General features: G+C 41.6%; 2 long non-coding RNA genes and 1 pseudogene across 3 annotated transcripts; 1 reads left to right on the plus strand and 2 right to left on the minus strand.

Annotated features, from left to right (window-relative positions):
* Window positions 1–6,194: 6,194 nt before the first annotated feature.
* LOC147029771 (uncharacterized) lies at window positions 6,195–12,426 on the minus strand. Of its 2 annotated transcripts, none has more exons than XR_015055746.1 (3): window positions 12,305–12,426; window positions 11,636–11,731; window positions 6,195–6,489 (listed from the first exon to the last, which is right to left on the minus strand). It is a non-coding gene; the product is annotated as an uncharacterized LOC147029771 (long non-coding RNA). The 2 variants fall into 2 exon arrangements; XR_015055747.1 differs by having other exon boundaries at window positions 6,195–6,492.
* Window positions 12,427–17,464: 5,038 nt separating this feature from the next.
* On the minus strand, window positions 17,465–19,606 carry LOC147029772 (uncharacterized; annotated as a pseudogene).
* A 2,132-nt stretch (window positions 19,607–21,738) lies between these two features.
* LOC147029773 (uncharacterized) lies at window positions 21,739–57,623 on the plus strand. Its single transcript, XR_015055748.1, has 3 exons — window positions 21,739–21,972; window positions 53,091–53,191; window positions 57,284–57,623. It is a non-coding gene; the product is annotated as an uncharacterized LOC147029773 (long non-coding RNA).
* Window positions 57,624–72,089: the final 14,466 nt, after the last annotated feature.

Genomic DNA, 72,089 nt, shown 5'->3' on the forward strand with positions numbered 1-72,089 from the left:
ATATGGCATCGCACAGCAGAGTGCCCTTGGAAGTTACATCACTCTCCCCAAGCTCAGGGTTGCGTTTCTCTGAAGTCAAGTCCGGTGTTGTCTCATTTATTTGTCTGCATGTGTGTTCCTGATTTGTGTCGTTGCTTCTCCATGAGCATTAGACCATGTTAAGAACTACAAGGGCACTCGGTAGAGTGCGCAGCTCCGCCATGCAATGCCTCATCCACGGAGAACATATCTGGCCCAATACACTTTTGAAATATCATGGTATATATCGTTTTTGGCTCGAATCTCTCAACGGTGAAGAATTGCTTTAAAAATAAATAATTCTCGTTTCCGGATCCTGATTTGGATCTTCACCAAAATCGAAACAATTCATCGTGGTTGCACACCCAACCTGTCCACCAAGTTTCGTACGAATCCGTCCACAACTTTTTGAGACATCCTGCACACAATCAAACAAACAAATAACCTCCTTCACCTTCAGTGGTAATAAAAAGCCAATTGCACAATATCATGTATCTGCAGTAATTGCTCTTTACACCCACCCACCCCCCCCCAACCCTCATACCAAAAAACATCCTATCCTGTCCGATCCAATCCCAGTTCCTTCACACAGTGCTGTTTTTGTAGCTTTAATTAGGTGACCAAGCCATCCTAGCTGGTACCCTTTTGATTGTCTACAGATTATTTTAATAATTATCCTATGCACCCCCTTTTTGCTCTATCATTCACTTTTAAAAATGTTTTTCTCAGCAACAACTTGGCTGATTGACAAAAAAAAATTCAACGATAAAGTGACTTAACATGGACATTTTTTTTTAATTGATAATGGTGATGTCATATACCATGTGTCCAAGCAGCCATATTGCATTAAAGTAAAAAACTTTGCACGTCTCCGAAACCGCTGAACAAAAAAAATTGAAACTTTGGACATGCCATTAACTCCCCATGGGGAATAAAGTTTGATAACAACGACATCATCAGTGAAGTGGTATGACAGCCATAATTAATTGAATCAAAATCCTTGTCCGAAAAATATGAAAATTATTGAGGGTGATCCAGTAAGAAACTTTTAAAGATTGTAAAGAAACTCCTCCCTTACCTGAAATGGCCGCACTGGTATCACATGTGAAAAGGCTGAATGCCTAAACTCGGTGTTTGCATCAAAATCTTGTGTCCGACATCCATTACTTTTCTGTACCCACCATACCCAGTCACACCCAACTGTCCCTGGACTCTGTGTCCTTTTCTTCTGACAAAGTGGAGAGCTTGCTGTCAAACCTCGACTCAGATTCTGCAACCGGTTCAGAAGGCATCAGCCCACGTGTCCTAAAAACCTGCTCCTCTGCTCTTGCTCACCCTCTCTCTCTGTTTTATTCACTCTCTCATTTGCCCAAGGTCAACTGCCATCTGCTTGGACACCAGCAAACATTACCACCCTATATAAAAAGGTGCAAAAACAGATCCCTGTCACTACTGACCAATCAGCCTTCTCCCAATCATCAGCAAGGTGATGAAATCCATCATCGCTTCAGACATTAAATCCTTCCTCTTTTCCAACGGCTTGATTTCCGATCATCAATTTAGTTTCAGACTAGGTCATTCTACCCTGGATATGCTGCTTCTGCTCTCACAACAATGGGTAGAGGTACTCAATGCCAGATATGAATTCTGAGCCATATCCCTGGATATATCACGTGCTTTTGACACAGTCTGGCACCCTGCCCTGCTCACTAAACTCTCTTCCTCTGGTATCAAAGGCCATCTCCACTCATGGCTCACAGACTTCCTCTCCTGTCACAGTCAGCGTGTGGCCTGAAATGGAGTTCTCTCATCCCCTAATCCTGTCCAGGATGGAGTTCCTCAAGGCAGCATTCTGGTCATTGTTCTTTTTCTGCTTTTCATTTGCTGATGAATCCACCCTCTGCCGTACCATCTGTCATCCCTCAGACTGGCAAACAGCAGCTTCTTCGCTCACTACAGACCTGGGTAAAATCACAAACTGGTCCAACATGTGGAACATGTCTTTCGATCCTGACAAATCTCACACTCTCACCGTCTCACTGAAAGGACCGTTTCGAACCCCCCCCATCTACTTTCTCAACAATCCGCTAGAAGAAGTCCTTTCATTCAAGCTTCTGGGTCTCACTATCTGTCTTGATCTTTCCTGGGAAAGCCACATTTATAACCTGGCCTCCAAAGCCAGTTGCTGACTGGGAATCCTCCATCATGCAAAGTCCTTCCTCGGCCCACCTGAGCTCCTGGCCACATACAAAGCCTTCGTCCACAGCCTGATGGAGTAATGCTCTCCCCTCTGGGCTGGTGCTCCTGCCTCTCACCTTCCTTGGCTTCACGCTGTGGAAACCTAGGCATTTATGATCAATGGTATCTCCCGCGGTGAGGCTGAATCTTTGAGCCTCTCACTCTCTCACCACAGGCAAGTCAGTGGTCTTTCTGTCCACTACCGTCTCCTCTCCGGTCTCATCCCCCTGCACTGTCTGCGATATGTCCCCCCCCCATATTTCCGCAAGGCGCTCAAGGTCCGCCAGCAACCACCTTCTGGTAAAACTACCAAAATCACAAATCACTGTTCACCTTCACTCTTTCATTCCTCTTTTTCCCCACCTTTGGAATAAACTACCACACTCTTCAAACCTATTCTTCCCTCCATGCCTTGAAAACAGTCATTCACCACCTCCTCTTATCATCCCCCCTCTAAAACCTCAATCTTTTCTACCCCCGTTAATCCACCTCCTTCAAATTCCCTGCTTTCCTTCCTGAAAGTCCCTGTAATGTCCATCTTGTACACCCCATGTTCCCCACGCCATCCTTCTCCCTTCCACAGATCTCCTAATGTCTCTGTTCCCCACTGTTTTGTCCTTTCCTCTCCCGCCCCTCTTGTCTCATGCCCCCCTTGCTGTGCGTTGTGTGTTGGCTCTCATACGAACCTTGACAAGGTCGACAAAAAATAAAATAATACTATAAAAAAGACATTTAAATGTATGATGTAATCAGTCAAGTGGTTTGGCAGGCATATTGGATTGAAAATAAATACTTTTCAAAACCTTCTCCAGAACCGCTTTAGAGATTGGTGCAAACTTCATTCACATGATCGTGAAGCCATGGAGAGTATAGGGTGATAATTTAAACATCAGAGGTCACACAGTCTGGCAGCCATATTAGATTTAAACTAAAACCATTAAAAAGTATCTTCTCTCAAACCACCCAAACGATCAACACAAACTATACGTATGTCATCGACTAGATATGGGAATACAAGGGTGATGAGGAAAACATCATTGGCCACATGGCGTAGCAGCCATATTGTATTGAAGGAAAATGTTTTTCAAATGTTTTCTCTGAAACCACTTCACCTAATTATGCAAAACTTTACTCACATGATCCAATACTATTGGGGCATATCCTGTGATAAGTAAAAATGACATAAAATTTCATAGCCCCCATGTTTTAGTAATGTTGCTGTGTGGAGTAAAAGGGCTAGTCCACATTTATGTATTGTACAACTAAAATGGCCGCCAGTCCACCAATCGGCCATCTTTGATCAGATTGCAAAATAAATAGAAGGGCACGTGTTTGTGATCATCTACTGTGCCTGTGCCAAGTTTGAACAAAATCGGACCATGCATGTGTGAGAAATAGTTGGGGACACATTTAAGTAACAAAATGACCACCAGTCGACCATCTTGAATCTGATCTCGAAACAAAATGACGTGCATATGCAAGCCATCATTCATTATGTGGGTGCCAAGTTGAACAACATTGGCAAATGCAAGTCTGAGAAATGGTTGAGGATGTGTTCAACATCAGGTTTTTTTACAACTAAAATCGTTGCTGGTTGGCCATCTTGAATCTTATCCAGAAAGAAATGAAGTGCTTATGTTAGCCATCATTCATTATCTGTGTGGAAAGTTTGAACAAGATCAGTAAATTCATGTCCGAGAAATGGTTGAGGATCTGTTCAACATCGGGGTTTTTACCGCGTGGGGTCTTCCACCCCACGTGGTCTATGCACCACCAGCATTCTCTCTTTTCTTGTTTTACAACTAAAATGGCCACCAGTCAACCAGTCGGCTATCTTTGAGCAGAACACAAAGTAAAGTTAGTTGCAAGTGTGTGTCGTCGTGTACTGTGCTTGTGCCAAGTTTGAACAAAATCGGACCATGCATATCGGAGAAATGGTTGGGGACACTTTTAAGTAACAAAATATCCGCCAATCAGCCATCTTGGATCTGATCTTGAAAAGAAAATGGCATGCATTTGTAAGCTATCATTCTTTATCTGTTTGCCAAGTCTGAACAACATCGCTAAATGCATAGCCGAGAAATGGTTGAGAACGTGTTCAACATCGGGGTTTTTACAACTAAAATGGCCGCCAGTTGGTCATCTTGGATATGATCTAGAAAAAGAATGACATGTATATGTAAGCCATCATTCTTTATCGGTTTGCCAAGTTTAAATAATATTGGTAAATGCGTGCCTGAGAAATGGTTGAGGAGGTGTTTCAACATCGGGTTTTAATTTTTTTTAACAACTAAAATGGTCACCAGTCGGCCATCTTGGATCTGATGTCGAAAAAAAAATGACCTGCACATGTACACCATCATCCATCCATCAGGACCATACTCCATGCAGAGCGTTGGTGCTGCCTAAGCAGTCTCCTTGGCTATTGGACACAATCCTGGACGGGTCGCCACTCCGACACAGTATACCAGCATGCTGGCACTCATTTTGCTGACCTCGGAAGGATGACAGGCAGAGTCAACCCCACCTGGTATGAATTCAACAATGGAGTGGGGTTTGAACTCAGGATCAGAGGATTCCAAGCCACCACCCTAACCATTGAGCCAACACCAGGTATACACCATCATGAGTTGTCTTTTTGCCAGGTAGGAATAAAATCGGTCCACATATGTCCGAGATATGGTTGCGGACGCACACACGTATGCACGGACATGAAAATTGAGACCAATTCCATCAGCCCTCGTTTCAGACTAGTTGACGCTTCATATTGTGAGAAAAGAAAACAATAAATCTCACCTCACATAAATTTGAATGCCCTCAAGCCACAATGTCACAATAACATCAAACCATGGTGCCGTGTGTGACGTCATGAAATGGCTTATCAGGTGATTGCATCATGTTCATTGAGTGAGGGTTGGAAAAGTGCTTACAAAAAGTTTTGGCTTCAGGTAAATTAATATAAAATTAGGTAGCAAAGTAAAAAATAAAAAGGTCGATTTTTTTGGAGGAAGGGGGGGGGGGCGGTCGAGTAGGGGTGTTAGGGTTAATCGGGGTTTTTACCGATTTGTTTGATAACAGGTTAGCTGTTAGGGTTAGGGTTAGGGTTAGGTTTAGGGTTAGGGTTAGGGTTAGGGTTAGGGTTAGCTGTTAGCTGTTAGGGTTAGGGTTAGCTGTTAGGGTTAGGTGTTAGCTGTTAGCTGTTAGGGTTAGGGTTAGGGTTAGGGTTAGGGTTGTTAGGGTTAGGGTTAGCTGTTAGCTGTTAGCTGTTAGGGTTAGGGTTAGGGTTAGGGTTAGGGTTAGGGTTAGGGTTTGTTAGGGTTAGGGTTAGGGTTAGGGTTAGGGTTTGTTAGGGTTAGGGTTAGGGTTAGGGTTAGGGCTGTTAGGGTTAGGGTTAGGGTTAGGGTTAGGGTTAGCTGTTAGCTGTTAGGATTAGGGTTAGGGTTAGGGTTAGGGTTAGCTGTTAGGGTTACACAATGCATGTTAGGGACACCAGCGTCCAAAGCAAAGTTATATCAACACATAACACATTTCACAGACATAACACACAACACACAGCAAGGGGGGCATGAGACAAGAGGGGAGGGAGTGGAAAGGACAAAACAGTGGGGAACAGAGACATTAGGAGATCTGTGGAAGGGAGAGGGATGGGGGCAGGGAACACAGGGTATACAAGATGGACATTACAGATTATGGTTAGGAGAGTACTAACTGTGATACAATCACACATGCTCCTCAAGTACTATTTGCCATCATGCAGAGGAAGAGTGGAAATTTTCATTCATAAGAGAATCTCGACACATTATCAACAATACATTAAACAGCAGAAAGTACGATGCACATACAACTATTGATGCAGAATGATTTAATCGTTGCAAAATTAGGTGATAAGTACTAACATTTGCATAATGTATTATGGAAATTTATATATCATCCTCACAGTGACCCCTTTTGCTGTCACTTAATTGGTGAAATAAATATGTGATGTCAGCACCATAATCAATGAACCCCAAAACCCATTACAGTGTTTTCAGCTTCGGGAATCAGAAAATGAGGATTTGGTCCCTAATATTCTCACTGAAGGCTGGGATTCTGATTATCATTGATCCAATAAATTTATGCATCTGTATTTTTAACAACACACTCAGGTATACTTCCATAACATCAGCACAATATTTCACACTTTCCATCAATTCCCCTCAAAAAGTGCTCCTTGAACTCCATCACTTTCTGCTTCTGCTGGAGAAAGATAGAGAAACAGACAGATAGATATAGATGTGTAGATTTGCTCACTGGAAATATATATTGTTATGGAAGGCCAAAACACACAGAATCTCGTCCGAGAAGGGTAAAAACACACAGATGGCCAGTACTTCCATAACATCAGCAGAACATCTCACACATTCCATCAATTTCTCTCACAAAGTACTCCTTGAACGATATCACTTGCTATCTCTGCTCGAGAGAAGAGAAAGAATGAAAGAAAGAAAGAAAGGGAAAGATGGAGAGATATATATTTGCTCAATGGAACTTAATTTCTATATGGTGAAGTGATTCTTGTCCTGCTGACCGACAGAATAACAAAATCGACTGACCAATACACTTGAAATATCTTTGATTTTGCAAGTACCAAACAGGGTGAAAGCACAACCTCCTTCACCATCGGTGGCGGATGTCATGAATCCATTTCTTAGTTCTCCAACCTGCAGTTTTTTTTTCCGAGTGATTCGATGTTTCGGCAAGTCACCCGGCATGCACCGAGCCTCCACCAGCATTTATCAAGATAAATTTTCTTGTTTACCTCCTCCCGGATATACCTGGAGGCGGGAGTGGTCCTGTTCCGTCAACCAATCACAAAGCTGTATTACAGGACATTGGGACCTTTGATCCATTACATGCTTGTGTTGTACATGGTGTGTCAATAAAAAGTTAACCGCTTCAAATGATCTTTCTACTTTTCCTCATTACCTTAAAATGTTTTGTTTTGCAGAAGTGAACAATAATCTTTGGAGAAGTCATTCAAGCAAAACCAAAGCATTCTATGGAAAAAATGACGTTTCTCCGGATCAAAGAGTAAACATTGCCAAGTGGTATTTTGAGACCAAATCAATTGCTTCCGTCCAGACGAGGTTCTGTATTGAATATGGAGTGCATCCCCCAAAACAATCCAAGCAAGCCAGCCATTTGGAAACTTGTGAGAAAGTTCACAGGTGAAGGGACGATTCTCAACATTAACAAGGGAAGGTCCATTCACCCAAGAAGTGTACGGTATGAAGGAAACGTGGACCTAGTTCGTGAGTCAGTCATGCAAAGTCTGAAGAAATCGCATCGACAAAAATCGGCTGAACTGGGTCTCACTCTCAGCAGTATCAGAAGAATAATGAAACAAGATTTTATACCTCTTTCCTTTCCACATCACACCAGCCCATAAATTGACCGATGGGGATAAAGCAGCACAAGTCACTGTGTGTGAGATGATGCAGCAGAAGATGGAGGCAAACCCAAACTGGAGTCATGATGTGTGGTTTAGTGACGAGGCACACTTTCACGTCAATGGTGCTGTCAATTCACACAACAACATTTTCTGGGGAAGTCCTTGCCCAGGTGAGGTTGAAGAGAAGTCGCTTAAGGGTCAGAAAGTCACTGCTTTCGTGGCTGTCAGCTACAGAGGTGTGATTGGGCCATATTGGTTTGAAGACAAAAACGGAAGAATGGTTACCATCAATCAAGAACAATACCAGTTGGTCGTCAACGCATTTTACGAAGACTTGAAGCAATCGATGAGCACTGCAGCCCTCTGGTGACAGTGGTTCATGCAAAACGGTGCTACCCCGCATAAGCCAATGAAACAATTGCCTTTTTGCGTCAAAAATTTGGACAACGAGTTCTCAGTTTGCGTATGGAAAACGAATGGTCTCCACACAGCCCCGACCTCAATCCGCTGGATTTTTTACTCTGGGGAGCTTGTAAGGATAATGTCTTCAAGGAACACCCCAGATCTGAACCTGATCTGAAGGCAGCAGTTGAGGCTTATGTGCAGAGAGTAACCATTAAAACTTACAGAAACTTCATTGAAAACGTCACAATTCGTGTGAATGCATGTTGGGTCTGTGGGGGTGCTCACATCGAGACACCTTAACTATGAGCGCATGAACACATAATTCGTTTCATTTCTCCATGATTTGGTTTTCTTTTTCCGAATCAACTTTTTGTTTTATTTCTGAATGTTTTGGTTAATAATGTTTCGAAGTGGTTACCCTTTTATTGACAAACCCCGCATCTCTCCAAGCCTTACGTTTCCTATGTAATCCTTGCTGGTTATACCCCCACTTTGCCTCTGTCCTCCGCTCGCCATCGGCGCCTCTCTGGTATTTGTATATGAGGGTTCCATATACCTGTGACATGACTGTGACATTGCCACAGTCTCCTCTGTAAACAGTGACCTCGTTTGCCCAGTGTGCCATGCTTCTAGTACTCGCCTCATAGCACGGTTCGGGGATGCCGCCAGCACCTTCACATTGTCCCATAGGGGAATATGGCCCGCCCTGAACCCATGTTTAGTGATAGTGGACCTTTCTGGGTGGTTGCACTCGAAGGCCTTTTGATGTTCTTTAATACGTTTACCTAAGGTTCTTCCTGTCTCTCCTATGTATTCTGCACCACAGTCACATGGAATTGTATATACCACACCTATGTGGTCATTCTTTTGTATTCTGTCCTTGACGTTGGTCAGTGCTCATCTCAAGGTGTATACCAGTTGATAATTAATCCTCATCCGACTGGCCTCAAATTCCTGCCAATCCTTTGAGCTACTCCTGGCACAAAAGGTAGCATGCAAAAGCCTTTGGGTGGTTCTTGTGGAATTTCCTGAGACCTTGGAGCTTGAGACCGAGCTTCCAGTACCATTTTGTTTTGTGGGCAGAGGTGGTGCGGGTAACCATTGGCTTTTAACCCTCAAATCTGACTCTGGTAATGGATAAGCTCACATGTCCTAAAAACCTTCTCTGCTGCATATCCACTCTCTACCGTTGTCACCCTGTCATTTGCACGAGATCATCTTTCATCTGCTTGGAAATCTGCCAACGTCACTGTATCACATAAAAAGTTGTAAAAACTGATCTCAACTACAAATCTATCAGCTTACTTGCAATCTTCATCAAGGTCATGGAATCAATCATTCAGTTGATATGAAATCCTTCCTTTTCTCCAACAACCTCATCTCAGATCACCAATTTGGTTTCAGACCAGGTCACTCCACCTTGGACATGCTGCTTCTCATCATTCAACAATGGATGGAGGCCCTCAATGTCAGACATGAGATCAGGGCTGTCTCTCTGGACATATCTCATGCTTTTGATAAGTCTGGCATCTTGCCTTAGTCTCCAAACTCTCTGCCAATAGCATCCAAAGTGAACTCCACACAAAGCTTACTGAATTTCTCACTGATTCCCTCTATTCTTGTAACCAACGTGTGCTACTCAATAGAATCCTTTCATCCCCTGTACCTGTCAAGGTCTCTTTGTCTTCTACTACCTATGTGGTCTCTCTGTCTTCTACTGCCTCATTTCTGAACTTGCACCCTCTGCTCTTTATGTGCTTTGACCACCCCCCCCCTTACAGGTTTCTACAGGGCACATATGGTCCACCAACATCCCATGTGTGGTGAAACTACCTAAATCCAGGATCACTGCTCACCTCCATTCATTTGCTCCTCTTTTTTTCCTGCATTTGGAACCACTTCCACCTCCAGTTCAATCTCATTCTTCCCTCCAGGTCTTCAAGACAGCAGCGGTTCACCACCATCTCAATACTGATGGTTTAACACGATATTCTACAGCATATTGCTCAATATAGTGTTTGTATTTAGTTGCTAGGTGACCATGCTTATGTGTGCTGGAGTGGTGGGCGTGGGATCCCAGGGTACTGAGTTCAAATTCTGCTTTGCTGTTGAATTAATATCAGGTGGTGTTGACTCAGCCTATCATCCTTCCGATGTCGGCAAAATGAGTGTGAGCTTGCTGGTATCCTGTGTCGGAGTGGTGACCTGTCCAGGAGGGTGCCCAAAAGCCAAGGAGACTGCTTTGGCAGCACCAATACTCTGCACAGATGGATGGATGGTCCGAATGGATGGAGGATGGATGGATGGATGGATGGATGCTTCTGTGTGGATCCATTTAAATCAGTCTACCACTCTTATTTTGTCCTTCAAAGCAAGAAAGTAAATTTCATCTGCTTGTTACAAAACATGTGGGGGAAATCTCTCAATTTGCCTGCCTTTAATGGCTTCTGGAGATCCCTTGTCATATCTGCTCTCCCTAGTGTCGGGGTATGTATATATTTTGCATGAATGACGATGAAACTGTTGTGCTTTTATGTATGTTTTTGTTTTAAAATTATTTGACATCATTTTCAAATAATAGAGAATTAGGGAGCAATACATGCGAGGACATGGACCCTGTAATCTATAAACAATGGTGTTGAGTTTTCTGCGGCATTACTGGTGACGTTTTGGTTACGCAAATAAAGTCGTTTCTTAAATTATCCCTTATGTAACATGGAGTGAAACAGTACGGGCCTTGCTAAAACCCTTACTGTCTGTGACTGAAGCTCTTTTGGAAAAACTGATCCCCTAGGGGTTATATCTGTTGTGATTGTGTGTCCTTTAGAGAGATCTCTCCGCATAAACAACATCCAGAGGCAACAGAAAGAGATGCTTTAAATTCCTATTTTAAAACATGATTGATCTCGATACTGCATCTCTCTGCCTGCAACAAACTGGTGTTTGCAAAGAAATCTGTCATGAAGAATAAATTTGACCAATCGATGATTTACAATCCACAAACAAAGTTATTCTGCCACTATGCAAAGTAGTCAATCATGGTTTAATCGCAACGAAATTTGTTAATCTTTCTTCATCCCGAACATGTTTATATCTGGTGATCAATGTGAGCTGGTTCGATATCAGCATAATAAGCGAAATGTAGAATTTTGGGTTTACTTGTTATCCTACAGAAAATACCATTCACTTGGTTAATCAGTACAATGGCCACAAGATTTTGCAAGGTGACCTTATAAAATCGAAGTTGGGACATTTGATGAATATCTAACTCCACACATTTGATCATGATTGTAAGTAGTCATGAATCTCTAGTAGATGATTGTAATGCAGCACGATTTACAAAGCAGAGTTCATATATAATATGAGTCTCTAAATATGTCAGAATAAAAAAAGCTTTTATGTCTTTTTGAGTAATGAATATTGCTTTACTTGTTGATTAATTATGTCAACTAGAAGCACCTGCTCCCTACTGGAGCCACCAAGCGGGTCATGTTATTATCTTTATGATTATTAATACCAATAATACCAATGCAGAGTACATACCCGATGGGCGACCTTTTTCCAAGCAGGCGACACGTTCTTCTGATGCCTCCAGTTCATTTGGGCGGTGTATAGGCAAATGACCACTGCTTTCGATCGCTACTGAAAATAAAATTAACCTGGGTTACGTATATAAAGCTGAAGCGAAAACGTGTGCTGCTTATGTACATATATCATACATTGTGGTTATATAGCTTGGATAATTCCAATTGCACTCATCCTCCCCCCCCTCCCCCCCAAAAAAATGCCAAGATGGGTGAATTATTTTTCCCCCCAAAACTTCATGGCATAAAATGGAACTTGCATATGCACAATTCCAGGGTGAAAAGTTTTCCTGAAAGTTTCAGCTTCCTCGGTCAAATCCTCTTGGAGAAGATGATACATACATACACTTGCTCCATGATATGTTGTTGAAATAAAATTATGACGAACTGTGAAAATCAGAAGGACATGGAAGAACCTCTCATTGTCATTGTGTATTTTTTGATGTATAGATAGCACTTGGTGATTTCATGCGAATTTCAAAAGGAAATTTTGAAATTGCCCCGGACTCTATTCAAATGGTGTTGATAATTCCTTGTAACCTGCGATCCCGGTGTTCCCTGCAATAGGTGAAGCTATGTAAATAGTTCAGAGAAAGGAAAAGGTCAAACATGACATTCTAATAAATACCTTATTCACCAGGTTTCATTCTCTGCTTCTGTTGATGTTGATGTACCGTACTCTTTACAGAGCGTTTGTTAGCAAGGGTTGTAATCGGTGGTTTGCCATTTCCGTGCTCTATCCTTTTAAATGTTGAGCGTCAAACAAGGAAGTAGCACAAACCATTTTTAAAGACTTTGGTATGACTCAACTGGGGTTTGAACGTTTAAACCGCCAACCTTCGAAACCCAGAGTAGATATTCTAACGATTACACCACCGAGTCTGGTTTATGCTCCTATATAGTTCCCAAAATTGAAAGGGCATTCAAAGTAAGGTTTTTTCAAGATGTCAGAAAGCATATTTAATGAACGAAAATTGTTTCGAAAGGTTTCCAGAAAGAGATTATACGGATTTTGGAATAAATACATCAATTTCAAAAGGAAAGTAATGCAACCTGTGAGGTGACAAACTACACGGAAGTGGTCTTGGGTCCTTCCCTGAAACCTCAAAAAAATGGAGAATTTATAGTCCTTCTGAATATTTATTGACTCATTCTATGGCATATACCATATTTTTCGGCCTATAAGTCGATGTCGCAGTTTAAGTCAAATTGGTTAATTTTCCAATTTTTCTTTCCTTCATTCATAACTAAGTCAATTTGAGGTATAAGACAAAGCTATATCAACTTTGGTAGTCAGCAAAACTGTCAGTCATAACAAAAGAGGTGTTAATTCAACAATGACACTCACAACGTATCACTGCCTATGTACTTCCAGGGACATAAATATTCATGAGCTGTTTTGTGCATACTTTCATGACTTTGTGGGACGACCTTTCAGAAAATCAGCAATATAAGTAGTTTTTCAACATGTTTGTTATCATATAGAGTTACAGTATTTAAAGCGAGCTACAGAATCATCATCAGCACTGGCTCAGAGCACATTACTGTACATTTTATCACAGTTCATTGCTGCTTAATAAACATAAACTCCTGACATATTGTAATACAAGCACTCAATGTTAGTCCACCTCACTTTGCAGCCACGATGAGCCTTTTTGGTTTTCTCAACACAAGATTTGTCTTCGTACAACCACAGTACTGTATTCGTATTTCCCTGGTGCTCTGATCACACAATCTCGTGGCACCTCGATGACGACTTCTCCGCTCCCGATTTGCAATGGCCCATTCGATAACTCAAATGGAGATTTCTTAATTCCAGATTCACCCTGCGACTCACTCCGAAAGACCGATCATGGCAAGAGGAGTGCCGTATCGCCCCGGGCTGATCTCCCCTTTACCTTCCCAGCCCAAAATTATTCGAGCAGTCCGACTGAGACACAAAAGCCTGCCCATCCCTTCTTGTAACCTCTCCACTCAACACCTGCACTTGTTCTGTGCCAACATGCAATCTCAGTGGTACATTTTGGTGAGTACCTCTGTAACTTTTCATTTAATTGTCCATTTGTGTATTTCATGTGTTCCATATTGATTTGTTGAATATTTGTCTCTAAGTTGTCGTTAAGTGAGATTAAAGTTACGTTATAGTGACCAAAAATGTGCCCTGGGAATGCATCGCCCCCCCCCCCCAAATTACAACACGCCTTTGGGAATATCTCGCTCACTTAACGTCATTTTGCTTAAGCCCCTGTCACACCCTGACGATTTAGCCAGCATATGGCAACGTATCAAAATTGATCTAAAACGCTGGTGTACGCTGAAAGTATTGATGTTTTTTTCAGTTTTGGGCGTATATTAACGAGTTGGACATATGCATAACGTATTAGTAATGTACACAGAACGTTTCGATAATTTATGGATAACTTATACCAATGAATGCTTCGCTTGTTGTCGGCGTTCACAACTTATGCCAAACGATAGTCTAACTTATGCATAGCACGGCAGAGTATCGCCGATGATCATGTGTCGTAGCCTATTAAAAGGCTGCTGCTCGACTATTCAAATCATAACTGCACTAGACATCGAAGTGTCAACATTACCATCATACCGAAGAAAAAAAAGAAAGTAAAAAAATATGGAGTCCGGAACACTTACGGGTTCCTCCTGTGAACCCCATTTTTATATACCAATTCCCCGAAACACCTTGACGTTTTAGCCACCGTATGCCGACGTATGAAAAATTTGGCGAATACGCTGGCACACGTTGAATACGTTATGGGTAAGTTTTATATACGTTAAGAGCACGCTGAAGCACGCTGAAGCACGCTGGCATACATCATAGTATGCCGAGCTCGTCGACAAATTTTGTGCATGCACAAAATTTCTCGACATATGCCAGCATATGACTCACACGTTCCTCATACGCTGGCCATAAGTTGAAGGCATGTTATGCGATCGTTGACACACATCGACACACATTACTTGTAAGTTACTCATAAGTCGAAATACGTCGAGATAATGTCTAGCGTACCCGAAACTTATTTCTAACCTATGAGCAACGTGCTTTGAACCTATGTGTAACATATCTCCAACTCATATTGACGTATGTAGACGTATTTGACGTCTTCCGGACGACCACAGAACTTACTGAACATTTTTCTTACTTACAGCTACCGTATAATGGTGTATTGGCAGCGTTTATGGGAATTGGTACATAAAAATGGGGTTCACAGTATGATTCAAATAATAACCACACTTGACATCGAAGTGTCTAATCACCATGGAGTCTGGAACACTGACGGGTTCCTCCTGTAAACCCCATTTTTATATACCAATTCCCCTAAACGCTGCCAATACACCATTATACGGTAGCTGTAAGTTAGAAATATGTTCAGTAAGTTCTGTGGTCGTCCGGAAGACGTCAAATACATCTACATACGTCAATATGCATTGGAGATATGTTACACATAGGTTCAAAGCATGTTACTCATAGGTTAGAAATAAGTTTTGGGTACGCTAAGTATTACCTCGACGTATTTAGACTTATGAGTAAGTTACAAGTAACGTGTGTCGACGTGTGTCAACGATCGCATAACGTGCCTACAACTTATGGCCAGCGTATGCGGAACGTGTGAGTCATACGCTGGCATACGTCGATGAGCTCGGTGTACTACGATGTATGCCAGCTTGCTTCAGCATGCTCTTAACGTATACAAAACTTACCCATAACGTATTCGACGTGTGCCAGCGTATTCGCCAATTTTTTCATACACCGGCATATGCTGGCTAAAACGTCAAGTTGTGACAGCACCTTTAAAGTTGCATTTTCCAGGAATACATCAATGATGTTAAGTAGAAACTTGCTGTTGTGTTTTTTAAATTAGCAATTATACAATTTATTTCAGAAAATATCACACTTTGCAAAAAACATAATTATTTATGCAATTCAATGGCTGAAACCATATATGCAGTAAGTCGATTCTGAGTATAATTCGAGGCAAGGACTTTAGGCAAAAAATATCAACTTAGACACCAAAAATATGGTATATCTCATGAAGGTGAGGACCTAACCGTTTTAAGGATGGTGATGCAGCTGAAGCTTGCTGCTACTAAAGCAGGATTAAGAATTTGGTCCATGTCCATCCGTCTGCCTGTCTTATGAGTTTGTGATCGATGACCAGCTTCTTTAAATGGAATGTTACATTTTGAACTTGAATCACAACATAAATTGGAAGACAAGTTTTTTGGCTTTGAATTAGTCCCGATTGCCATGCACAGAGAGGAGCGAGATATTATTATTACGCTGTCTGCCTGCCTGGCAGTCAAACAAAATTGAAAATCATTCCAAACAGGAAACTTACTGTTTATAAGGATGTTATGAAGGACACAAACAACAGGCACCAATAACTAATGTAACGTGTTATACAGGGTGGTGTAATAGGCACTGCGAAAAACGATAGTAAAATGCAGAATTACTTTATTTATATGCCTCTAAACCTCTTTAAACTTTCATTTACATTGAATTATACACTTGAATATGGTAGAACACAAATCACCTTCATAAAACTTCCAAAGCCATGATATACACACACACACACACACACACACACACACACACACACACACACACACACACACACACACACACACACACACACACACACACACACACACACACACACACACACACACAGAGTGAGAGGGTGTGGCATGTGAGAGGATCAGGATGAAGAAGATACTGATTGATGCTGCATTCCATGGTGAGCACAGCCATGCTCTCAGCAATAATGCAACCATCAGCCACAGGCTGCATACGAAATAATAACACTGCATGGGGTATCATGTTCAATGAACTCTGTTGTTACTATGATGCTTTTCCTCAATATCAAAGGCCTAAATGTCTGTAGTTTTAAATAGGCTATGAGCCAAGGGGGTTGGTCGGTACCATACAGATGGAGTAAGGCTCATTGTGATTTTTAACAAGATATATGTCCCTAGATATGAAAAAAAGTGATAGCAGTGTATAACTCTCGGCCATCTCTGTTTTATCACCCGAAATATTATTATACGCCCGCTTCGCTTCGCCAAAAAATGTGATATTTGCTAAAATTGGAATAAATATTTTTTTAAGGACCACAGAATGCCAATAATTTGCATACTGGATGCCAACTAATATAGTAATAGAAATATGGAACATTTATGGGGTTATTTGTCAAACTTTTGATATAATGACAAAAAATATGTTAAATTTAGTGAAAAGTGGCCAAAATCGCTTCGAGTTCAGAATTCACATTGTACGTTTTTGTCAATATTTCGAAAATGGAAACTCCCAGAGTAACATTTGACCACTCAAAATCTTCACAAGGAACCACTGCATTGGAATATATCATTACTTTGTAATATGGTGGTTATTTGGGGCACATATTTTGGCAAAGTTCAACCATACCCCCTAATTTTGATATTTTGGAACAAAACATAGATTTTGAACATTTAGGTTTATTTGTCTACTTTGGTATCTCAGTGTAATTTTTGGTAGTAGCTAGTATCCTAAAGTAGGTATGCTACATCAGGTACATTATTTTTCACAATACATGCAAAATTGCTGCACACTCGAGGTTTATAATAATTATGTTATCATGAACTGATCTCTCGAACAAATACGCCTTGTTATTATACATTGATATTACCAATCAATTTATAACACAATTGACACAGATTACAGGCATTTAAATTAAACACATACTAAATAATGCTTATAAATTGAACCTATCCTTTTATGCATCGGGCTCCTTTAAATTACAATGAACGTCATACATATTCTGGCAAGTGAGCCTTCCGCTGTGAGGTTTGTTTCTATGCACTGGTCCTGGAGACCAGCATCTTGAAAACGAGCTCCTAGAATTGCGAGTATATTGCAGACTGTATGGAAAGTACCCAGACGGAGAATTATTCGTGAATACTTGTCTGTGTGTTTCCAGATGATTTCGGCTGCCTTTGCGTATAATGCCTGGTCCAACACTACGGCAATCTCCTTTAACTGTAGTGCCGTCCTCACAAGTTCTGACTGGTTTAATATTTCAGCGACTGTAGTCAATTCCGTAGCTGGAGCATTGATCGTGGGCATATAACCAACAACATCCTTTGAGACTGTCAGAGAATCTCTGGTGTTTATATTGAAACCTGTCCAGCTTGGTATGCGCTGCTTCTCTGCGTCAGTCATTCGAGCAAGTATCCAGATGAGGTTTTTGTTCGTGGCTGTGTACTCTGTTACTATGCTCGTGTCTGTTGTGAGCAACTGTGGTCCAACGCGCTGTCCAGCAATGTATGTTGTCAATTCGTGATCAGAAAAATCCAAAGATCTTTGCTTTTTCTTGGATATCTCAGGAAGCGCTTGTTTCGGAATATCTGGTCCATAAACTCTAGCCTGTACCACGATACCATTCACACGATGTGACGTTCCCTTTCCACTCAATGTTTCTTCCAATCTATCAATGTTGTCCCATGCCAAGTTGGTAAACGTATATGGTTGAATACTTGTTGGTATGAGTGTCTGCTGATTTAGATTAGCTGCGAGCTTCTGTAAGCACAAGGCTGTGTCATTTTCTTCCAGCTGAGAGTAAGATATCCCATGGCCTAATCTGTTCAACGTCCGTATCAACTCCGTATTCCCAGTGAGTGTTTTAACCATGTATGGAAGCAGTATATGTTTTGGTGGCTTCTGCATACCACATGTCACTGCATATACCACATCTTGACTGAAGGATTCCGTGAGCATTGTTACTCTCCGTAAAGGGTGTTTGTGTTCTGGATCACCAGTTAGTAGACTGATCAGAAACCGTCAAAGATATTCTGGTGTAGTGAATGATTCCTTGTCCACATCGGACGGGTGATAGGGCCAGGTTGTTGGTTTTTTCTCGTCCTTTATTGTTGCTCTCAAAAATGACGATGACTGATCAATGATCTTCGAGATATATGTTGATTTATCTTTCCAAGTTTTCAGCTCCCTTTCCATATCGCAATACTCACTGACGATATCTTGCATTGTTATGCAATCAGGTACAACAACAAGTTTTCCTTTTGTGTCAGCGAAAATCTGAATACAGTCTCCCAACTCCTGTTCCAATTTCTGACGGAGATGTTTCTTGGTGGATTCTGTTAGACTATGTATGCCTCTGGCAGACATCATCGTTCGCCATTTCTCTGTAAGAGTTGTAACTCTGACAATTTGCTTGTTGGGAACGATATCAGTTTGTATATAATGAAACAGTTCTGCATATGATTCGTCTTGCTTTTCGAGATAAATATCATTCTCTTGAGAAGGAGCAGGCTCTGTATCGAGACCAGGTGCTGGTCTTGTGTAGTCCCTGTAGCAGGAAGCATGATAATGTGCTTCAGCAGCAAATATGTCCCGACTCGTTATGGCTAAAAGCTTGGTGTCACACTTGCGGACTGCACAAGCTCGAAGCTTCTGGTCCGTTCTCAACTCCGCAGATTGGACTAGTTTTTCTTGAGTTGACGTTCCCTTGTATCTCTTGACATTTTCGCAGAAAATCCATGTGTAGTCATAGATGCGTGATTCTGATGAGGATCGTCTTGCCGGTCGCTGAGCATTGGAACACCCAGCAACAGCTTTCTCAGTTGAGCTTGGATCTGTTTTACGTTTAAGGCCTTCCAGATCTCTCTTCATCGTGAAAATGCTCCTGCATTTCCTATGGTAGAAGATCACTGGAATCTCCTTGTCTGTCACCGATTTAGCAATGTCAAGTATAGGGGAGTGATCTCATACTTGAGCAGCATTTATTAGGGTTTTCCATGATTCAAAACTTTGTGGACTGGTAAGTTGTTCATTTGGATCAATACTCAGTGATTCCTTGTGAATTATACAGTGTCTTCCAGTTGGCTCTTCAGCCTCATCTCTGGTTTGTTCTTCCATTGTGATTGTACTAGCAACTACACATACTGGGCAAGCACTAACACCACCACCGCCACCATTACCACATTACCTGGAATGACAAAAGGAAATAACAATTTAGTTGGGTAATACAGATGGAAATACAGTAATGTTTAAGGCTATCCACTACTTTTAGGCATTTTTAATATATGTAGATGTTTCAATTTGTGAAATATTGCATCTGGGATGTTACATATTTATCTAGTTTTTTGTAATATTAAATAGTAAAACCAAAAATTACACTGAGATACCAAAAGTAGACGAATAAACCTAAAATGTTCAAAATCTATGTTTTGTTCCAAAATATCAAAATTAGGGGTATGGGTGAACTTTGCCAAAATATGTGCCCCAAACAACCAACAAATTACAAAGTAATGATATATTCCAATGCAGTGGTTCCTTGCGAAGATTTTGAGGGGCCAAATGATACACTGGGAGTTTTCATTTTTTAAATATTGACAAAAACGTATAATGTGAATTCTGAACTCGAAGCGATTTTGGCCACTTTTTCACTAAATTTAACATATTTTTTGTCATTATATTAAAAGTTTGACAAGTAACCCCCATAAATGTTCTATATTTCTATTACTATATTAGTTGGCATCCAGTATGCAAATTATTGGCACCCTGTGGTCCTTAAAAAAACATTTATTCCAATTTTAGCAAATATCACATTTTTTTGGTGAAGCGAGGCGGGTGTATAATAATATTTCGGGTGATAAAACAGAGATTGCCGAGAGTTATACACTGCTATCACTTATTTTTCATATATAGGGACATATATCTTGCTAAAAATCACAATGAGCCTTACTCCATCTGTATGGTACCGACCGGTCAATTTGGTGGGTCTGCCTCATAGCCTAACAGTAATGGTGCTATTTTTCTACGAATGAAATTTTTGTCCACAAAGCTTTGCACTGTCATAATAAACATGGAGAAAAGACTATTTTAATTATCAACTGACATGTGTTTCCGAGATTCACACCCATGCATCATGTGGTCAATTCTCCATTACATTATACATGTGACCAATGTCCACACAATCTTTTTTAGTGTATTTGGTATTTTCTTCAATGACATTATTTAATATATTCTCATCTCACCAAGCAATGGGAAAGAACGTGTGAAAAAATATATTTTGGCCATGGCGCTGGGGGGATGGGTTAATAAGGCACCCTGGTCCTCCTTAATGACAGGCTTGCACTTGGCAGCAGCATTGAAAACTTGAAGGGAAGAGCAATAAGACAGAAGTGTTGGGAATACAGGTTGATATGGCAGAGAAGATGGCAATGGATTGGTGAAGGCATGCAATAAGTTTGGACTATGTAGAAGGATAACATTATCTATATATTACTAAAACTCTCATCTTGTATATATGTATGTAGGTATGTATGTATGTATGTATGTATGTATGTTCCCAAAATACAGCCAAAATGGTACACGATAACATAAACATTTTCGGCCCACCTTACTCACCATTCTCCTGCGGTGTGCAGTATCAAGTTTCATTCAAATCGGGCAACGAAAAATTATTTTAAAAATCAATTCCCAATTTACTCAAGTCCTCTTCGGGAGAATTTGATCAATGAAAACAACCTCAGCAGTATAGTTTACTGGAGCTATCTTTTTTATTTTCTTGAAATGATTTATGAAAAAATCTCAAACATTTAGTATATTTTTATTTTCTTCAAATGATTTATTTAAAAATCTCAAACATTTAGTATATTTTTATTTTCTTCAAATGATTTATTAAAAAATCTCAAACATTTAGTATAGACAAAGAACAATTTATTTTTAAGCATAAAATAAACCACCATTTTGATCTAACACTTCTGTGTTCATGAATAAATAAAATTGTGTTTAGAAGATTACGCACCAAAAATTTCTTCGACTTTCTTTTCCCCGTTTTTTTTTTCACATTGACGCGCAGTATCAAGTTTCGTTCAAATTGGGCAACGAAAATTAAAAAAAAAAATCAATTCCCGATTCAGTCAAGTACTCTTCGGGATTATTTGATCAATGCAAACAACCTCAGCGGTATAGTTCGCTGGAGCTATCTTTTTTTTTGAAGTGAATTTTTTTTATCAACCGCTGTCACAACGGGAACCCAATGGGCTCACGGATCGTTTAGTAATTTATAAAACTTTCAGATAGAACACATGTGACATGCAGGGACAGGGGTTCGATAAAGAGGTGAAAAGACCACTGGAGGAGAAATATAATAGATCTGGCAAAAGACTACGAGGCCTCAAAAGTGAGTGGTAAGAAAGAAGCAGACCCTGAGACTCAGCTAGCCTCCTTCCAGAAGATGTCAATGACACGGAGGACCTTTGACTGATTTCAACATGGTAAGATGACACCAGTATACAAGGTGGAGCCATATTCATTGAGATTACTGCTTTGGGCAGCAGCCATAACAAGCTAAGTAGGCAGAACAAGCACTTGGCCCTGCAGATAATTCTGAGCTGGCAGACAGCTTTTTTTTCTCCAAGATTGAGGCTCATGGAAATAGGAGAGAGAGGAGGAGGAGGAAACACACAGCAACCTGTGATTGATTATTGGTCTTTCCGAAATTTAAATGACTTGTTCCAAGTAGATGCAAATTAGTTAGTTTGTTCCTCCCATCCAGAATTAAACGTTTGGGAGATGTCTGTTGAGATGGCCCTAATAACCTCTTTTTTAGAGTGAGAGTGTCCATCCATTGTCAACATCGAAGAAGCAGTACATCAAGAGTGAAACGACCTTGATGGAAGCCAAATTGATGACTGGAGATCAGTGAGTTAAATGAAAATGAGTGTCGAGATCTGCTGCACTGATCAATTCCATTACTTTACTTTATGGTGGAGGAGAAAGCTGAATGACCTGTAGTAGTGAGGGTCAGTTTTAGTAGCATTCTTATGAATTGAGTTAATAATAACTTTGTTCAGACAGCCTTGTATAAATAAGCATATAAACTAGGAAAGATCGCCACTCTATCTTCTTAATTACTTTAGGTTTGGGGCTTCCATTCACTGTTGTAGCAAAAGAAGCAACATGTGTAGTTTATTACTTGGTAAAATAATTTTTCCAAGTATGTTGGTCTGTGGTGTCTGCAGTTTGTCTGTCTGTCTGTTTGTTTGCCACATGATTTTTATCCACACTTTTCAAGCAATTGTTCTGAATTTTTTGGTGGATGTAAGTGTGTATTTTGTGTCTGTATGTCTGCCAAAAACAGCAACGCACATTTTTGGTGAGAATCCGGATCCGGTTACTCGAATTTTTTATGTGATTTTTCACCATTGAGAGATCGGGCCAAAATCGATACATAGCATGATCTCTCAAAAAGTTATGGGTGGATTCAGATGAAATTTGGTGTTGAGGTGGGATGTGTAAAAAAGAATAGTTGATTCAATTTTGGTGAAGATTCAAATTCAGATCCGAATCCGTGGATTTTTTAAATGATTCCTTTGCCATTGAGGTTGGTTTTGTACTTTGAGCGGCTGTACCGGTCTGACCCATAAACTGTTGAGATGTAAGTCAGGGGTGTCACTATTCCTATTGCTGACTCTCCAATCAATTGTGATCCATCTTTGTTTGTGGAAACACAGGCTGCAGTGAACCGCCTGAAATGGGTAAAGCTCCTCGGATCTGTGGCATTCATGATCAACTTCTCAAGGCTGGTGTAAATACTGTACTCGGGCCATTGCATGCAGTTCTGTGCTCTGTTTGGAACACAGGCATCATCCCAACTGACTGGAAGAGGGGCCTTGTTGTCCCTCTCTGGAAAGGGAAGGGGGATCGCTCGGACTGCAACATCTACCGAGAGGTGACGCTGCTCTCAGTGACAGGCAAGGTCTTTGCTCAGATAATTCTTGATAGGGTTCGCCACCACTTGCTTGAGCACCAGTGCCCAGGACTTTGTGTCCAAAGAGCGGTTGCTGAGAGAGACTCAGATGAGATTTGTTACCTGTATAGTATGTGAGCGTCAGCTGTGGCTGTATGGATATTTAGCTCGTTTTCCTGATGCTGATCATGTTCACCAGATTTTTTCAGCAAGGGAACCTCGTGAGTGGAGGAGGCCAATGGGCTGACCATGTGCCTTGTGGTCGCAGCAGATTGATTGGCATCTCAATGACATGGGGATGGGCCAGGAATCTGCCTGGGGGATGGCTAGACAGAGGCGGAAAGTGGACACAGCAATGCGCTACTCCGGCACATGCTCCCATACCTGGCCTAAACTAATAAATTCGCGCGATTTTGGTGAAGATCCGAATCCAGATCCGGATTCGAGAATTTTTTAGTTATTTAAGTGATTCTTCATCACAGGCCATCCCCCTGTACGCCCCCCAAGACTCAGACTTTTTTTTCAATGCCATGAAAAATATTTGGAACATCACGGGTGATGAAGGATGGAGTCAAGTTTCATCGGAAATGTGTGTGTAGTTTCTGAGAAGAAAGCAAATACCTATTCTGGGGGGAAACCCCTTTATACCCCGTTAGGGCCCGATTTTTTTAATTCCATGAAAAAACCTTGGTACATACACAGTGATGAACGTTGTGGTAAAGTTTCACCAAAATCGTATGTGTAGTTTCCGAGAATAAGCTGCAAGTACTTGTGGACAGACGGATTAACGACACACCATCCCATAAGCTCTCGTTCCAGGTGAGCTAAACATTGTTTCGTCAGACAACAGTTGAACCGTTATTCCCTTTGGTATACCAAGGCAGTTCACTGAAGATTGCTATGACATATAAACATTCAGCTTTGCATTGTCAGATTACCCCACATGAGCACAGAATTAATTGGTGAAGTTGCAAGGGAAGTTGGACATCTCAGCATTGAAGATAAATGGCGATTCATTTGCAGGAGACCAAAGCAGAAAGTCGACAACCTTGATGAATGAAGCCTGCTATTCGATGTTAACACAGAGGTGTACAAGAAACTAAAGTTGTTGGAAAGTACCCACGGAGTGAAAAAGATAACTATCATGGAGTACGTTAGTCCTCCATATGTAGGGATGGCACAAGAAAAAAAAAATGGCCACCCATTCAAAGGTGTACAAAATTATATGCTTAAAATTACTGTAGAGTGAAGTTATAAGCTTTTTGAAGCTCTAGCTTTTTATTCTCGAACGTTTTTAAAACTAAAAAGAATGAAAAAGATGTGCCAGAATACATCGTAAAAGTACCAATTCGAGAGATTGCAAAATCGCCGATTCGTTCATCGTGAGAATTGTTGATAAATGTCATCCTGCCGAGCACAATAATGGCTGAAGCAATTATAATGATTCTAACAGAAGGAAGCGACATTCTTTCTTGAGAATTGCACTGTACCACAACAAAAACAACAAAATTTCTATCAGATTTTAAACATAATACACCACAAAAGAACACTGAAGCGATAACGTCACGTTGACATGACAATGCTCAGCCTGGCTTTACGCATCGTAGAATATGGCCACAATAGCTTTGTAAAGATGGGACAGTGTTTCTTTCTCGATTGTAATCACCAATTTAAGAGTCATACACACCTGCAGCTTTTATCACTTTCTGAAGGAACCAAGTGTTAAGCAATGATGGATTGAACAAATGAGGTGATTTTTCGGTGTTATTCTTCATCGTACTTCTCCTCACTTTATATGGGGTGAAGTCCAATGGTACCAAGCTTCTCCCATGCCTTCTTCACAATACTCCTCTACTCCCATCTGTCCTCAGCCATCTCTCTCCACTCCCCATCTACCCACTCCTCAAACAATCTTACCATCTCAACCACACTCAACCCAATTTCCTCCCACCTTGCTCTCTCAACCTACCTGCCCTCTTTGCCATTCTCTCTTCTTCCATCAGCACCAGGCGACCAGCCCACTCCAGCCAACTTTCTTTTTTTACCAATCTTCCCGTTAAGCTCATCTGCACATCAATCTCCTCCCTCAGTTCATCCATCTTCCTTCTATCCAACCACTTCACTCCCACAATCCTCCTGACCCAGTTGTTCTCACAAACCTGTAACTTATTTTGTTGACTCTCTGTCAGTGCCACTGTTAGATACCGTAAAGATAGGCCGGGATCACACAATAACCACAATTTCTCCTTTAAATTATCTTGGTATCTTTCTGTTGGCTGATTTTATTCCAGCAAAATAAATTTTAAATCAATGCAAAAAGTTAACCGCAGAAGTTGCGTACTCACCCTCTCATTCCATATGCAGTACTTGGCCAAGTACTGCATATAGTATATAATCCCTGCTATGCAATATATATATATAAATACATGTATGTATATGTATATATATATATATATGTATGTAATAATATATATACATCTATATATGTATATGATAATAATCTATATCTTCTTCTTCTTCTTTCGGCTTGCTCCCGTTAGGGGTCGCCACAGCGGATCAACCGTCTCCATTTCGCTCTATTGTTGTTGTCCGCATAATGATTTGGCATAGGTTTTTACGCCGGATGCCCTTCCTGACGCAACCCTGGTTGCCTCTTACGACACACAGGGATATGGTACACCTATTCTAACCGGGGCATACACCGGGCCCAGTACAACTGGTACTCATTTCGCCGACCTCGGAAGGATGGCAGGCTGAGTCAACCCCCTGTTGTTTTCGACTTGGTACATATATACATATATATATATATATATATATATATATATATATATATATATATATATATATATATATATATATATATATATATATATATATATATATATATATATATATATATATATATACACACATCCATATACATATATTAATTCAGTGTCCCAACGGGGCTTGAACTCAGGACCTTTTGGGTCCCAAGCCACTGCCCAAACCACTGCGCCAACACCAGGCTTTCTTATATGTAATCTTATATGATATCTTTCTTATATGATAATAATCTATATGTGTAATCTATATATGTAATCCCTGCTATGCAATATATATAAATACATGTATGTATATATATATATATATATATATATATATATATATATATATATATATATATATATATATATATATATACACATCTATATATGTATATGATAATAATAATAATATATATATATATGTATGTATATAATAATATATATATATATATATATTATTATATATATATATATATATATGTATGCATATAATAATAATATATATATATATATATATGTATATAATAATATATATATATATATATATATATATATATATATGTGTATGTATATAATTATATATATATATATATAATCGACCGGTCAAAAAGTTTTAGAACACCCCCATTTTTCAGCTTTTACTGAAATTTAAAGGTCCCATGACACTCAAAACTTTCTGGTTATTTAGATATTAACTTGACCTTCCTAGTGAAGAAATCACCCATGTTTCTTTTTTTTTAATAAATAAATTAGACCAATATTTCGAACATTTCTCGTGCTTTTCACAACTTCCTATGCCCCACCCCTCAAAAAAGTTGACCAGCGAACCGCAGGTCACGTTCACGTCATCTCCAGAACGCGACTCGCACAGAGTGGATTGATTAGATGTCACGCGCCGTATAAAGTACGTACAAATGCATTGTGCACATGTGTTTGCTATCTCACTGATCGTGTTAATTCCTGTGATTGTTTCGCGGAAAAGAAATTCTGCTTCTGAGCCGTGTATTCACAACAATCACGAGGCAATTATTTATCCCTTTACTACCTTGTCGTAGTCGTGTACAAATCCAATACATGTATGCACAATAAAGGGCCATACCATGTCCAGAAAATATAAAATGTGACTGTTGAACCTTTCCATTAAAAAAGAAACTTACAGGGACATACAAGTAAAATACTAAAGATGACTATTGCATCATTTCAAGGCGCAAGGAGGTAATTTTAAAATCAAACAATGTGAAAAACCTGCACCCACATTTTGCAGCTTATTGAATTGTTCGTTGAAACCAGCCTGCTGGGATAGGTACGATTCCACATACATGCAAGCCAGGTATGGCTGCACTCGACATACATGGGTTTATTCTAAGGTGAAGGTATTGCTTCTATTGGCTTTCTATTCATTAACATTTAGCCAAAATGCTGTAATAAATGAACAGGGAAAAATATGTTGGCACAACTATGAAGGACAAATTTATCTGTCCTATTACACGGCCTCATAGCCTCGGGACTCGTACTCATTGACTTATACATTGTGTGCATGCTAATACAAGTTACTTGTCAACTCTAGAGTCTAGACTAGTCCGATAAATCCGTCATCCGTCCAACAAGTCCGATAAATCTGACGTGCTGTAGCTTTCTTTTATTATTCTCTTTTTCTCATTGTTTTTTTACTGGCGCTACATGATGACAGTTGGAATAAAATAAATAAAAATGCAACAGAACGTCAGATTTATCAGACTACTCTCGACAATTGTGTCGCAAGGTGTGTTCTGCACACAAGTTTTCATCGTATCCGGACAGCGACATTGCTTTGTTTTATGCGCGGAGAGATACGGCCGATGACATGGGCTGGCCTTGTTTGCGATTCATTCGCCGCGGAGCAACATGTCCGCTGTGCTGCGCTGCGCTGGTCATGTCACCTCACTAAAATATTTCTGATATCGAGCAGTATGCAAATCGAATTTACATTATTGAATTACGAATAGGATTTAGTCTAACCAGTTGTTATTGCCAAGTCTTCCTTCGATGTCCTCCCAATCATCCTGAACGCCGGGAATTTCATCGCCATTTTACTCTGCTTGTCCTGTTTGGGGCTCAAACTGGTAAGGCCATATTCCATTTCCAGCTGCCTGAACTTCACCTCCCGCGACTACGTTATCCGACAATTCTCCATCTGATTCAGACTAAAATCCTTCATTTCTCTCCACTCACTGTCGCTACCAGACAAATCAAAGTCCATGTCATGCATTATTCAAAACCAAATGTTTGATTTTTTAAAGCAGAAATGAACGAAGCGTTTGAGTCGATCAATCGAATGTGGAAACACACAGGAAGCCAATACAATCACGTTGACCACCAACCTGAGTAATTTACATGTAGCCTTTGTTGTTCTGGAGATGACGTCATGTGGGTTACGCCCCTTTTAGTATATTTCGACAGAATTTTTAGGGGCATTCCCGAAGAGGTTTGTTTTTTTAATTTTACATTTTACAGAGCGAGTAGTGTAAAAAAAAACATTGTCAGATCTGAAATCACGATGAAAAAGTCCTATAGTACATATGTAAGTTTGTATGTATGTATGTATGTATGTGTATATATATATATATATATATATATATATATATATATATATATATATATATATATATATATATATATATATATATGTATACCGGGCGTAGTGGCGTGCGCCTGTAATCCGGCTACTCAGAGGCTTGGGTTGGAGGATCGCTTGAGGACGGGAGCTCTGCATTGGGCTGCGCTATGAGAGGGCGTATGGCAGCCTGGAGTCATGGTGAAACCCAATCCATATCCTTGTGTCGTAAGAGGCGACCAGGGTTGCGTCAGGAAGGGCATCCAGCGTAAAACCTGTGCCAAATCAGTATGCGGATCATAACGGATTATCCGCTGTGGCGACCCCAAACGGGAGCAGCTGAAAGAAGAAGAAGAAGATATGTATATATATATATATATATATATATATATATATATATATATATATATATATATACATATACATACATATATACATACATATATAGTTGAAGGGGAAAGTATATAAGATGGTAGGGAGACCAGCTATGTTGTATGGTTTGGAGGCGGTGGCGCTAACAAAAATACAGCAAGCGGAGCTGGAGGTGGCAGAGTTCAAGATGCTGCGATTCTCGTTGGGAGTGACGAGGATGGACAGGATAAGGAATGAGTATATTAGAGGGACTGCGCAGGTAGGACGGTTTGGAGACAAAGCGAGAGAGGTGAGATTGAGATGGTTTGGACATGTGCACAGGAGGGAAGCGGAGTATTTCGGGAGAAGGATGTTGAAGATGGAGCCGCCAGGCAGGAGGAGAAGAGGAAGGCCAAAGAAGAGGTTCATGGATGCGGTGAGGGCGGACATGCGGGCGGTTGGAGTGTCAATGGAAGATGAGGAGGATAGAGAAAATGGAGACTGTTGATCCGCTGTGGCGACCCCTTACGGGAGAAGCCAAAAGAAGAAGAGAATATATTTTTCTATATATATATATATATATATATATATATATATATATATATATATATATATATATATATATACATATATACACACACACACACACACACACACACACACACACACACACACACACACACACACACACACACACACACACACACACACACACACACACACACACACACACACACACACACACACACACACACACACACACACACACACCCGTAATGAAGCTGCATGCGCAGGAAGCCTTCAAATCCATTGGCTGGAGGGCTGGCTTGACTCCACCCACAATTTTCAGGACGGAAAATCGATGCGTCCGCCATGTTTCTTTTCTGGAAAACCAAATATGTCTTTAGAAGTCTCATATTTACAATGTTATTGATCCGACTTATATTACCACGATGCACATTATAGATGCACATAAGAAGTAGGCATGTTTTTGCTTCATGCACATAAGCTGGGTTATTATTTTTGCGGAAGTGATAAACAAAGCGGTCCAGCCACTCCACCACCAAAATAAAGGTATGAGCAATTTGTGTAATAAATGAAGGTGTACGCAATTAGTCCGAGTTGTTTTGGCTGAAGAGTGTGTGAGTATCATGTCACGCTATTCCTTGTGGTAGTGGCTATTACAAGTCATAATGTAATCACATGCAGTAAGGTATGTGAATTTTCTGCATGAAAACCATAGAGCTTGGAAATTATCATGATCATCCGAGGTGTTTGTTTGTGTGAATTCTATGCACTTGCACATGCAGTCATAATGAACCAAGTTAGCTTCAAAGTTCAACTTGTGCTCAGGGCCAGGGGTAGAAAAGGTAGAGAGAGAAAGGATATGTGTGTGAGTGGGTGAAGGGATTGAGGGAAGTGAGTGAGTGGGTTGAGTGGAAGTATGTGAAGGTGTAAATAAGGCAGTGGGAAAAGGAGAATAGGTGGGAGTGGATGAAGGCTTTGAGGGAAATGTGTGAAGTGGTTGCTGTGGTAGATAGATTCTAGGGAGTAGATTTGCAGGAGTGAGCTGCAATGGGCCATTAGGTACCAGAATAAAAATGGTTAGGTTATTTGAAACGTCTGATGGAAAATGTACAAGTTAATCCTGTAATATGTTCACAATTGTATCAACTGTTCAATAAGTTTATAAAGCTTAGTGTTGGCTTAATGGTGAAGGTAGTCAGGTTCCTTATGTAATTTCGTTATAATTTTGGGAGAATATGAAAACTATATATTTTTGAAAACCTTATAGCCTAACAAATCCGAAAATGTTTGATTGCATTTACTCAAATGTCATTATGGCGGCCATCTTGGATTTTTTAAACTGGCGACACTCAAACACTAGTTTCTCAATATCTCGCCTCCTAGATGACCTAGAAACAAGATTCCAGTGACCAAATCTATGTTTTTTGGGGCAAGGAATCCAATGGTGATAATTAGAAATGTCAATCACACATGTATGGGTGTCTATCTTACATTTTAATATGCAGAGCTGAACAGAACAGGAAAAGAAAAATATTCGGAATTTGACACCCAACGTTTACACACAAGGAAACACAAGCAAACTGTCATGTCTGTCTACACATCTTCATCGTCCTCACTATCATCACTGTCACTAGCAAATGTGATATCCCGAGAGTCTTCATCATTCTGGCGGTCAGTGCTACACTGACATAGCTCCATGCAGCGTAGCTCCATTGAATTGCACGAACATCTGTGTGAAGAACAGTCTGCTTTGCATTGACATCTGACAATCTCAATGATGGCCTCTGGTGCTGGGAGGGAGTCAGTTGTCATTGGTTTCAGCTGGCCATCCTCATCCTTGTAGTAGCCATTCTGTAGTTGGTCAAGGAACCCCTGCTGGGTGATGTCTTCCTGACCCTACACTCTGGCCTGGACATGGGCTCGTGGGACATGCTGATTGAGAGCACCAATTGTGGGTGGAAGCTCGTCACTTTCTGCCATGTGCTTGCAGAAAAGATACCATCTAAGTTCAGGGATGTTGTCGATTTTAACTCCCTGAGGTAAGTATACAGTGCATGCAAACTCAGCCAAAGTAGATAGCAGATCCTCTGTCACTTCACTGGTTTGAGACAGCATTTGCAGAGCCTTGACAACATGTTCATCTGCTTTTAGGTAGATGTTCAGCCAGGTAACTTTGCCTATTCTAGAAAACTGCCCAGTGTTGTCTGCTCCTGTAAATGCATGAAATGCTGGGAAAGCCTTTGCTCAATCTGCACCCAGAGCTTTCCATATTGGTTTCACTTCCAAAATCCCAGGTGCCATTGAAACACAAGTATTTTCCAGCAGGATTTCATAATTTGCTACAACCAGCACCAGTACATCTGTGTCTGGGGAGAATAACATAAGCTGTGCATCGGAGGGGCTACGACATGAAGCCAGAACTGCATGGTGGATCAAAAAGGTGTCTGCTTCTTCATGGATGTTGCCTTCAAATTCCAATTGACTTTTGCTCTCGGTGTGTCCTGCAGCAGAAGCAATGACAAGCTTGGGGGATTCTTTGCTGTATTCAATCGTCTTTGATGCCAGATACTCCGTCAGATCAGCCTGAGTACAAGAGTATAAGACTGCTGGCTTTCTTCTGTTCTTCTGCAGGACAGACTTCACACTGGGCAGTTCAGTAAAGATCTTCTCCTTCAGCCACCATCTAATGAATGCTGGGAAATGGTTTTCCATACCGTCTGGTCCAAGGATTCTCGTGTATGCAGTTTCAATGTCATCAATTGAGAGGTCGGCTTGGTTTTGAGTTTGCACTTCAACAAGGTTGATCAGCTCAATCAGACATGCATTTTGTAGTGGATAGACTTTTGATGAACTCTTTGTGTCACCTTGATCTCGCGTGGCCAACACACGTGGAATACATGCTTTGTCCAACAAGATTTGTGATATTTAACATCGACTGCATGGGCATCTGTTGGTGAGATACATGTGTTCAGTCTCGTTTTGAATGCTGGATTTTGGGACTTATCTCCAGCTGATTTGAGAGTTTCTCCAGCATTTTTGTGCAGACTTTGAACAACTGTTCATCAGTGTCTTCTTGACAGAAGAAACACAGGTCCTTGTCCAGCGGCACCGTGCATGACCGTATGAATGGGGAAGACTGACCAGATGGGCTTGGTTCATCCATATCAGTGCTTCCTCTCTTCTGTCCACGTCTTTTGGCAGGGTATGCCCCAGTGGATAATGCATGTTCATAGCGGTCTCGGGCTCGCTGAATGTGGTCCTTGTAAGTTGCGACCAGGTAACAGCTGCGATGCCAAAATACATGCTCTTCACATAGTGTTTCTTTTTTGATGTCCGTGAGCCACTTTTGCATTTCAACATAGTTTCCATCTTTCAAGCTGGCTCTCTCCTTTACTGTGTCTAGTATCTTCTGGTAGGAATCTAGTCTAGGATGTGATACCAAGTGTCCTTTACTTTGGTCATCAGACTGACAGAGTATGCACAGCTTCCAGTTAATTATTTTTGACCCTATCTCTCTGCTCCAAGCTGACGAAGCTGAGACATCTTGCTCATGTTGCTCTAATACAGGTCTGCAAAAAGAAAGGTAAACACCACCCATTAACATACAACACCCAATGCTACACATACAATATGTAAGGTATACTGTACATACAAAAAATAGTCAGAGGGGCTTTGCAGTTGACACACCTGGAAACACTGCTCACGTGTGCTAACTAGCATTAGCTTGGACATGCTGTATACACACCAGCCACGTAGAAACAACAACACACCTGGATTCGTCTGAATTATTTTGATGTTCCTCTATTACCGGCAGATACTGAAGTAATAACTGCAATTACAATCACCACAGATAAACCTACAAATGCCAGCACTAGATTATGTACCTCCACATTGACTTGTTCCAGTAAGTACACTTTTGTTCAGATACCCACTTGGATCAGGTTCCTATGTCACCGAGGAGCCAGGATAAGGAGATAAGCATAAACTTCAGTTGTGCGCATTAAAAATCCAAGATGGTGACCTAAACCTGTACCATTGATCATCTGTACTGATTTCTAATTTACACCATTGGATTTATTTACTCCAAAAATGTAGATTTAGCCACTGGAATCATGATCCTATGTAATCTAGAAGTAAAGATATTGAAAAAAATATTATTGGAAGGTCACAATTTAAAAAATCCAAAATGGCCGCCATATTGGCTTCTGGGAAAATGGAATCATGCATTTTCTGATTCGTCATTCTATGAAGTTTCTAAAAATGTATAGCGATCCTCATCTCCAAAAAATATAATGAACTCATATTTCTGGACATAGTGAACTGGACGAAGATGGCTTGCTTAAGATCTTAAGGTCTTGAGTTCAATACACTGTAACCCATTGAATTAATATCAGTGGGGTTGACTCAGTCTGCCAACCTTCTGAAGTTGGCAAATTTAGTACTAGCTTACTGGTAGTGGGGGCAATGCATCAGTGGCACAGCTGCACTTCCAGAAAATGATGCAGCCAAACAGCCGCAGGCTGCATACAAATAAATGTATTTCTGCATATTTTTTAATTTAGCATTTTATTCGTATTTTACTCCTATAAACAAATAGAAACTAAGTACCTCAAGCTCGCAAAATGACAAACAAAGAATTTTAATAATAAACGATGGAGGACTACATTCATGGGAATGTGTGCAAGCCTGCATTCGAATGCCAGTCCGCGACACGTGTTTCTGCTTTGCGATTTTATCAGCAACCAAAAATCAGGGCACTTGAAGCAACAATCTCTTCTCACCCTCTCTTCTGCAAAACTCTCTCCATTTTACAGACTACTGAGGAACCCATCCTCACAGACGGGATAATTCCCCGAGAATTTCTTGTATTTTAGTATGACATCATAACCCCTCTCACGAGGAGTGGTGCTTTGCCAGACATTATTACATAGCAAGAACTGGGGTCATTCCCCTACTTTAAACCCCTGGGACTATGGATTTATTTTTTATAGTCAATAACTTCCGGTGCATACCCAGAGTGGAATCTCCAGTTTTCAACTCATTCCATCGACTAGCAGTTCAGGAGTGCGTATAATTCAAGCAAACACACACAATCAACCCCACAAAGAGACATTTCTCAAACCATGATGACTCCACATTGTGCTGTACAGTGACACATCTAACTGCCAGGCAGAAAGCAGGTGCATCACCCTCTGCTAATCTAAAATTGATTCAATGCTCATCTGACAAATGGAACATTTCTATAAATTCTGGAAAATCTGACAGTTTAACCCTGTAACTCTGGTAAGATCATCAAACAAACCCACCTCTCCAATTCCATGGTCAGCTGATTGAATAAGTTCAGTCTCTTGAACTTAAAATATCACCATCAGCCACCACCTCTCCTGGGCTGACCATATTACAATGCTGGCTTCCAAAACCAGCCACAGATTGGGCATACAGTCGTCATTCCATTAAAATTTTGAATCACTTTAAGCTTACATGGTCTTTGTCCTTGGCTTAATGGAGTACTACTCTTCTCTGTGGTCAGGCAGCAGAGCATCAACTCGGTCTCTCCTACATTCGGTGTCACCTAAACTTCTCGATGATACAGGCATCTCTTGTATTGAGGTCTAAGCACAAGCCCTGTTGTTGTCACAGTCAGACAGATGGGTGGCCTCTTTTTATTAGCATCTTTCCTCCAGTCGAGTTCCCCTCTGTTGTCTCTCAGTCCTGCAATCCTCCCCAGCTCCTCAAGTATGCACACACTCTTCCAGTAAACCCCCTGCTGATGAATAAACTCCCAACCTCCAGGCTCTTCCAGCAAACCAAATACTGCCCACCTCAACTATTTTGCTACTCATTTCTTCTGTTTGTGGAACTGCTTTTCCAGAGACAGTTAAATCACACCCTTCCCTTCAAGCAGACAGGATAGTGTATACCACCATATCATTTCATCCCCCATCTCGACCTGTGATCTTTTCTATGTCCATTAACCCTACCTAATCCAACCCTCTTATTTCGAGTTAGTGTTTCTCACTCCCACCCCACTTCCTCTTCCCCCTCTATCTGTTGGTAAAGCTCCAGTTTCAGTACATTGCGCCCCACTGCACCATTTTCATTACATTTGCCATTTTACCTTGTATCACCCACTCTTCCATGAGCCTAGATCTTGTAAAAAAAAAAGAAAAGAAAAGAAAAAAAGGAAAGGTCTCATTTGCATAACCAAGAACATGATCCATGGCCTCACATTGAATTAACCAATTGCAATTGATGGATTTGTAGCCTTCAAATATATTTTTTTCTGTATTACCACCCACCATAATTTGGTTACATTCATTGTAATGATCCTCAACATACAATGATAATTAATAATGGAAGGGAGAAGGGGAGTCGGGAGGAGGGGGACACAGTATGAACATTCATGATGAGGACTTGAAACTGGTCACTTAATAATTGGAGTACAAAACAAAACATTTCTTGACTTCCGATATAATCAATGAACAGAGTAGACCGACTCCAAAAGCTCTCAAAGGAATTGCGGTACTCACTTTTCTTCCTTGCTGCTTGTGTGAATTTCTATAGAAAACACATTAACGTAGAGGCATAGAGGAAGTCACAAGCATTAGAAAGATTTGTTGGGCATCCTAACCGCATGTCTTTTCAAACATTATATCAGGTGTACAAGCCTTTCCTTTCTCTTCCCATGAGCATAGGCTATGATCTGCATTGCCATAAACTAACACAAAGTGGGAATAACTGTTACTGTAGTGCATAGTGTAGGCATTCAATCAAAAGACACAAAGTTTGTACCAGCCACTCATGCCCACAGTATCACACAGCAAGTCTTTGAAATGACAAACAGGCTAAAGCATATCAGATGTCAGCAAGATCTAAGATATAATGGCAGGACACTTAGGAGTAACGAAATAGGTGGAGATATTAGATGAGAACAGAAAAGCATTTTATAATTAAGGGCAATAAGTTATATACCAAGTGTGCTTTATAATAACCAAAAAAAAAAAATGAGATTTTCGAAATCAGGTGGTGGCCACACTTGAAGCCACTTACAACACATATGTTGTACTCAAATGAGATCTTTCAAGTTTTTAAATGGATGCTTAGTTACCTCCACCACCAAAGGTGGAAGGAGGTTATGTTTTCACCCCTGTCTATCTGTTGATGACTTGAAAATATCGAAGAATTTTTCCCCGAGAATTTTCCCCGAGAATTGGTCAGTCAAATATATTGGTCAGTCGATTTTGTTATTCTGTCTGTCTGTTTGTTTGTTTTTTTGTCTGTCAACTTCCTCAAGGTCACAATTATAAACCGATCGTCATACAACTTTATCAAGTAGTAGAGGTAGTCTCAACTGAGAAGCCTATTGATTTTGAGGTCAAATGATGAAGGTCATCTTGAGGTCGAATTTCTAAAATTGTCATTTTTCATCCGACTGAATTGAAAGTTGAATGGGATTTTCATATTGCATCATTGAATTGTGAAGCCAACTATTTGAGGTCAAAAGGTCAAAGGTCAACTGAAGGACAAACTTCTAAAATCATCAAATTTCGTCTGAAAAATAATCAATTTTCATCCAATTGACCAAAGATTTGATTAAGATTGTAAATTTAAATCTTACTGAAATGGACAATTTGATGCATCCATAGAAACCTTTGGAGACTGGTAGATTTTGCAAGTATCGTGCTCTGCAAGACATCTTTTTCTTGTTTGTTTGTTTTTTTTTTTGCACTAAGATTTTTTTGTTTGGGCTAAACTGAATTTCTATATAACATATATACATATATATATATATATATATATATATATATATATATATATATATATATATACATACATACATACATACATATACACTAACAGTCAGAAATTTTAGAACACCCCCATTTTTCAGTTTTTACTGAAATTTAAGCAGTCCAAGTCCAGTGAATAACCTGAAATGGTACAAAGCTAAGCGATAAACTACCAGAGGTTAAAAAAAATTTCGGTTAACAAACACTGAAAAACAATGGAAATTTCAGAGTTGTTAAAAAGGCCGTTTTCAGGGAACAAGTAGGTTTAGCAACTGCAGCTGTTCTGCAGCAATGTAAGTAAATTAAGCCTTGACAGTTGATGCAAACAATTCCTACAGGTGTCCCAACTTTTGTTGATTAGTTACAAACCCTCTGTCTGTATAAAAGCAGTGTTGGAACAGACTGTGTTGCTACACCCTCTGAACAGTGTTGCTACACCCTCTGAAGCATTATTTGGACAATATTGCACTGCAGGGAGTGGTATATTGCTGGCATAATGACAAGTAAAAGCCAATTAACAAAGGTGGACAGACAGACCATTATAACCCTTAAAAGTGTAGGTCTTTCCTTTAGAGAAATTGCAAAGCAAGCGAAGGTATCAGTGAGTACAGTTTCCTACACCATCAAAAGGCACTTGGAAACTGGAGGAAACTCTGACAGTAAGAGGTCTGGCAGAACCAAAGCCACAACACAATCAGAAGACAAGTTTCTGAGGGTCAACAACTTGTGTGAGAGGTGGCTCACAGGACAGCAGCCTTAAGCACAGCTTAACACTGGTCGAAGTAAGGAAGTCTCAGTTTCAACTGTGAAGAGAAGACTTTGAGTTGCAGGTTTGACAGGTCGAGTGGCAGTAAGAAAACCATTGCTAAGATGGCAAAATAAGAAAAAGAGGCTTGCCTGGGCCATGAAGCACCGCCAGTGGACGAGTGAAAACTCGAAGAAGGTCTTATGGACCGATGAATCAAAATTTGAAATCTTCGTTTGATCACGCAGGGTCTTTGTACACCATCGAGTAGGTGAAAAGATGGTTCCTCAGTGTGTGACACCAACTGTCCAACATGGAGGAGGAAGCATGATGATCTGTGGCTCTTTTGCTGGATCCAGAGTCAGCGACTTGTACAGAGTGACTGGCACCCTGAACCAAAAGGGCAAACAGAGCATTTTGCAGCACCATGCAATTCCCTCTGGTCTACCCCTAGTTGGTCAGGGGGTTCATCCTACAGCAAGATAACGACCCAAAACATACCTCCAGGTGATGTCAGAACCACCTTAGAAGAACAGAACAAGACGGTAGGCTTCAAATCATGGAATGGCTAGCACACTCTCCAGACTTAAACCCCATGGAGATGGTTTGGGATGAACTGGACAGAAGGGTGAAAGCAAAGCAACATACAAGTGCAACACATTTGTGGGAACTTCTGCAACAGTGTTGGGAATAACTTTCCAAGCAAAATTTGATTTCCATTTTGGAAAGAATGCCACGAGTATATTTTGCTGAACGATATCTGCAAAAGGTGGCTACTTTGATGAGTCAAAAATTTCGATTAAATTTTGTTCAACAAAACGATTCCATGATTTCTTTTTCATCTGCAACTGTTTATTTGTTCTATGCTTTAATTTCAGAGTCCATTGAAACATTAAACTGCTTAAATTTCAGTAAAAACTGGAAAATAGGGATGTTCTTAAACATGACCGGTAGAGTATATATATATATATATATATATATATATATATATATATATATATATATATATATATATATATATATATATATATATATACATACATACACAGTATACATATTACGATATCTCGAAAAGTTATGGATGGATTCGGATGAAACTTGGTGGACAGGTTAAGTGTACAACAAGAACAAAGTGATTTGATTTTGTTGAAGATCCGAATCCAGATCCGGAATTGAATTTTTTTTTTTAAGCGATTCTTCACCATTGAGAGATAGGGCTAAAAACTATATATTGCATGATGTTTCATGCAAACTTTATTGGGCTCCATTTGTCCTATCGGATCAGTCATTGCGTGGCAGAGGTATGCGCTCGACTGAGAGCCTTTGTAGTTGCTGCATTATTCGTTGTATCAACAGTGTAACACAAAGACTTGACAAAATGCTCGTTTAGCTACGAATGTCTAATGGGTCATGGTTCTTTTCTGTCCGATCAGCAGTCCCATGTTAATGAGATACACAAACCTCATTTTGGACACACTTGCTCCTGGGCAAGAACGTATATAATGTGTTTTATTTATAGGTTCAAGGTATATATTTCCAGGATAAACAGCCTGTGTACATTCGATTTCTTCTCTCACTGGAATGACATGTATAAAAATGGAAGGTAAAAACAGCTGATAGATTGGTGTAGTTTGCTGTGAACCTCTACAGATTTCTATCGCACTTTAATGTTGATTCAGTAGTGGATTTCCTGATCACATCTTTCATCATTTTCATTTCATTTCCATGCAATTATATGTCTTGGTTGGGAAAGTGCAAACAATTTTACCATGCTATCACACTCAGTGTAAACTCCATTTGATTAGAATCCTAGATGCTCTCAAATCTTTGGTTGAAATTGCAGCATATCGGCAGGCGTGGTGTTCACATAGCCGGATGGACGCATCATGGTTTTGTGTGAAGTCTCTTGTGTCTCACAATTGCCATCTTCTCATACGCTATGTTTTGACAGTTTTGTCAATGGGCGGAAGCCAGTAGCACAGAACTGTATGAAACAGGACTATGATATGGAAATTGACCTTTTCTGTAACAATCATCAGCCTGAAAAAAATCCAAACTGTAAACATTCACCGTATTTACACTCTTTATTTTGGCTACATTGTCTAGGCTCGTATGAGAGCTAACACACAACACACAGCAAAGGGGGGGGGGGTATGAGACAATAGGGGCGGGAGAGGGAAGGACAAATCAATGGGGAACAGAGACATTAGGAGATCTGTGGAAGGGTAAGGGATGGGGTGGGGAACGTGGGGTATACAAGATGGATGCTACAGGGACTTTCAGAAAGGAAAGCAGGGAATTTGAAGAAGGTGGGTTTGGGGTGGATTAACGGGGGTAGAAAATATTGAGGTTTTGGATGGGGAAGATAAGTGGTGGTTGTGAACAGCTGTTTTGAAGGCCTGGAGGGAAGAATGTGTTTGAAGAGAGTGTGGGAGTTTATTCTAAAGGCGGGAAAACAGAGGAATGAAAGAGTGAGGGTGAGTAATGATTCGAGATTTTGGTAGTTTTACCAGAAGGGGGTTGCTGGTGGACCTGAAGCACCCTGCGGAAATATGGGCGGGACATATCTCAGACAGAGCAGGGGGGCTGAGTCCGGAGAGGAGATGGTAGAAGACAGAAAGACCACTGACCTGTCTGCGGTGAGACAGTGAGAGGCCCAAAGACTCAGCTTCACCGTGGGAGATGACAATGATCCGAAATGCCTTGGTTTCCACAGCATGAAACAAAGAAAGGTGAGAGGCAGGAGCACCAGTCCAGTGGGGAGAGCAGTACTCCAGCAGGCTGTGGACAAAAGCTTTTATGTGGTCAGGAGCTCAGGTGGGCCGAGGAAGGACTTTGCATGACGGAGGATTCCCAGTCGGCAACTGCCTCTGGAGGCCAAGTTGGAAATGTGGCTTTCCCAGGAAAGATCAAGGCAGATAGTGAGACCCAGAAGCTTGAATGAAAGGACTTCTTCCAGAGGATTGTTGAGAAAGTAGATGGGGGGAGGGGGAGGGGTTCTAAACGGTCCTTTCGGAGAGACATAGTGAGAGTGTGAGATTTGTCCGGATTGAAAGACATGTTCCACATGTTTGACCAGTTTGTGATTTTATCCAGATCTGCAGATCCAGACTTCAGATCCGATATCAACTTACACTGAATTAAAAATCTGCGCAAACCATCTGTTTTGATGAATTGCACAAGGTGTCTTGACACTTTCTCACGATAGGCTATCACATTCCCTCGGCTCAAATGTACACGGGTGTGAACAATAACGTTTGGGTAGCATGAATATGCCCAATTTCAAAGCTGATAAAAGTCTTTTTTTTAAATAATGTCTTGTATTTCTTCTTTTTCGAGGAGTTGGGAACAATTAAACATTCTATTGTCCACCATGAGGCGTTTTCCTTCGCTGAGTCATGAGCATAACAAAGTGACGGGAAGATGAAAATACGATGATGTTTGAAACAAGAATGAATACATAAATACATAAACGTGATGAACCTCTGAAGTTCTCAAAGCTGAAATTTTCTTCTTTAAGAATGGCTCCTTGAATAAGTGCAAACTCCAAAACATTTGTCGAATGTACTGCAACTCGAACCGCAGAGATTCTCAAGGACATGAAAAGTCTCCCCTACCTCCCTCTATCCACTTTAAAACCGACAAAATCAAAAGATACATCCCTGTAGAAGGGGAGATGTAATTCGTGGCTGAATCTACATTTGTTTGCAAAATTAGTGCAATTTTTAAACACTTTCACACCATCTCCCCATATTTGTGCAGTGTTCTCACTACATCAAGCTCTTACATGCCCTCACCCTTGATATTGGTGTACGGAGGTCATAAAAAGTTGGCATCCATGGCCTGTTATTTGTTGAGATTAAAATAATTTATACATTTTTATATGGATTATTACTTGTATTTATAGATAATAGATTATTTATTAATTTCTTTCAGCTCAGTATTATAAAATCGTTTTGTATAATTTTTGTGGTCTGCAATCAACTATTTTTCTTCCATAATTCTCTGGAACATACACCATGCGCCAAAGCTGTGCACCCAATGGTGTGTGTTCAAAATTGCAAGATTAATGGAACATTTTTGCCCTGCAATTTGTACCCAGACTCCTGCCCTTGGTGTGGTAACAGTTGATATGGTGATGCTGCATGCATGGTCCCTTTTATTGATCGTGTAAATCAGAGTACAGGATCTGTATAGATGTGTATTTCAAGGACGTGGTGAAAGCGTTCGATATGCTTTCCAGGGATCGTGCATTCCCTCACCACAAATAACTCGCGTGTATGATCTGTGTAATTTTGTTCCAAAATTTGAAAGGATTATTTTCTTGCCGTAATAATATCCCAAAAAGCACTGCAATAACGATAAGGACCCTGAATAGACACATAATTAAGGAGTTGCAGGAGCAGTTCCTTGGTCCATAACCCTAATACGTGCAGCCATTCCATGTCATGCTTCATTTATTGACACCAGTGCAACTTATCCTTTGAGTTTGGAATACCATTATGAGGTCGCAACGACCATGTTGGCAATAATTCGACTCAACAGATTGTTTCAGGTCATTTTGAGGCTTAGAGAAATTGTCGTTAATTAACAAAATACTCTACTTATTGTTTTATTTCCTCCACCACTTAAGCTGGAAGGAGGTTATCTTTTCACCTCTGTTTGTCTGTCTGCAGGATAACTCAAAAAGTTGTGCATGGATTTGGACAAATCTTGGTGGTCAGGTTGGGTGTGTGAAAAGGACAAACTTATTTGATTTTGGTGAAGATCCGAATCTGGATCCAGATACGAGAATTATTTAATTTTTTGAGGTGATTCTTCACCATTGAGAGATTGGACTAAACCGCAATATATAGCATGATATTTCAAAAAATTATTGGTCCCAATATGTTCTACTGGGTCAGGCATTACGTGGTGGAGATATACGCTCTACCGAGTGCCCTTCTCATATTTGTCTGTTTTACTTTCTTTTAATTACTTTGAAATCAGAGTGCCATTTAGATGCCTCACGAGGGGTAGGGCTCAGGGGTCAAAAAAGTCAAGGGTATGAGACTGGGCGAAAACGGAAGAATAATAGAGGGAAAAAAACAAACAAACAATAAATGAAAGGTTTGATAAAACAAAAACAGCAATAAAAAGTGATAAAAATGCAATAATAAATGTAGAAAACCCCCATCTAAAACATGAGAAAGAACAATCAGAGATTGCAGACCTTTGCCAGGACTTGTTTTGTGTGGTGTTTGTGTCGTTTTGTGTGGTGTTTAAGTAGATTTGTGTGGTGTTTGTGTACTGGTGTGTTAGGTAATTAATAACAGACATAACTAGAACTGCCACTTTATAACTGCTGGGAGTGATGACCGGGTACTAAGGCGTCCTGCTTTGATGCAACCCCACTTTGATCACCTAACCCTGACCCATGACGTTTATTATTATTCAATTTAATTCAGCATGGGATTAAAATAAATTCAATTCAAATCAAATGAAAGACCAAATAGATACAGTCCTGCATTGGAGTATTAATCAGAAGGAATCCAACAAGCAAAAAACAAAGATGAAGTCATCAGGAGGAACCTGGATAGGATTCCAGTTTCAACTGCTACTCCTCTACCATCAGACCGACTCAGGTGCAGCCAAGTGAATCTTATTTTTAAAAAAAATATCAAAAAGAACAGATCAAAAAATTAAATAATTCTGGTGCGAGACCATGTGAAATAATTCAGGTTGAAATTATATATATATATATATATATATATATATATATATATATATATATATATATATATATATATATCTCTCTCATTACATTTTAATCAGTCTTAGCTCAACTTCTCTGTCCTCTTCACTTTTTTTCTCTTCTCTCCCATCCTCCTTTTCCTCTTGTCTCTTCCCTGTTTTTCCTCTTTCTTCAAATTCCCTTTTATTACCCTCACCTGGTGAGAGGGTATTGCATTTGCGTCCATTTGTCTTTGTTCATCTGTTTGTTTTTTGTTTGTCTGCACAGAACTTTCATGTTTTTCTCTGCAAACGCTCATCATATTGAGAAAAAATTTTCATCATGTGTGGTGATGTCCACACGCTTGAGCTCAGATGATAACAGAGACAGGTTATCATCCTCTCGTTGGGATAGGACATTCCAGGCACCCACTCGAAGGGACCGCCTCAGGTTAACCCAAGGAGACCGCCGTCTGGTGGACGACAGACGTCACCTTTGACGTCATAAAAAATCACACTCATGCCTCATGTGGAGTACTTGTGATGTGCCAAGTTTAAATTTTTACCTTGTTGTGATTTCAGAGATACGGAGGTCCAAATTTTTTCCCATTTTTTCAAACATGGTTGCCACACCACATGACCTATGATGTCAAATTATAATTATAACATTGTACATGAGTCGTCACCCCTCATGATGAAAATTTTGTCTCAATATGATGAGCGTTTGCAGAGAAAAACACCAAAGTTCTGTGCAGACAAACAAAAAACAAACAGATGAACAAAGACAAATGGACGCAAATGCAATACCCTCTCACCAGGTGAGGGTAATAAAAGGGAATTTGAAGAAAGAGGCAAAAACAGGGAAGAGACAAGAGGAAAAGGAGGATGGGAGAGAAGAGAAAAAAAGTGAAGAGGACAGAGAAGTTGAGCTAAGACTGATTAAAATGTAATGAGATATATATATATATATATATATATATATATATATATATATATATATATATATATATATATATATATATATATATATATATATATATATATATATATATATATATATATATGAATGAAAAGCATACCAACCGATAAAGTTGACATGACTGCAAATCCTTGCCTTGGCAAAGATATGCGTGGCTGGCTAAAGGGAGTGTTGGGTCACTGCAGGCAGAGGGAATAGGTTCAAGGAAGCTTACAAATTAATCGTACAGCTCTCGGGTGAAATTATTGAGACTCGACACCTTTGGGTTGGTGGTTGCAGAAGACTGATAACAGAATTGAAAACAAGTCTTAATCGTGAGGGCTCGTGTCATGAAGATTCCTATCAGAAGGTCATGAAGGTATTTATTGGGCTGTTGCATCGATGACTGCATTGGTGAAACATGCTACAGCAGAGATGATCTGGAATGGTTTATCAACTTTGTCAATTCCTTCCACCCTTCCCTCAATTTCGCATAAACAAGTTCGAATTGTGAACATACCCCATGGGAGTTCATTCGTACAACTCTCAGGTGAGCGATAGCATGGGCAACAGAAAGTTTTGAAATTTGGTAAGATTTTCATCGCATCAGAAAAAGAAACCAGAACACCTCACAAGAGTGAGGCTAGTTTCATATCTTCATTTGCGACTTAACTTTGCGTTGGGCATCGCCAAGCGCAATATATATATATATATATATATATATATATATATATATATATATATATATATATATATATATATATATATATATATATATATATATATATATATATTTTTTTTTTTTTTTTTTAAATAACAATTTTAAGAAAATGGGCCAAAAGGGCCAGAATCGCACTTTTGGCTCAGTTATTGCATGGCCAGTGGTCTCTAGAATATACCTGTCAAGTTTGGTTTCGTTCCGGTTATGAACAACCGTGAAATAGCAATTTTTTAAAAATGGTCCGAGAGGGCTGTTTGTCGGCTCAAAGGGCCATAATCTCACTTTGGGCTCAGTTATTGCCTGCAGAGTGACCCCAAGAATATACCTCTCAAATATTGTCCGGTTTCTTTCACGAATAACGGAGATATGGCAGTTTTAAGAAAATGGACTGAAAGGGCCGTTTCTCAGCTCAAAGGGCCGAAATCTCACTTTGGGCTCAGTTATTGCCTGGGGAATGGTCTCTCGAATATACCTGTGAAATTTGGTTCGGTTCCGTCTACTAATAACCGAGAAAAATTTTAAGAAAATGAACTGAAAGGGCCGTTTCTCGGCCCAAAGGGCCGGAATCTCACTTTGGGCTCAGTTATTGCCTGGGGAATGGTCTCTCGAATATACCTGTGAAATTTGGTTCGGTTCCGTCTACTAATAACCGAGAAAATTTTTTAAAAAATGAACTGAAAGGGCCGTTTCTCGGCCTAAAGGGCCAGAATCGCACTTTGGGCTCAGTTACTGCCTGGTAAATGGTCTCCAGAATATACCTGTCAAGTTTGGTTCGGTTCCGTCCACTAATAACCGAGAAATAATTTTAAGAAAATGGGCCAAAATTGGCCGTTCCTCGGCCCGGAGGGCCGCAATCGCACTTTGGGCTCAGTTAATGCCTGCAAATCTGTGTCTAGTATATGCCTGTCAATTTTCATCGAATTATTTTCACGAATAATGGAGAAATAGACATTCAAATGAACTGTACACAGGAAAAGAGAGAACGCGCTTCGACCCGTGGGGTGGAAGACCCCACCGGGTAATAAATACTTCAGGTATCTCTGTCACTTTCATATAAATGTTTCAACCAAAGAGAATAGACATGCCACAACTGTTGAATATAAACCCACAGATTCACAGAGCTACCTTATACATTCATTCTCCAATTACTCCCACACCAAAAGTGAAATGCGGTGTTCCCAATTCCTCAAGCGCCGGTAATTCTGCAGGTACAATTCAGACTTCAAATATTCTTCGCCTTTGCAAGTTCTTCGTTGAGCATGCATTTCTAACACTTTGAGCAAGTTTACAACCTTCTGAGAGAAAATAGAAGAAAGGATCCCATTTGCATTGACATTGCATCTCATCAACTTTGGTATCAACACCACCATCCACATGAACTTCAAGCTTTTACAGAACGCTCTTAAAACTACCTCAATTTTCCCACAACGACCTCTCATTTCTCTCAAGTGGGATAGAAATTTGTGAAACTCTCTGGTTAAATCAATGTTACCTTCTGATCTCCCATCAGAAAAAAATTAAGTGATTCATGGAGTCAGTGTAACACCTTCCCATTTATTGAAACAACCACCTCAATTTTAGGATACAAAAGCAGTATTAAAGTCATGGACCATTTTGACTGCAACTCCGCAAGTGTTATCTTCTGGAATTACAAACACCCTTTTTATGAGAAGACCTACATCGGTGAAACCAAGGGAAGAATGGGAGATCACTTGAGTGAACACTTGCACGACATACAGACCAACAGCACAAAACTCTCCAAGTCAGTTGCTTGACATTTCAATATTCCTCGGCATTCATTCAGCCACACAGCAATCTTCAGAAACTTTTTCCATTTCAGCATCACGGACAGTTGATTTGGTAAAGAGCAAAGCATTATCTTCAGGTTCGGTAGGTTGTCTTCCACATCCCACATGGAATTAACGAGTGCTTTTCAATCACATCAATCTCCCGTCTCTTACAACTTTTCAATACTTTTCCTCTCATCTCTCCTCTTCCCCTTTTTATGCCTCCACTGACAAAGTCGCCGGAGACATTATGTTTTCGGGTTGTCCGTCCGTCATTATTGTAAGTCAGCCTGTACGTCCATCCGTGCTAATTTTCTCTGTTTTCTCTGCAACCGTTTATCCGACCGACACAAAATCTTGAGCATAGGTGCGACTACTCATGTAGAATGTGATAATGATAATTCTGATGTCATTGGTCACGTGATGTGGCAGCCATGTTGGAAAAAGGAAAAACTTTGGACCTCTGTATCTCCAAAACTGCTCTATGGAAAAAATTTAAACCTGGCACATGTCAAGTACTCCCCATGGGAAACGAGTATGATTTTTTGATGATGTCATAGGTGGCTTCGTTATGACATCATAATTTCATACGTCCAATGCTTTATCTGATCAGTATGAAAATTTTGATGGTCATCTATGGCTAAATTGTATTGGGGAAAAAATTGATGATGTCATCGGTAACGTGGTTCGACAGCCATAATTTGTTTAAACATAAAAGCATTCAAAATATCTTCATCTCTGAAACGGCTGAACAGATCAGGGTGAAACTTTACAGGTATGATCGCCTAACCATGAGGAATAAAAAGTTCTCCACCTATGATGTGATCGGTCACATGGTTTGGCAGCTATGTGATGCAATGCCGTGGGTGGAGGCATATCTGGCGACGTCTTGATGTTGAAGAGTGCCCTTCTAGTTTTCTCTCTATTTATCTTTCCTTTTTATTAGTCCCCTACTGGTTTTTCCAGAGGGGATGACAGGTTTGCTATCCATCCATCTGTCCATTCCACCTGTGGTTTTTTCAGGCTTTTTCCCATACCTTTTAACATGTTCAAGTGAAACTTGCTGCGTGGCTTTATTATGATAAGTTACAGAACACGTTCAATTTTCAGGGCATTTCATCAATTTTCATGGCGTTACACCCTTTTTGGACTTCGAAAATATCACATTGGTAGGGTGCACATATTGCAAAGCAATTCGCTCTTGTTTTAAATATTTTTTATTCTACTCTATAATAGTTATTCTTATACTTTTAAAGGTATTTAACTTTATTTGTCTAATATCTTTTTTTTTTTTTGCTTGTATGCTTCCCTATTATTTCCCCATTTTCAACCAATTGCAGTCCCCTTGACTTTTAACCCCTGAACCCTGACCCACCCTGTAATGACTCAATCACACTCTACATTTTCCCTGATTTGATGCACTCACCTCTAATTCACTCCCACCATAGAGAGGACCCTCACCCCTATACTGTCTCCAGATTTTGAATGGTCAACACCAGGTATGTCAGCTTCTCATTGCCTCCCACGGCAGTTTGCTTATTTCTATCAATTTTCTGTTGACTCCATCTATTGTTCTCGAAGATTATGTTTCAACTATTTACGCTGCTGCCATTGGTTAATTCTTACCGCCATGCTCTGGGATGCCAGCCCACTCCCCTTGATATTTGACCACCCTTGATGTGATTACATCTTAACTGCATCAAACAAGAATGATCCTTTTCTGGGATTTGCTGTTGTATGTCAAGCCTTATGCTTCTTGTATGCTCTCAATGCATCTGCATTTTCCAACATGCATTGTATTTTAATTTATTTTATGTGATACACATCTCTATTCCTGATTCACCGTTTTGTTTTCCAGAGTTGATAAGTCCATTCTCAAGTTTCCTCAAAATTCACACTCCATGCATGCCTTGTGATAATAATCCACATCAAGCTGAATTAAGATTTTTTTTTGAAATGCAGAAGAAAATATTATATGAAATAATTCAATTCGCTGTGTATATGATGGATATTTTTGGATAAAAAATGCAGGATTATGGAAGAGTGAGGAAACAAAGAGCAAAAAGGCCATGCACTGACAGTATCCATCCATCCATTGGGACCAACTCAGTGCAGAGCATTGGTGCTGCCAAAGCAGTCTCCTTGGCAATTGAGCACAATCTTGGACAGGTCACCACTCCAACACAGGATACCAGAAAGCTGGCACTCATTTTGCCAAGCTCGGAAGGATGGCAGGCAGTCAACCCCACCTGGTATTAATTCAACAGCTGAGTGAGATTTTAACTCAGAATCGTAGGATCCCAAGCCCACCACCCTAACCATTAAACCAACACAAGGAATATACTGACAGTATGGCAGCAAGTAAATGCAACAAAAAAGAGAACGATCATAGAAGAGGAAAACCTGCAAATAGAGTTAGCTCAGGTAGGGTTAAAGGGGTAAAGAAATCGCAGGTAGGAATGTAGGATGGCAAAAGCTGGTGCAGTACCACCAGTTTAAAGCCCAGGAGGCAAGACTGGTATTGAAAAGGCAGTTCCGCAAGCAGGCCAAAAGAGGAACAAGAGTGGAGATGGACAATATAAGTCTGGATTCCGGGAGTATAATCTTGAGGGGGTTCCTGGACGAATGTGTCTGTCCTGAAGGAGCTCTGATGGGTCAGAGTGTTATGATCAAGCAGAGTATGGATTTAGAAGAGGGGGATTTAGTAAAAAAAAAACAGAGAAACCACCAACTTGTCTGCCTGTACTTCAGCCTCATTGCCGTGGATGTCAATAATGTTGAGAGCCTGAGGATATACAGAATCCAGTAAAGACATATGTGAAGCAGAGGTGCTATCCCAGAGGAGAGAGCAGCACTCTTTTGAGATCCAGGCCAAGGCTTTGTAGGCCATTGGAAGTTCTGATTTTTCAAGGAATGGCATATAATGATGTTGGATTCCTTATGCGTGGATGAATTTGGCAGGCCACTTCACTCTTTGGTCAGCTAAAGGCCCGGTCACACCTTGACGTTTTAGCCAGCGATGGCAACATATTAAAATGTATGTAAAACGCTGGCTTACGTTGAACTTTTGATGTTTTTTTTTAAAGATTCGGACGTATTCATAGCGACTTGGTCTCATGTATAACGCATTGGTAACAACACAGAACGTTTCGTTGTGTTATAGATAACTTATACCAACGAATGCTGAACCTGTTGTCGGCCTACACAACCGATGCCCAACGATAGTCTAACTTAGGCATAGCGCGTTGCACGCATCGCCGACGATGTCGTGACGTAGCCTATTAAAAGGCTGACGCACAACGATTCGAATTATAACTGCCGTAGAAATGGAAGTGACAACATCGTGGTCACACCTTGGCGATCTTGCCAGCGTATGCCGACCTAAGAAAAATGTGTCTAAAACGTTGGGGCACGTCAAATACGGTATGAGTAAGTTTGGTATACGTGAGTAGAACGCTAAAGTACGCTATCATATGTCGTAGTAAGTAGAGTACGTCAAGAAATTTTAAACATGTTCAAAATTTTACGACGTACTCGGCGTATGACACACGTTCCGCATGCGATGGGGATAAGTTTTACACACGATATGTGGACGCTTACACACGTCCACAAAGGCTACTTATAAGCTACTCATAAGTCGAAACACGTCGCGGTAATGTTTTTTTTACGCGAAACTTATTTCTAACTTATGTTTGACGTGCTTTGAACCAATTCTTTACGTAGTCCCAACACACATCGACGTATGTAGACGTATTCCAATGACGTCTTCCGGTCGACAAAAAAAAAAATGAATGAGTTTCTAGCTTACAACTGCCATATAAAGACGTGTTCCCAGCGGTTTTGGGAATTGGTATATAAAAATGCTGCTCATAAAAGGGGAACCCAACAGTGTTTTCGAGTCCTTTTTGAGTCGATGTCCATGTCAGCAGTAACAGTATCAGTATCAGTATTAGTATTAGTATTAGTTTGTTCATGTTGGCAGTAGTAGGTGAGTGTGAGGGGGAGGGTGTGGGTTATGATGGATCGTCCTTGCGTTTAACGATTTAACGATTTAAATGATAAACTCAACGATTTAAATGGCTGCATCTCCACTATTGAAAGTAGACGCTTGCGCTCAACAATTGGATGATTTTTACACTCAACGACTTTTAAACGGTACCACTCAGCTAGTTTCATTGTTTACAATGAACGATTTAAATTGCTGTCACTCGCCTTTGTTTTTAGACGTTGGGGTTTGGAAATTTGAAGCGTTTCTTCTGAACGTGTTAAAACGCTCAAACTCGACTATTTTAAATAGACGCTGCCGATGGACAATTGGAATCATAGCCAAGCTAGACATCGAAGTGTGAACATCCTCGTCATGCCGAAGAAAAGTTTGAAGAATGCTGCAAATAAATGTCCTGGCCGTGGCCGTGGCCACTGACGCAAGGACGATCCATTATACCGAGGTCTTTCAGCCTGTGAGTAACTTAAAAGTAACGTCTGTCGATGTGTGGCAACGATCGCGTAACGTGCCAACAACACGTTAATCATAGGTTAGAAATAAGTTTCGGTTACGCTAAACATTACCTCGGCGTGTCTCAACTTATGATTAACTTACAAGTAGCATGTGTTGACGTCTGTCAACGATCGCAGACCGTGCATACAACTAATGGCCAGCGTAGCGGAACGTGTGAGTCATACGCCGCATACGTCGTGAAATTTCAAGCATGAAAAAATTTGAGGACAACCACAAAGTAAAACGTTTAAAGCCAACGTACAACGACGTATGGCAGTGTTTTTCAGCGTGCTCTCAATGTTATCAAAACTTACCCATAACGTATTCAACGTGTGCCAGCGTTTTAGAAAAAAAATTCAAAAATTGGCATACGTTGGCTAAAACGTCAAGGTGTGACCGGGCCTTAAGGAAAAGTCATGGCTGATAATGAGGCTGACATTTATAAGTGACTGAACCTCTTCCAGTGGATGACCATGGAAATAAGGAGGTGGGTTCATTTAAATTTGCTCGTGTCGTAAGCCATGCTCCATTTGTCAGACCAGCATCGAATGCATTCCAGCTACTACTGTCTGCCTGTCGGTGGGATTGGAAAACTGTGTGGCTCATTGTGGAGTCATCTGTAATAAGGAAGAGAGGGTTTTCCAAAGCATCAGAAGTCGTTTTTTGTGCATGAGGAACAAGACTGGACCCAAGACATTCCTGCCTCTACTGGAAGAAGACAGGAAAGGAATCTATTAACAGCAACACATTTACTGCATGAGTTGAGGAAGCCAGAAAGCCAGGTGTGAACATGGCCTAGGATGCTGGAGGCTGCAAGCTTTGTGAGCAGGACAGGAGGCTGACCTGTGTCAAATGTCCAAGCTGCGTCCAAGGAGATGATCGGCCAGACATCATTTTTGAGACTTAGGGCCTCCTACCATTACTGAGAAAGGAGAACCAACATGTTATTTATTGAGTGACAAGTATGGAATGTAAGAGGATTGTCAGAGGTTAGGCTATTTGAAAACAGGAAAGATTTGATGTTTGCAGTGAAAACCCTATTGATTTTATGAACATATTATGCAGAACCGAACATTAAAAGCCATTTTATATGGTTTTGTAAAAATGAGACTGTTGTGAATGGGTAATAAAAAATAAACGTGTGCGCCTGCAGGAATGCATTTTGCACATTTTGTGACTGCAGGGATGCGCAACTGCCCTTTGGATGTGCATCAAGCCAAACTGCATGGATGTGACGCTCGGTCCCAGCACACGGTGAGCATTTGGATCTCATCCTGGACTTGCTCAGACGGGTGGGTCTTGCGAAAGCATCGATTCGATCTTTCAATTTGAAGCATCTTTAAGACATGTGTACGCATCTGCTCGTGCGTCAGGGCCGGTGTGGGTCGTTAGCCGGAATGCAGCACCAGCCGATCGTGGGAAATGATGAGGAAAAAGGCCTAGGGTGGCAAATTAAGAACACGCTTTAGCTCCGGCTCTAATTACAGCTCTATTCTCTACTTAAAACGATCGCGGCCAAATTATCACTCCTTGGGCTGGCTTTTTGAATGCATGCTGACTCTCTTTCCTGGCTGGAGTGAGTCATTTTTCAATGGAATAACATGCAGGTACATGTACCTCAGCACGGGCATCATGCAATGTGTCAGCGCATGACATATCAGATTAAAAAAAAAGAGCGAGAATTTCTTCGCAATACATGTCCCCTACCGTAGTGATATTTCCTATGTCCAAAAAGGAGATAACTGGGAAAAATCGACGAAATACCCTGAAACTCGAACTTTTTCAGCAACTTATCACAATAAAGCCATGTACAGTTTCAGTTCAATATGTTAAAGGGTATGGGAAAAAGTCTGAAAAACCACAGGTGGGACGGACAGACGGACAGACGGAGAACAAACCTATAGTCCCCTCTGGTGAAACCAGAAGAGGACAAATAATTCTGCAGATTTATTCAATGCAGGACTATAGGGTTATGTGTGATATATGATTGCAAGTGAAAGCTCTTAATAATTATTGATAGCTGTGACAGCACAGATGAAAATCAAGTGAGCTTCGACATATTTTTGACATTGAAGATTAGGAATAAATGCCATAATAAAACGGCAACAGTTGGACTGGCAAAAACAAATTTTTCACAAAGATTCCCACTCTGTTTGTCACCCCGATCTGAGCATATAGCTCATGTATCTCGGAATGATCACTCATGTTGCTGGGATCCCACATCTGATGGTGATGTTTATTAAATAATGTATAAGTGCGTTGTAATGCCCTGCAGGTGAGACAAGTACAAGCTCTTTCACGAATCTTTTACACTGACTGTACATAGAGCACGTGTGATTGAAAGTCACTCATACATTGATTCCAATTCCGGGCTCCTTCATTACAAGATGCAACCTTCACTGCTCAAAAAAAAACTCTCTTCAAAAGCTGAGGATACCTGTTGGATTTTTTTCTTTTCTTTACAGGAGTGAGGCTCGTGGAAGAGCAAGGTAAATCTGAAAGTGGGAGAAACATCAAGATAATGAACGAACAGCATAAGAGGAAAGGGAGGAAGGTAGGAAATGCTGAAACTTGCAACTAAGAAAGTTGGGTTAGGAAAGATTATCCAAAAATAAGGATAATAGGACAGAATTGGAGATTACAAGAGACGTTGGTGCGCTGCTTGCTTGAAGCTCTGGAGGGAAGAGTGAGACAGAATAGCTTCTGGAAGGTGGTTCCATCGATGAGAGAAATCTTCTATAGTATTAGTATGGAATATAAACTTATAAATGTCAGTGTGTCTCCTCCATAACTCCAAAATCATGAAACCTAGCAGCCTGAAACTTTGCATACACACCAAGGGAATTCCACAGAAGTGCATGAGTGAAAATTGGATTTTTGGGCTAATTAAAACACTCATTTTGAAGATAATTGACTGCCTTATTTAATAATATACTTCATCAGGCACATCCTCAGACACCTCGTTCTATGGGGATTTAAGCCATATCCTGCATGCATCCCAAGGGAATGATTAGCAGAGGGCATTGTATGTAGAAGTGGACTTCCTTTTTGAGTAGTTTTTATAATCAATCTGTTTGAATGTGGGGATTAATAAGAATTGCAGTCTCAGTTAATCACCGAATGTGTTTTTCTAATAACTAAATATTAATTGAATTGATTCATCTTGATGTAACTAATTCTATTAGAACTTGTAATCTGTCTCTCTTTATTGAGGACTTATTTTGTACTGGAGCTCAGGCCTCCAGCCATTTGGCTCCATAGACGTGATTCACTCAAATGTCTTGAGAATGCAACCCGAAAATATTCCCTTTCTTCTCCCTCTCTGTTCTTAGGTTTCTAATTAATGTATTCGCCATTTGTACAGACATGTCTTTGTAAAGGAATGTCATGTTCTTTATAGCTTGATACATTTTCTGTTCAGAAACGCCCTACTCGTAGTTGGACCGCGATTTGAGACTCTTGCTCGCCTTACTCTTGTCCGCTGCACAGTTTGATGTTTTTGACCCGGGCAATAAGAAGCGCTCACTGGGTTTTCTCCTCTGTCCCAATAAATCCTTCACATCACTCTAGCCAGCCTAGCCGAGGTCAGATGTGGGTCATTATGACCCAATTCCCTTCCATTCCTGTTTATTTGTGAGAAGGTTCATGGATACGGTCCTGCACGCTGTGCCCTCTGGTCCTCTCCTCGGCCCGCTCAAAACTGCCCCACCTTTCCAGGGTTCGAAAAATAGACAAATTCCTGTAAGCTCCAATTAGTGGAGACCATTGTGTGACTGTTTCATCAATGGTCCTTCATTCCATAATTTATGTATTAAAGATTCTGTTTGATGTACTTTGCCTCAAGTGGATAATTGAGTTTCTAGAGTTCCACAACACATACCAAGGGAACTCCACGGAAGTGCAAGAGTGAAAATTGGGTTTTTAGGCTAATTTATTCACCTATTTTGAAGATAAATGACAGCCTTATTTAATTATATACTTCATCAGGTGCATCCTTGGACACCTCGCCCTATGGGAACTTAAAGTATATCCTGGGTTACCTCGCTGGGGTCTGAAGCTGCCATTTTTTTTGGCCTGCTCAACCATGCCTTGACTTGCAACAGGCCGCAACGATTTCTTTCCGACAGTCTTTTTTTCTTTTCTTTCCTCACTCATATAATCAAATGCCTGTTCATCAGAGCCACAAATCGCTGGGTACATCGCATTGCTTATAAACGCCCGGAGATGCCAGCATTCATGGCTTTATTTGATTTCCGCACATGCCGTAACCTTGAGAATCTTTTAAACTAAGCTGAATTACAAAATTTAAGCCCCACAAATGAACTTAGCAGCAGTTTAAACTGCTATATGTGTTCATTTGTCCAATTCGGATATTGCTTGGACGTCTCCCGGAGGTGTTTAATATGATGGATCATTGCTTGCCAAGCCAGCTGCTCCTTATCAACCATTTCGTTGGAGTGCTTCATTGAGTGTTTAAGCCACTTGGCAAGCCCTCCATAATATTTGCACTGTCACTGCATACTTTATATCGATCGACTTGAACAAAGGTCAGGACCACTCGCTGCATTGACCACATGTTGTTCTGCAGTGCAACAGGTGGTGGCTGGCTCGCTGAAAATGTACATTTTTATTTTCCACGATGTTTCCGCTTTTTGTTCTTCCCTTATATGACCTGTCACTTCAACATCAAGAAATACAAATAAAAATTAAATATTTTGTTTATAAAAGTTTGTTCAACCGTTTCATGGAGTGCTTGGTGAATCCGCTTGGCATGTGTTCTTCGAGCTTCATTGGCGATATCGAGGTTCCATACCGGAGGTAGGAAGGGAAAATAAATTCCATGATCACGAGTTTAAAATGTTTTCAACTGTTATGAAGTAACAAATCGCCATATGACGGCAGGAAAGCCATGAGGTATGCACGCTCGCTCTAAGCTGTGTAGCCTGAGTTGAATCCTGATCCAGCTATAAACTGTCATCCTGGTGTTTCACAGCCAGGGTGATTCATTAATGTGTGTGCCATCTCTCAGATGGATGTTAAACTGGGCATCACATCTGCTGGAATCCCTCTCCCCCTCCTCTCTCTCTCCCACCCCTCCCCCTTCCCTCTGCTCCCCATCCCCCTCCCCCCACCCCTCTATTGAGTGGACTGTAGCATGTATGAATCAGATTCAGAGTGAGCCAACCGGAGGGATGCAAAGGTTGTTGCATGTACGAGCATGCATGCATGCAGGCAAACCTTCGCCAAGTAAATAGCGTGGGTTCTAAATGCTCCCGCTCCAGGTCTCTAAATTATCCACCTGTGTGTGTGTGTGCATGTGTCATCTTCATGTGCGGGTTTCACAAGGTGGAATGGAGTCCTTCCAGATCTCAGTCTTCACCTCCATTTCAGTAAGGGAGGTCAGGAATCATGGACCAAGGTGGGAAGTTTTGTTCGCAAAGTTTTGTGCCAAGGACTCTTTTGAGGATCAGCAATGAGCCCCAGGTAACTTGCAACTGCAGTTTGTTTGTAGTAATATTCTAAGAGATTGTTTTTAAGATCTCTAAAAGGTTCTTCTTCATTATTCCCATTGCTCCAATGATCATTGGTACAATTTTGGATCTCTTCAACTTCCAGGGTCTTTTCACTTAATTTTTGAGATCTTGGTATTTGGTCATTTTCTTGATTTCTGTGTTGTCTCGGCCAAAATCACTGGGTACTGATGCCTCATTTAGTGTTTCGTGTGTATGTGTGTGTTCAGTCATGAAACATAACATATCATTCTCTTTGCTAACCCCACCTCCTCCCCTCACCCTTCTCCCCGCCCCCACCCCCTCTCTCTCTCTCTCTCTCTCTCTCTCTCTCTCTCTCTCTCTCTCTCTCTCTCTCTCTCTCTCTCTCTCTCTCTCTCTCTCTCTCTATCTGACTGTCCCCTCATTGCTCCCTCACCTAATAAAATGCAGCACTCTGCTCCGACACCTCAGTCTCTCTCTCTCTTGCCCCGTTCTTGCACCCATCCCTCCCGTAATGTACAGAAACATTTGGTGAGGCGTTGCTCTCCCCACCTCCCCGCCCTCTTTCCTTTGTCCTCACCCCCTTCTGAGCTCCCCCTTCTTCACCTCCTCCCAGCTTCTTCCTCCTCTACCCTCTGTCCTCTTTGCCTCTCCTCTGTCCTCTCTCTCCCCTCATTCCTCTCTCCTCCATTTTCTCTCCCTCCTTCCACTCTCTCTCTACTCCCTTTTCTCTCTCTCCCTCTGTCTTTCGACCCACACCCCCTTCAATATCCCCATCAGCGAAGTGACGGATTGTATTTGCTAGTCAATAATAATAAATGTCAGTGTGTGTGTGTTTTTATTTTTTATTTTTTACATGAGATCACATTGTTTCACCTTTTTGTGCAATCTGCATTCGTTATAGATCGATATCTGTAAAAAAAAAAAGATAAAATAATATGAGAAAAATTTCCAACATGGAATCGACCCTCGTGTTCGAAACTCCCCCATGTTGGCTCGATCTGTGAACGCAGAGATTGCCATTTTTTGATCTCTGTGAGTTGATAAATTTTTGAATTTAATTTCGCTAATTTTCCACTTGAATTCCAGTTTTAAAGAACTATATTTCAAGGTAAACCTTTGTGGTTGTCATTTTGGTGTACTTTTGGGGCTTGCCTTTTCATATGTGCCGTTTCGTATGGAACTGCAACGGAACTTAGAACGGGCTGCGAGGGTTTATTGTTCACTTTCCTCACTCATATCATTACATGTCTGATCTCCCTCCTTCTCCAATACAAGTATAAACATGTGTTACGTTGTCTTAGCTAAATCTGACAAAAGTTAAAAAATGTAAGAGAAGACAAGTGACCATAATAGTAAGCGTAATTACCGCCTTAGAGAGTTCAAATCAATGGGTGCCCGACACAGTACGATTCTCGTCCCTCAATAATAAGCCCATGTTATAATCTCTTTAAAAATGGTACATGCTGTTTGAACCCTGGTTGTTTGAACCTGTTTGAACATATATTTGTGAGAAAGAAGAACTTTGGAACGTGAGGTGTGAAAGCTAAATGCAAGATAATGGATAAATATAGAACCAAATGCAAACAGATGTTGAGAAAAAGAGCTTAATAAACAAACAGATGTTGAGAAAAAGAGCTTGATAAACAGGGTTTGATTTGTTATGAACCAACAGGAATACAACCAGATGAGACAGCATGAAATAAACAAACAGCAAGCTGGGTAAACAATGACATTGTACACATGTGAGTTGTGGTTAAGGGCTGCAGCAATGATCCAATTCATATAGTCTGAGATAACTTAAATACAGCTTGCCAACTCGATCCATTGAAGGAAGGAAGGAGAATGGGTATAGAAAGATCATCAAAGGCACCAATAAGGCCAAATATATGGAAGTGACTGTGCAGAAGCGAAAAGACTGAGTTAATAATTCAAGGCACGTGACCCTGTTAGCATGGAATGCGCTTAGTTGTGAAACAAGTCACAGTACAAGGGCAGAAAACATGAAAGTCATTGGGTCATGTGCAGTAGAAGAGCACCGAATCCTTTTTCGACCAAAAAGATCCAAAATAGCATCGATTTTTTTAAAATAATGGACTACATGGCATTGTGAAATGACAGTTAAGTCCCCAGGGGACCTAACCTAAAGAGGATGCAGACTTGTCACTGCATACAAATACTCAATACAGCAGAGGATCTGCTTTTCTAACTCAGCTTGAAGATGTGGTCCATCTTGGAAAGAAGATGATGTATTTGATGATAAAACAGGTTTTACAAAAGCAAGATTTCTATGAAGGGATCAATACAAATGCATTTGCTTTATGATCTATCCTGAGAGAAAAAGAAGAGAAAATTATCGCTGTGGTAAGTCATATTCCAAGATAAAGAACAGCAAGTGATTTTCATGTTGAAGGACCAATTCTTCATGTTGAAGTGGTGGATACCTTTTAGGGGAAGCAGCACTTCGACAGAGTTGTGTAGGAGGTACCTACCACATATAGGACAAAAATGGTACAAATGTGTGAAGCTAATATGATAGGCTGTATTTAAGAGGCCACATGATGAGGAGGTTTGTTGATGAATGTGTTGAATCTCCATGTTGAAGGAAGACAAAGCAATGGAGTAGTAATGATTTTGCCACTGCAGTGTGAAAATTTGCAGCCCAAACTGAAGTCCTTCCCAAAGGGTTGTCCATGAAGACAAATTTGTCATTGATTGAGACCAAAAAATATGATTAAACTCCAAAGATACCATTTGGCATGAAAAAGCTTTTAATTAAGTCAATTGTGCAGAACAGAATACATGATTGAGAAAAGTCTGGCTGCTTGCATAAATGAAGGAAATCAGACAGGTAAGAATGTTGACAGCCTTCGACGACAAGGGCAAAGATCAACCTTGGCATTAGAATGCTTAAAACTTAACAAAGAGGTTCAGAAATATCCTTTACCTATTGTTTGTATTTGAGAACATACAACCAATGCTGTGGCATATAAAGAACCACTGATGGAAAACAAAAAAACCATCTACTTCGATGAGGAGGACATCCAAAGTTGGTGTTTAAAGTCCATATATATTGTTATGTTTGTGGGGTAGATGGAGGAATTTCATTGGAAAGATAGGATTGTATAGAGTAGCTTGGTCCGTGGATGTGTAGGAGACATCTCGATGTAAACTAAGTAGGGAAACTGTGAGCTTATGTGTAACTTGTCACCACATGGGGGGGGAGGGGGTGGTGCTTTGTTAATTAGGTGGGGTTTAAGGATAATTTATCCCAGTATGTGATTGTCCCCTGTGACCTTTTCCTTTGTTTTTGCATTTCAAGACCGGCAATAAAGGATCACTCCTTAAGACTGGTGATAAAAAGGGATCACATACTTAAAACAACAACAACAACCACCGAGCTGCACTTCCAAGCAGCCAAGAAACCCTACCTCAAGCAATGGCAAATAGAAAACCACACCCATGGAGTGGATGAATAATGGGCGTGATGAGAGAGAGAGAGAGAGAGAGAGAGAGAGAGAGAGAGAGAGAGAGAGAGAGAGAGAGAGAGAGAGAGAGAGAGAGAGAGAGAGAGAGAGAGAGAGAGAGAGAGAGAGAGAGAGAGAGAGAGAGAATCGAGTCAGGACACGGAGGAGAAGGAGTGGTGCAGAAGCGAGTGAAGCAGGATTGGCAGTTGGAAGAGAAGGTCATTACGGCTGGCTTTCCCTCAACACGGTGAAGAAGGCTGCATGTTTCTGGTGTTCGTGCTGAGGCGAATTTGCTCGCGCGATGAACTAAGACGCTGGTCATTGACTGTTGGCTGGGTTGGGTGAGACCGTGCCTCAAAGCCTTATGTTGGGCCATCGGGGGAGAAGATGGCGCCATTTTTCAGAGTGGCGTCGACAAGTACGATCGATGAAAGAAGCTACACAGCGGTTTCTGAGCCCTGGTGTTGAGTATCACCGCCCAAATTGCCTTCTGTACGTTTCCGGCCCAGAGGGCGACTTGGTGCCATTTTGGGTGCATTTTCCCGCACAGTCCCAATGTGGTTTGGCAAACCCCAAGCTTCAGAAACTCATCTCTGAGCACACAACTAACCGCTGGGAAAAGGGAGGATTTTTCGTTTGTTTATTCTGTTCTCTTGTATGTATTAAAGTCTGTGTGGAGGCGCCTCAAAATTAGATTTCGTTTTTCCTCACATTCCGTTATCATTATTACATTTGGAATCATTATCTTTGCAAATATTTGATTTATTGTCATTAAACCCCTGTATTTCTTGAAGTTGCTTGTGTTGTCTACTTGTCGCGGGCTCTAGTATAAACGTGCGTGCCTCCGTCCTCGCCGCCCTCCCATCCCGTGTGCACCATTAATCTCCGAGAAACTCGGCTGCTCGCTTCCAAGGGAGAACTGTTCAGCTATCCCTCCAGGAAGGGGCTAACCCCTTGGACATGACAATATGATGCAATATGGTGAGAGGGTTTAGCACTGTGTCGGCAAAATATGGGAAAGATGGGAGGAGTGTGGTGACTGAGGAAGAAAACGGATGGGTTGTAGAGATACAGCGAATGTTTAATCTTTTGGAAAAAGGAAGAGGGTTTATAAGGTAGGAAGTAGATACGGATAGGTCTGAGGGGTAGGGGCATGGAACAAAGTGGGTGGGGAGGAGGTAGGTTTGGGGTAAATGTCTATATATATATATATATATATATATATATATATATATATATATATATATATATATATATATATATATATATATATATATATATATATACATACATATTGTTACGGCTGTGGAAATTGATAGAACACCATAAAGGTCCCTAGATCAGTTAGGCCGATAAGTCCGTGTCCAGATAGATTTTCCCACCGTTGTTTAAAGAGAACTATTCATGTTAACCGGGCTGTGATCTTTGAGTTAGCCGTTATTCTTTACTATCGTTATTTTGGACCAACCACGTCCACCACCAACATCTTTCTCAACAACCGCTTCACAACAACCACCCCCACCACCAACATCGCTCTCAACAACCGCTTCAGACCAACCGCCTTCCACTCCCACGGCCACACCTGCCTCTCACCAAACCACGCCATCCTCACCACTTCGCCAGCAACCGTCAACATCTCCACACCACAAACATCGCCTCATCTTCGTCTCCAAAACGACGCCATCTTTGCGCCAGCCGCGGCGAGTCGGCATCGAGCGGCGTCACTGTAGGGCGACACGGGACATTTGCTCGTCGGATCAAGCTTGGTGATCTCGTGCACGTCCGCTTTCCGCGCAGAGGTCAGAGGTTAGAGGTCGAGGATCGGAGGCCAAACCGCGTCTCACCAGCCCTGTAAAAGGACGAGCAGAGCGCCAAGCTCGCGTTCAAGTTGATCAGTCGGCCTGAGTCAGCCTGGAGAGGTCGGGGAGTCGGAAGCCAGAAGCCAAGGAGCTGCGTGGAAGTCTGGGCTCGTGGCGGAGTCGGGAGCTTGGAGCTTGCAGTGGGTGGAGAGTCCGGGCATCGCCAAGGAGACGTGAGCTGGAGGGGCAGCCTTGCCTGCTGTGTCGCGCAAACCGCGCGTTCGTGTGGAGAGAGCTGGAGAGAGCTCGCCAGCCAGCGACATGCGGTCCGAGGTGATCAGGCTTCGGTGCAGTTCGAGCATCACTGAGAGACGGACGGGTTCTTACAGAGCATCAACTCTAAGAGAGCAAAGGCCCGTTCGTTCCTCTCAAACGAGTTGCCGACGAGACCGAATCACCGGCCGCTTGGCAAGGCCCGAGCTCGACCGCGGCTACGCTAGCTGCCGTGGGGAAGGAGCATCGCAGGTCGCCCAAGCGCGTTCATGTGGAGCGAGCCGGAGAGAGCTCGCCTGCCACACGGAAGGCCCGAGCTCGACCGCGGCTACGCGAGCTGCTGTAGGGACGGGACGTCGCGGGTCGCTCAAACCAGACACCACGAGGGTGCAGGTAACCTGCAACGGTCTCGTGGGACTCGTTCGGTCTGCCAAGTCCCACGCCATAAAGACCCAAGAGGTCCAGTCTGACCCCATTGCCTTTGATGGGGTCTTTTTTCCTGCTTTTCTTTCGAATGAATGTTGTTGCGCCGAGTCCAGTAAGTAAAACTGTGTAAGTAAAACTCGAATGAATGTTGTACATTAATAATTACTTATAGATGGTTGTAGCGCTTTGTCTTGCCCACGTGCCGTGCCGCATCCATTGCTTGTTCTGTGTACGTGCATGTTGGTGTGTTTGAATGACTGCATGATTGTTCCTGCATACGTAGAGTAAATAAATGTGCTCGTTTAAATGTAAACCTGTTCGTCGTGTCCTCTTTCCCTTATTGGAACACCATCTTGCCTCGTGGAATGATTAGTGGGTTTTAAAGAGCCGGTAAAGTGATCGGGTCAAACGGGACTGCACGATATTACCCCGCTCGGTTATCCCTAAAGGAAGCGAGCTGCTTAAGCGGCTCGTTTCCAAGCGGTCCCATTGAGGGACAACCTCTCGGTAACCTACCTGCGCGAATAATTAGGTAAATCGAAGATTTTGGTGATCGGACCCTGTTGCGCGCAGGTAGGGTATGGACAAGGTTGTGGTGGGATTGAAAACCCATCCGTGACTGGTTTCTGATGCCATTGCAGAAAGTCACGACTGGCTTGTCCGTTCGGTGGGTGAACCGGCTGCTATTGGTGAAACACGGTCGTTCGAACGCCGATGGGCGCTAATACTACAACAATATATATATATATATATATATATATATATATATATATATATATATATATATATATATATATATATATATATATATATATATATATATATATATATATATATATATATATATATATATATATAATATATATAATACTACAACGTATATTGTTACGGGGCCGGGGGTCGACCGTGAGCATGACCACTAGAAGGAGCCGCGAGCCGGCTCGACCGATCGCCCGGAATGTAAAGGTCATCGCCCCGGATAAGTCCGGAGTGGACAGGTCCTTTCTGGACCGAAGTTTGCCAATGGATAGACCACATCGGGTAGGGTCGATTGCCAACTATTCAATTAACCTAAGTACCCACGTGGTCCGACTACCGGGGAAGTTCACCCCCGGCTGACTTTGTCCGAATCAAGTCGCTATCGCTAACTCGGATCCGGCGTAACCGAGCGGAATTACCAAAGTTGGGCCAGACTAAATGAACAAGTTATGAACACTAATCCTCAAACATGCGTCATGTCGAGCCAATGCAAGAAACACAAAATGAGCTGATACATTTCACAATTGGGGTTTATTTATAGAGTAATAATGGGGAGCTAGGGAACACAGAAGAGCAGAACTATACCGAATACAATAAATGCAAGTATATACAGCGAACAAAGCACTTAACAGTTTTCTACTTGTTAGACGGGCCCACACACACACATACGCACACACACACACCCCAGAAATTGAGGCTGATGCCTTTAATGCGGATTTCAGCTCGGAGGGACAGATGAGCTGAAGCCCAGGATCTGCCTCGGACCTTTCCACCTCATGTGGTCTTCAAGCTGTTCGGACCAGGTACCAGCGTGGATGAGCTGGCTACAATCACCGCGAGCCACGATCCTCTCCGAGCTCCAGTGGATCCCCTCACGCTCCGGACCACGTACTGGTGAGACGAGGCGCCGATCCTTCCCGACCCGATGAGTCGCCCTCCCCGAAGAACCACCGACCAAGATGAGGCCAAGAAGTCGCACCAAACCGGGAACCAAGCAGAGACCGTGAAGAGCTCCACACACTAAGAAGAGCCAGCCAAACCAAGATGAGGCCACGAAGCAGAGCAACAAACTCCACCAAGCAGAACAAAAGCCACCAGAACATGAGCCCGATGAACCCCGAAGGCTCACCGAAGACTAACCAGAACCAACAACCATCAAGCCAAGCAGAGGATCCCCCTTCTTATCCCTCTCAGCCCTGCCTCATTACCGGTAAAGTTATCGGGTCAAACGGGACTGCACGATATTACCCCGCTTGGTTATCCCTAAAGGAAGCGGGCTGCTTGAGCGGTCTCGGCTTGGTTCCCGGTTGTGACTGTGACTCATTCACCCTCTGTGCGCCGCCCCCCCCCCCCCCCGCAAACACGGGTTGGGGCTGTTTACGTTGCTTTCTGCCGGACCCGCCCCAACCGTCATTCCTGTTTATGCTGTTGAATCACAGGACGCTGTTGAATGTTGAATCACGGGACGGGAGGGTTCTTCTTTGTTGTTCTGACCTAACAATTAAAATAAATCACAGCGCATTTACATAGATTTACCCATTAAACAATGGAAGGCGAGCTATCTATAGAACATGTACTTACCGAGATAACTGAGATAAAGGATCTTAATGATGAGTGCGATAATGGTTTCCAGATTCGCAACAATATGTGTGTGTGTGTGTATATATATATATATATATATATATATATATACATATACATATACATATACATATACATATACATATACATATACACCCACCTGGTGTTATTTCAACGCTGAATATCACTAAGCATTGTGCCATTACAGTGAATTCATCATATGGCATAATTGGAAGGTAGGGAATTCGAAATCTTGATGTTATTTCACCCATCTGGTGTTATTTCATTTGGTGTCATCCATCTGGTATTATTTCAACAGCACAACAGGGGCTCAAACTCAAGACCCTAATATCTCAACCATTAAGCCACTAGGCTTTGGACTATTGGTGGATTATATGTATGTATGTATGTGTGTGTATATATATGTGTATATATATATATATATATATATATATATATATATATATATATATATATATATATATATTGTTGCGAATTCGCGCCCGTCGGCGTGCGAACGGCCACCGGACTCGAATCGCGGCACGTCGCCCACTGGACGGACAATTCCGTCGTGACCCTCTCGGAATAATGCCGGGAGCTAGTCACAGGTGGGCCTTTCGGCCTCACCACGATCGTGCCAATCGGCCACCCGCGTGGGATAGGGTTGTTCGCCAAACTCAACCTACCTAAGTATCCACGCGGAGGGTAGACCGGGCGATCGCACCTCGCCACAGGTCGACCCCGGACACGGGCCGCTTAAGCGACCCGAGCGGTGTTATCGTCGGCCTCGACGGTTCCGATTAATTATCGGGCGTATTAAGCCCACTACCAACCCTTTATGTGAAGCAAGATGGAGATTCAATTAAAGAAAAGACGAAGCGAAACGGGAAAACAGTTCAACATGAGGCACATTTATTCCGCGGCAAACGGAAAGCACACATATACAATTAAAACAATTATGCACAAAAAGCAAATGTAACAAAAGAAACAATGACACAGAGATACTACCGAATAAGACCGACACACGGCAACACTTAACAGTTTTACTTCACCAGACTGGCGCCACACACACACGTTTACACAGAAACAAAAGAAAAGGGCCACCCTCAAAGACAAAGGGGCAGACGGGGCCTGTGGGCCAATATTTGCGCGGGACCTGAAAGAGCGGTCAGGTCCGCGAGACCGGGTGGGTCCTACCCGCGTCTTCGTGATGAGCCGCAAATGTGGCAGCGCAGCGGTGCCCCGACTTCGTGTTCCTTCGCGGGTTTCGTTGGCACTGCTTGGAGTGGGGTGGGAACGGGGCCCCCTTTTTGCACTATCTCAGCGTGGGGGAAAAAGGGGGGGTTGTTGATGCTCTGGGGAAAGAGTATAGCTGGCTTGCTTGGGTCCCGTGACGAGCGATTCCACCGCGACGTCGTCGCCGACCGCCGTCTTCCTTGCCTCGGACCCGAACTCCTCGGTCTCTTCCCCCAATTCTCCTCAGCCGACTGCCGAAAACCACCGGGACGCCCTCTCCTCCCGACTCCACTCCGCGCTACAAACTGACTCTGCCCAAAACTCTCTCCGCTCTTCTGCCACTCTCCGCTCTTCCAAGGCTGACTCTCCGCTCTGCCCAAACTGACTCCGCCTTTCTGCCACTCTCCCCTCTTCCAAACTGACTGCCCAAACCGACTCTGACTCTTCTGCCTTGCGCTCGGCGCTTTATAGGCCGGCAGGAGAACCCATATGCAAATTTCCAGATCAGGACGAGCTCGGGGGTGGAGCCACGCTCGCCCATTGGACGGAGAAAAAGGTGCGTGAATCTCCCCTGATCCTAGAATTTGCATATATCGATTCCACACAGACGCGCCTGGAGGCGGGGCCAAACCACCCCGCACTTGCTGATTGGACGGATCAGAAGTGGGCGTGTATCATTCCTGATCCGAATTCTCCTCGGAAAGGCCGCATTTTGCACTTGCGGTTCGGCGCGCACCTTGTACGAGCCCAGGACAGCCCGACGCTTTGGTTTTCACAGGTGGTGCGGGAATGGCAGTAGAAGGAGGAGAGGTGAAGGTGGTGGAGGGTTTATGGTGGTGGTTTATGGCCACGGTGCCGTTTGGAATGGCGGTGATGCGATGTTTGCGGGAGCGAGTTGTGAAGGTAAAGGTCGTGGCCGTTGGCGTTGTTGTTGTTGTGAAGCGGAGTTGTGGTTGGTGGTTGTTGTGTGATGGCGGTTGGTTCAAAATAAAGATAGAACAGAAAAACGGCTATCTCAAAGGGTCGCAGCCCGAATGAATCACATTTATTCCTTCTAAACAACGGGTTTGGGGCTAACTACACATGTACTTACAGAGATATCTCACCTACGGGACCTGAATGGTGGTTTGCGAATTTCCACAACCGTAACAATATATATATTCTAATCATAGAGTTATTGTGTTGGCTAATATAATAAATATGCAGAACACGATATTACATTTCATTTTTGGATTACATACATAACATAATACTTTCTTAAATTACTACAGAAGAGTTTCTCATAGGAATAGCGTTTCCCTCTGTAGTAAATTCCTCGCATGCACATTGCACGCATTATCCCAAGCATGTGTTTATTCCGCGCATATGGCCGGCTGTGTTGTTGAAGCAAAATATAGGTATTCTTGATGAAGGATTGAGATGTGTGAGCTTGAACTGCTGCGCACAGAAATTTTGTCCCACCAATATTTGTTCATTTTAATTTTTAAATTCCCGTTCTGACTTTAAAATATCACTGAGCATTGTGACATGACGGTGAATTCATCATCTGGCATAATTGTAAGGAAGGGAATTCGAAATCTTATTTCACAAAGTAGTGGAGTTTAGTTTAGTGCTGCCAGGTGAATACATTTCCAAGTGAACCATTGCAATAAATGTTGCACACTTCTTACACCCAATAAATTATCTTTCCATTGACTTGTTATTCTCCTCTCAACTCCTAACCTCCTTCCACTTTTCTCCATCCTCTTCACCACTCCCCAATCATTCCAGTGCATTATTTATGTCCACCTCTTTCCCTTCCTTCATTCTAACTCTCCCACCTTCACATTCCATTGCCTGCACACCTAATTTGTATATCTAGCCTATCTTGGTATAGCTAATGTTTGTGATTATGCTATTTACATTGTAAGGCTCACACGATCGGCTTGATATGGATTATTGGTTATCGGTGTTTTTTCGTATGCAGCATATGGCTGCTGGTTGCATCGTTTTCTGGAAGTGTGGCCATGCTGCTGATGCAATTCCCCTGTTACCAGTAAGCTGGTACACATTTTTGCCAACGTCGAAAGGATGACAAGCTGAATCGAACCCACCTGGTGTTATTTCAATGCTGAATATCACTGAGCATTGTGCCATTACAGTGAATTCATCATATGGCATAATTGTAAGGTAGGGAATTCGAAATCTTGGTGTTATTTCACCCATCTGGTGTTATTTCATTTGGTCTCATCCATCTGTTGTTATTTCAACAGCACAACAGGGGCTCAAAGTCAAGGCCCTAATATCTCAACCGTTAAGCCACCAGGCTTTGGATTATTGGTGTAAAGAACCAAAAGGAAAACCAAAAAGAGGATGGACAAAATTATCAGGTTAAAGAAAAGCCTACATGCCAGATAAATCGTTTAGCAAAGAATGGGAAAGCAGGAAATAGATGGATGGGCATAGTGATTACTTTTACATAATCTGATTGTGCAGCAGTGAGTGGCATTTGATGTGGTGGATGCCATTTTAGAGGAAGCAGCACTGAAACGAGTTAGGGAGGGGGGTACCTACCACATATAGGACAAAATGGTACAAATGTATGTAGCTAAAATGATAGGCTGCACTTCAGAGGCCACATAAGGAGGGGGTTTGTTGATGAGCATAATTGACCCTGCAGCCATTGAGGGACAGTTAAAAAGCATATGGCACAAGGCCAAATGAAGGTGGAAGAAAAGTGACAAGAGGGACAAACTGGTCTGCTGAAATAAATCTGCAGCATGTGTGGCCTGGCTAGTTTTGTACTCCTTAATATTTGAGGGCTACTAAAAATACATCTCCTTCAGCATTAAATAACCAAGCGGCATGTTGTTTCAGATGCCACTTGGTTATTTTGGATGCCACTTCACCATCTTGATCACCATCACCATTTTGGTCACCATCCTGATTTGCAGCTTGATGGAGTTCTGCTCTCCCATCGGAGCTGGCACCCCTGCCTCACACCAGGCTTCCCCTGTTTCCCAAGCATTGGGAAATAAGTTGGTGCTGCCTTTGCCGGGGCTCGTAGGCTCCTGAAGATCATATATTGTTGCGGACCTGGGGTGGGGGGGACAAGAACACGAGGGGTGAGCTATCTCGGGTTCCCAGAAGACTCTCGGGAATGGCAGGTCGTCGCACACGAAGATTTTCTGAGAAGATTTTCAAAAAAAACAACTCATACATACATACATACATACATACATACATACATACATACATGCATACTCGGCGTGATGCTGTGGAAACTAAGGCCTTCAAAATTATTGGAATCTCCTGTTATGAAGCTGAGTTTATGGGCCTCTCACTTTCATCTCCAATCATTTGTTTCTCTTTTTATAAACCTGTGGAAACAAATTCCACATTCTCCTCAATATCATTCTTCCTTCCAGGACTTCAAGACAGTTGTTCCCCACCTTCTCAGATCATTCCCCATTCAAAACCATGATTTTTTTCTAACCCCAATGACCTTCCCCAAGTCCACCTCCAAAATATCCAGCTGGATTTCCCTTGCTGAGAGTTTTGCTTCTGTATCCATCTTGTCCACCCATGTGTGTGTATGTGTATATGTCTTCTTCTTCTTCTTCTTCTTCTTCTTCTTCTTCTTCTTCTTCTTCTTCTTCTTTCGGCTGCTCCCGTTAGGGGTCGCCACAGCGGATCATCCGTATGATCCGCATAGTGATTTGGCACATGTTTTACACCGGATTCCCTTCCTGACGCAACCCTGGTCGCCTCTTACGACACAGAGATCTGGTACACCTATTTTAACCGGGGTATACACCGGCCCAGTATACTGGTACTCATTTCGCCGACCTCGGAAGGATGACAGGCTCAGCCAACCCCCTGGTGTATTAATTCAGTGGCCCAACGGGGCTTGAACTCAGGACCTTTTGGATCCCAAGCCGCTGCCCTAACCACTGTGCCAACACCAGGCTATGTGTATGTGTATATGTATATATTTGTATATGTATGTATGTTTGTATGTGTGCCTGGTGTTGGCTTAATAGTTAGGGTGGCGGGTTTTGGGTCCGAGGGTCCTGAATTCAAATCCCGCTCAGCTGTTAAATTAATACCAGGTGGGGTTAACTCGGCTTGTCATCCTTCCGAGGTCAGCAAAATGAGTGCCAGCATGCTCGTGTACTGCGGCAGAGTGGCAACCCATCCAGGATTGTACCCAATTGCCAAGGAGACTGCTTTAGCAGCACCAACACTCTGCACAGAGTATGGTCTATATATATATATATATATATATATATATATATATATATATATATATATATATATATATATATATATATATATATATATATATATTGTTGCGGTTCTCGGAACCGCATGCATACATCAGTTAGTGTCCCAAGACAGTTATTCCATTATTATATGTGTAGAAAGCCCCTTTCCTTTTGTTTAGCGGAAAAACAATTGAGTGTGTTGTGATTATGTAATAGCTCGGGTTGCTTCAATCATTTGTTTCCTTCATTTCATCCCCACTCTTCTTATTTTCTTATTATTCGTGAGGTAAATCAGCCACGTGCACCTTTGCTGTAAGGTGGGGCCTCGTGGAGGCCAGCGCGTGCGGCGCCATGGTGGGGAAACTGCAGCGCCGAGTCATGCAGGTGTGCTAGTTGGCGCTGAAATATCGACGAGAGCTTCCGATGGTCTGGGGAGAATTGCCGATTGCATTAGAAAGGCATGCAAGTAAATACCTCTTAAGAGGCTGCACGAATGGTGTTTTTCACGGCACGGGAAATACGGCCATCACGACGCCCACGCTGCAAGAGATGCGTACAGAGGCCGATAAAGCCTACTCCACGCCATGTTGGGCAAGATACGAGTTTGAGGGTAGAAGCGGCTTGTTCTTTTTTTAACCTCAATACCTGACACATATTGGTGTTCGCCCCGCGCACACGCTAGCGAAGTTGTATGACTGCGAACGCTGGCCAGGTGCGTAATGGCGGAACCACGCTCACTGTATGGAATGTGCTCGAAAGCAGACACGTACACCGCTCTTGAAACGTGCATGGATTTATCCATGGCGATGTACCTTCGGTCCTCGCTGGCAGTGGTGGATTCTCCACGGATGGTGAACGTCTTTTCATCTCGG

Source organism: Eptatretus burgeri, chromosome 3 (genome assembly GCF_056783735.1).
Source record: "Eptatretus burgeri isolate ZD-2024b chromosome 3, Ebu_testis_v1, whole genome shotgun sequence".
NCBI classification, from domain to species: Eukaryota; Metazoa; Chordata; class Myxini; order Myxiniformes; family Myxinidae; genus Eptatretus; species Eptatretus burgeri.